Genomic DNA, 72,089 nt, shown 5'->3' on the forward strand with positions numbered 1-72,089 from the left:
AGGGGTTGTCAATCCCTTCACGGTCACTTACGAGAGTGAGATCTGATAGAGATAATAAGATAATATTTTTGGTATTTTTATGATAAAGACTAAAAGTAAAGATTGCAAGGTAAACGGTAATAGAAATAGCTTGTTGACGGTAGATTAATATGATGGAAAATAGACCCGGGGGCCATAGGTTTCACTAGTGGCTTCTCTCAAGATAGCATAAGTATTACTGTGGGTAAACAAATTACTGTCGAGCAATTGATAGAATTGAGCATAATTATGAGAATATCTAGGTATGTGATACGTCACCACCATATCTACTTTTCCAAACACTTTTGCCCTTGTTTTGGACTCTAACTTGCATGATTTGAATGGAACTAACCCGGACTGACGCTGTTTTCAGCAGACTTGCCATGGTGTTATTTATGTGCAGAAACAAAAGTTCTCGGAATGACCTGAAACTCCACGGAACGTATTTTTGGAAAATATTAAAAATACTGGAAGAAGAATCCACGTCAGGGGGGCCTCCACCTGTCCACGAGGGTGGGGGCGCGCCTGCCCCCCTGGGTGCGCCCCCTTCCTCGTGGGCCCCCTGACGCTCCACCGACCTCAACTCCAACTCCATATATTCATGTTCGGGGAGAAAAAAATCATAGAGAAGGATTCATCGCATTTTACAATATGGAGCCGCCGCCAAGCCCTAAAACCTCTCGGGAGGGCTGATCTGGAGTCCGTTCGGGGCTCCGGAGAGGGGAATCCGTCGCCGTCGTCATCATCAACCATTCTCCATCACCAATTTCATGATGCTCACCGCCGTGCGTGAGTAATTCCATCGTAGGCTTGCTGGACGGTGATGGGTTGGATGAGATTTATCATGTAATCGAGTTACTTTTGTTAGGGTTTGATCCCTAGTATCCACTATGTTCTGAGATTGATGTTACTATGACTTTGCTATGCTTAATGCTTGTCACTAGGGCCCGAGTGCCATGATTTCAGATCTGAACCTATTATGTTTTCATGAATATATGTGAGTTCTTGATCCTATCTTGCAAGTCTATAGTCACCTACTATGTGTTTATGATCCGGCAACCCCGAAGTGACAATAATCGGGACCACTCCCGGTGATGACCGTAGTTTGAGGAGTCCATGTATTCACTATGTGTTAATGCTTTGGTCCGGTACTCTATTAAAAGGAGGCCTTAATATCCCTTAGTTTCCGCTAGGACCCCGCTACCACAGGAGGGTAGGACAAAAGATGTCATGCAAGTTCTTTTCCATAAGCACGTATGACTATATTCGGAATACATGCCTACATTACATTGATGAATTGGAGCTAGTTCTGTGTCACCCTATGTTATGACTGTTACATGATGAACCGCATCCGGCATAATTCTCCATCACCGATCCAATGCCTAGGAGCTTTTCACATATTGTTTTCCTCTTATTTACTTTTCTGTTGCTATTGTTACAATCACTACAAAACCCAAAAATATTACTTTTGCTATCGTTACTATTACTTCCATATTACTTTGCTACTAAATACTTTGCTGCAGATACTAAGTTATCCAGGTGTGGTTGAATTGACAACTCAACTGCTAATACTTGAGAATATTCTTTGGCTCCCCTTGTGTCGAATCAATAAATTTGGGTTGAATACTCTACCCTCGAAAACTGTTGCGATCCCCTATACTTGTGGGTTATCAAGACTATTTTCTGGCGCCGTTGCCGGGGAGCATAGCTCTATTCTTTGAGTCACTTGGGATTTATATCTGCTGGTCACTATGAAGAACTTGAAAGACGAGAAAACAAAAATTTATCCCTCAACTACGAGGGGAGGTAAGGAACTGCCATCTAGCTCTGCACTTGATTCACCTTCTGTTTTGAGTAAGCTTGCGACACCTAAATTGCTTCTGCTATTAATTCTGATATGTCGCATGTTATTGATGATGCCACTTCTGCTATGCATGATACTTATGATGAAACTACTTCTATGCTTGATTCTACTGTGCCACTTGGTGAATTTCTTGATGAACAACTTGCTAGGGCTAGAGAGAATGAAATTATTGAAACTGATAATATTGATGATAGTGATGATGAAGATTCTCCCCCTAATAAATATGAATTGCCTGTTGTTCCTGAGGGTTATGTTATGGATGAAGAAGCTGCTAGAGCTATTTTAGCTTGCAATGATAGATATGATCTAAAGAGGTTATTAGCTAAATGGAAGCAGCAATCTCTTAATGCTAGAATGAAACCTGACCTTGCTTTTGCTACTTCACCTATCTGTGTTACTGATAATGATTATGAATTCTCTGTTGATCCTGATATAATTACTTTGGTTGAATCTGATCCTTTTTATGGCTATGAATCTGAAACTGTTGTGGCACATCTTACTAAATTAAATGATATAGCCACCCTGTTCACTAATGATGAGAAGTCTCGCTACCTTTATATCCTTAAAATATTTCCATTCTCATTAAAGGGTGATGCTAAGATATGGTTTAATTCTCTTGATCCTGGTTGTGTGCGTAGTCCCCAGGATATGATTTATTACATCTCTGCTAAATATTTCCCTGCTCATAAGAAACAAGCTGCTTTAAGGGATATATACAACTTTGTGCAAACTGAAGAAGAGAGTCTCCCACAAGCTTGGGGGAGGCTTCTCCAATTACTTAATGCTTTGCCTGATCATCCTCTTAAGAAAATGAAATACTCGATATCTTTTATAATGGACTAACCGATGCTTCTAGAGATTACTTGGATAGTTGTGTTGGTTCTGATTTCAGGGAAAGAACACCGGATGAAGCTGAATTTCTATTGAATAATATGTTGACTAATGAAAATAATTGGACACTTCCTGAGCCTATTCCTAAACCAACTCCGAAGAAGAGGGGTGTTCTATTTCTCAGTCCTGAAGATATGCAAGAGGCAAAGAAATCTATGAAAGAAAAGGGTATTAAAGCTGAAGATGTTAAGAATTTACCTCCTATTGAAGAAATACATGGTCTTAATTTACTGCCTGTTGAAGAAACATATGATCTTAATCCACCACCTATTGAAGAAACTCATGGTCTTGATAACCCGACACAGGTAGTAAAGGTAAATTCTCTCTATAGATTTGATGAAGGTGATATCCCTCGTTATAAGTCTGCTAGACAATGCTTAGATGAGTTTGAAAATTTTATTGTTAAACAAGAAAACTTCAATGCTTATATTGGTAGACAATTGAAATACAATTCCGATACGCTTGAACACTTGGGTGATTATATGTCTAGAGTTAAAGGTGAACTTAAACTCATTAGTAAACATGCTTCTATGGTTACCACTCAAGTAGAACAAGTACTTAAAGCTCAAAATGATTTGCTCAATGAATTGAATAGTAAGAATAATGATTATGTTGTTATTGTGGCTACTAGAACTAGTAAAATGACTCAGGAACCTTTGTATCCTGAAGGCCACCCTAAGAGAATTGAGCAAGATTCTCAGAGAAATAATATTGATACACCTAGTTCTTCTAAAAAGAAGAAAAAGAAAAATGATAGGACTTTGCATACTTCTAGTGAACCTATTACTGAACTACCTGAGAATCCAAATGATATTTCTATTTCTGATGCTGAAACACAATCTGGTAATGAACATGAAACTAATGAAAATGTTAATGATAATGTTCATGATGATGCTCAACCTAGCAATGATAATGATGTAGAAATTGACCCTGCTGTTGATCTTGATAACCCACAATCAAAGAATCAAAGTTATGATAAGAGAGACTTTGTTGCTAGGAAGCACGGTAAAGAAAAAGAACCTTGGGTTCAGAAACCCATGCCTTTTCGTCCTAAGCCATCCAAGAAAAAGGATGATGAGGATTTTGAGCGCTTTGCTGAAATGATTAGACCTATCTTTTTGCGTATGTGATTAACTGATATGCTCAAAATGAATCCTTATGCTAAGTATATGAAAGAAATTGTTACTAATAAAAGAAAGATACCGGAAGCTGAAATTTCCACCATGCTTGCTAATTATACTTTTAAGGGTGGAATACCTAAGAAACTTGGAGATCCAGGAGTACCAACTATACCATGCTCCATTAAAAGAAACTATGTTAAAACTGCTTTATGTGATCTTGGAGCCGGTGTTAGTGTTATGCCTCTCTCTTTATATCGTAGACTTGATTTGAATAAGTTGACACCTACTGAAATATCTTTGCAAATGGCTGATAAATCAACTGCTATACCTGTCGGTATTTGTGAGGATGTGCCTGTTGTGGTTGCGAACGGTACTATTTTAACGGACTTTGTTATTCTTGATATTCCCGAGGACAATAGTATGTCTATTATTCTTGGAAGACCCTTTTTGAATACTGAAGGGGCTGTTATTGATTGCAATGAAGGCAATGTCACTTTTCATGTTAATGGTAATGAGCATACGGTACACTTTCCGAGGAAACAACCTCAAGTCCACAGTATAAATTCTATTGGAAAAATTCCATCGATTATTTTTGGAGGTTTCGAATTTCCTCTTCCTACTGTCAAGAAGAAATATGATATTCTTATTATTGGGGATGTGCATATCCCCTTTGAGGTAACATAGTGTTGTTCGAAATTTCTCCGGTTCCATGTTATTCGGAATGAGTTTGTTAACAAGACCTGATCAACCTTGTTAGTGGATTCCTTTTGATGAGCATGAGATGGATGAAACTAGAAGGCACAACCTTCTGTACTCTCTCTCTACTTTCTGTTATTTAGTTGGAATAAAGTAAAAATAGTATTTTCCTGTCTGTTTTCTGATTTATCCGTGCAATATAAAAATACCCCGAAAATAAAAGTTCTCCAAATGCCCTGCCAATTTAATATGATTTTTTCGGAATATTTGAGAATATCTGGCACTGAGAACATAGCAGGGGGAGCAAGCACCTGGCCACGAGGGTCCAGGACGCGCCCCCTGCCTCGTGGGCCCATGGTGGCTCCCCTCCACTTATTCCTGCACCCACACACTTCTTCTTCCTCCCAAAAAATCACCATCCAGCTCAAGCACGAGTTCTAGCTCATTTTACTGCGATTTTCGATCTCCTTGCTCAAAGCACCTCTCACAAAACTGCCTAGGGGATTGTTTCTTGGTATGTGACTCCTCCATTGGTCCAATTAGTTTTTGTTCTAGTGCTTCATTCATTGCAAATTTGTGCTGCCTAGGTGACCATGTTCTTGAGCTTGCATGTCAAATTTATATGGTTCTAAGTAGTTCTAATGCATGATATAGGCTCTAGGCACTTGTAGGAGTAGTTGCTATCAATTTTGTTGAGTTTGGTTCACTTTTGTTTGAAGTTACTAAAATTTTCAGAAATTTTTCAGAGGAAGAAATATGCTTAGGAAAATGTACCAAGGTGGTTCTTCAAGGAAGCAAGGACCCAGTCTTGCAATGCGTGATGCTGACGATGAGCCACCAAGGAACGCCCCAGTGCGACCTTGTGAATGGCCTTCAGAGGACTTTATGGATCGAGCGGGAATCAAGGAAGAATTTAACGCATATTTGCGTAATGCTGATCTTGTGAGCTTCGAGGAGGAAAAGTGCCGCCAGTACCACTATCTCACTAGTTCCTTTGTGAGGAGGTTTGAATTTTCATCTTCACGAAATTCTCAAACTGTCCTGTTTGATCTTTGTGAAAAATCTTATACTATGGACTTAGAGGATTTTACCACTGCTTGCAAACTTCCACATTGGGGTAGTGCTAGTGAACCTCACAAATCTGAATTTAGAGATTTTCTTGCTAGTATAACTGTGGGGGTATCTAGAGATATAGCACAAGCTACCATAGGGAGCATTCATTTTCCTGCTATACATTATTTTGCTCTCTTCATAGGTAGGTGCATAAATGGTAAAGATGAAGCATGTCATATGTGTGTCCCTGACCTCAGTATTCTTAGGAGTGCTGCGTTAGGAGACAAATCTTATAATTTGGGAGCCATTGTTGCACGTAGGTTGCATCATAATAGATTTAATGGAGATTTCTTTGGTGGAATTTATGCAACCCGCTTAGATGATTTTCTTGGTGTAACCATACGTGATGATGATATTGAATTGCCCCTACTTATCTAGACTTTAATGCTATTGTTCACCATCAGTTTGTCGAGAGGAATGAACCACCTCTCCAGTACCGACTAATCTTTGACAAGCGTCACCCTGTCAATGTTGTTCTCCCTGCTCCTGCTCTCTTTGACTTTCAGGGAAAAGGAAGGTATTTTATAACCAGAGAGGAGGCAAATGAGTACGAAAGGAGGACGAGGGCAGCTCGCCTCCAAGCTGCAGCCCACGATGCAATGGCCGCTGCATCTCAGTACAACCCCGGCTACAACTATGGATATCCGCCAGGCCATCAGTGGCAATAAACCAACTTAGGCCAAAAGCCTAAGCTTGGGGGAGTACGTATTTCCCACTAGCATTACATTCGTGTTCACACACTCATTGCTAGATGTCGGTGCTCATACTTTTTCACTGTAATATCCATGCTAGTTTATTTCCTTTTTATGCTTTCTTCTTGTGTGTTTGATAAACCTTAAGAAAAAAACCAAAAATATATATTAGTGTAGCTTTTATCTAGTTTATTTTCTTGTTGTAGTAGTATTAATTAAAAAGAAAACCCAAAAAGATTTCATGTTCTTCTTTTTGCTTGTTGGGAGCTTTCCGGTGTAAATAGTTTTATTTCTTTTGTTTTCTTTGGGGGTCGATAGGAGAAGATCATGATTAAATTGTTGAAGTGGCTCTTATATGCATTATTGTTGATTTAACCAAGAGCCCATATTGCCTTGTCTTCTCCTGTTTATTGAATGCTCGCAGATTCCAGCTTAGTCCAATGCACGTGCACTCTCATTATTTTCACATCGTTCGGTCATGCAAGTGAAAGGCAATTATGACGATATATGATGGATCGATTGAGATGAGAGAAGCTGGTATGAACTCGACCTCTCTTGTTTTTGTAAATATGATTAGTTCATCGTTCCTGATTCAGCCTATTATGAATAAACATGTTTGCAATGACAATTAGAGATCATAGTTGCTCGTGCCATGCTTGATTAGCTATGAGTTATAATGGTTTACCTTGCGTGCCAACATGCTATTAAAATGGTTGTGATGTGGTATAGTGGGGTGGTATCCTCCTTTGAATGATTTAAGTGACCCGACTTGGCACATGTTCACACGTGTAGTTGAAACAAATCAACATAGCCTTCACGATATTTATGTTCATGGTGGTTTATATCCTACTCATGCTTGTACTCAATGTTTATTAATTTTTATGCATGTTCATGACAATTGTCGCTCTCTAGTTGGTCGCTTCCCAGTCTTTTTCTAGCCTTCACTTGTACTAAGCGGGAATACTGCTTGTGCATCCAATCCCTTAAACCGCAAAGTTATTCCATATGAGTCCACTATACCTTCCTATATGCGGTATCGACCTGCCGTTCCAAGTAAATTAGTATGTGCCAAACTCCAAACCTTCAAATGAAATTTTGTTTTGTATGCTCAAATAGCTCATGTATCAACTAGGGTTGTCCTTATCTTCCATGTTAGGCGGGTTATTCTCAAGAGGAGTGGACCCCGCTCCTCACTCATGAGAAAATGGCTGGTCACCGGGATGCCCAGTCCCATGCTTTATGCAAACTAAATCAAAATAATTGCAAACAAAACTCCCCCTGGGATTGTTGCTAGTTGGAGGCACTCGTTGTTTCGAGCAAGCAATGGATTGATGCTTGTTGGTGGAGGGGGAGTATAAACTTTACCATTCTGTTTGGGAACCACCTATAATGTGTGTAGCATGGAAGATATCGCCATCTCTTGGTTGTTATGTTGACAATGAAAGTATGCCGCTCAAAATATTATTTATCTCTATTTCAAAACCGAGCTCTGGCACCTCTACAAATCCCTGCTTCCCTCTGCGAAGGGCCTATCTATTTACTTTTATGTTGAGTCATCACCCTCTTATTTAAAAGCACCAGCTGGAGAGCACTGCTGTCATTTCCATCCATTACTATTAATTTATATTGGGTATGACTGGATCTCTTTTACCATGAATTACAATGTCTAGTCAGTCCTTGATCTTTAAAGGTGCTCTGCATTTATGTTTTGCGGTCTCAGAAAGGGCTAGCGAGATACCATCTTGTTATATCATATCATGATTATTTTGAGAAAGTGTTGTCATCCGAGATTTATTATTATTGCTCGCTAGTTGATTATGACATTGATATGAGTAAACATGAGACCTAAGAGTTATTGTGAATATGGTTAGTTATAATCTTTGCTAAAAACTTGAATGCTGGCTTTACATATTTACAACAACAAGAGCAAATAGAGTTTGTAAAAGTTTTTCTTTATCACTTTCAGTTTATCAACTGAATTGCTTGAGGACAAGCAAAGGTTTAAGCTTGGGGGAGTTGATACGTCTCCGTCGTATCTACTTTTCCAAACACTTTTGCCCTTGTTTTGGACTCTAACTTACATGATTTGAGTGGAACTAACCCGGACTGACGCTGTTTTCAGCAGACTTGCCATGGTGTTATTTATGTGCAGAAACAAAAGTTCTCGGAATGACCTGAAACTCCACGGAACGTATTTTTGGAAAATATTAAAAATACTGGAAGAAGAATCCACGTCAGGGGGGCCTCCACCTGTCCACGAGGGTGGGGGCGCGCCTGCCCCCCTGGGCGCGCCCCCTGCCTCGTGGGCCCCCTGACGCTCCACCGACCTCAACTCCAACTCCATATATTCATGTTCGGGGAGAAAAAAATCAGAGAGAAGGATTCATCGCATTTTACAATATGGAGCCGCCGCCAAGCCCTAAAACCTCTCGGGAGGGCTGATCTGGAGTCCGTTCGGGGCTCCGGAGAGGGGAATCCGTCGCCGTCGTCATCATCAACCATTCTCCATCACCAATTTCATGATGCTCACCGCCGTGCGTGAGTAATTCCATCGTAGGCTTGCTGGACGGTGATGGGTTGGATGAGATTTATCATGTAATCGAGTTACTTTTGTTAGGGTTTGATCCCTAGTATCCACTATGTTCTGAGATTGATGTTGCTATGACTTTGCTATGCTTAATGCTTGTCACTAGGGCCCGAGTGCCATGATTTCAGATCTGAACCTATTATGTTTTCATGAATATATGTGAGTTCTTGATCCTATCTTGCAAGTCTATAGTCACCTACTATGTGTTTATGATCCGGCAACCCCGAAGTGACAATAATCGGGACCACTCCCGGTGATGACCGTAGTTTGAGGAGTCCATGTATTCACTATGTGTTAATGCTTTGGTCTGGTACTCTATTAAAAGGAGGCCTTAATATCCCTTAGTTTCCGCTAGGACCCCGCTGCCATGGGAGGGTAGGACAAAAGATGTCATGCAAGTTCTTTTCCATAAGCACGTATGACTATATTCGGAATACATGCCTACATTACATTAATGAATTGGAGCTAGTTCTGTGTCGCCCTACGTTATGACCGTTACATGATGAACCGCATCCGGCATAATTCTCCATCACCGATCCAATGCCTACGAGCTTTTCACATATTGTTCTCCGCTTATTTACTTTTCCGTTGCTACTGTTACAATCACTACAAAACCCAAAAATGTTACTTTTGCTATCGTTACCATTACTTCCATATTACTTTGCTACTAAATACTTTGCTGCAGATACTAAATTATCCAGGTGTGGTTGAATTGACAACTCAACTGCTAATACTTGAGAATATTATTTGGCTCCCCTTGTGTCGAATCAATAAATTTGGGTTGAATACTCTACCCTCGAAAACTGTTGCGATCCCAAATACTTGTGGGTTATCAGCATGATCATGTATATAGGCATCACCTCCGTGACAAGTAGACCGACTCCTGCCTGCATCTACTACTATTACTCCACACATCGACCGCTATCCAGCATGCATCTAGAGTATTAAGTTCATAAGAACAGAGTAACGCTTTAAGCAAGATGACATGATGTAGAGGGATAAACTCATGCAATATGATATAAACCCCATCTTTTTATCCTCGATGGCAACAATACAATACGTGTCGTTTCCCCTACTGTCAGTGGGATCGAGCACCGCAAGATTGAACCCAAAGCTAAGCACTTCTCCCATTGCAAGAAAGATCAATCTAGTAGGCCAAAGCAAACTGATAATTCGAAGATACTTGCAAAGATAACCAATCATACATAAAAGAATTCAGAGGAGATTCAAATATTGTTCATAGATAATCTTGATCTTAAACCCACAATTCATTGGATCTCGACAAACACGCCGCAAAAGAAGAGTTACATCAAAAAGATCTCCAAGAGAATCGAGGAGAACTTTGTATTGAGATCCAAAGAGAGAGAAGAAGCCATCTAGCTAATAACTATGGACCCGAAGGTCTGAGGTAAACTACTCACACATCATCGGAGAGGCTATGGTGTTGATGTAGAAGCCCTCCGTGATCAATGCCCCCTCCGGTGGAGCGCCAAAAAAGGCCCCAAGATGGGATCTCACGGGTACAGAAGGTTGCATCGGTGGAAATAGGGTTTTGGCTCCTGTTCTGATGGTTTGGGGTACGTATGTATATATAGGTGGAAGAAGTAGGCCGGTGGAGCCACGAGGGTGGAGGGCGCGCCCCCTGCCTCGTGGCTTCCTCGTCGGTTGCTTGACGTCCACTCCAAGTCCTCTGGATCACGTTTTTTCCGAAAATCACGTTCCCGAAGGTTTCATTCCGTTTGGACTCCGTTTGATATCATTTTCCTTCGAAACACTGAAATAGGCAAAAAAACAGCAATTTGGGCTGGGCCTCCGGTTAATAGGTTAGTCCCAAAAATAATATAAAAGTGTATAAATAAGCCCATTAAACATCCAAAACAGAATATATATTAGCATGGAACAATAAAAAAATTATAGATACGTTGGAGACGTATCAAGCATCCCCAAGCTTAATTCCTACTCGTCCTCGAGTAGGTAAATGATAAAAACAGAATTTTTGATGTGGAATGCTACTTAGCATAATTTTCAATGTAATTCTCTTATTTGTGGTATGAATATTCCGATCCGAAAGATTCAACATAAAAGTTTAATATCGACATAAAAGTAATAATACTTCTAGCATACTAACTAAGCAATTATGTCTTCTCAAAATAACATGGCCAAAGAAAGTTCATCCCTACAAAATCATATAGTTAGGTCATGCACCATTTTCGTCACACAAGAATGCTCTCATCATGCACAACCCTGATGACAAGCCAAGCAATTGTTTCATACTTTAGTAATCTCAAACTTTTTTCAACTTTCACGCAATATATGAGCGTGAGCCATGGATATAGCACTATGGGTGGAATAGAATATGATGATGGGGGTTATGTGGAGAAGACAAAAGAGGAGAAAGTCTTACATTGACGCGGCTAATCAACGAGCTAGGGAGATGCCCATCGATTGATGTCAATGCAAGGAGTAGGGATTGCCATGCAACGGATGCACTTAGAGCTATAAATGTATGAAAGCTCAACAAAAGAAACTAAGTGGGTGTGCATCCAACTTGCTTGCTCACGAAGACCTAGGGCATTTGAGGAAGCCCATTGTTGGAATATACAAGCCAAGTTCTATAATGAAAAATTCCCACTAGTATATGGAAGTGACAAAACAAGAGACTCTCTATCATAAAGATCATGGTGCTACTTTGAAGCACAAGTGTGGAAAAAAGGATAGTAGCATTGCCCCTTTTTTCTTCTTCTTTTTTTGGGCCTTCTTGTTTTTTATTTGGCCTTTTTCTTTTTTTTCCCTTTTTTTTGGGACAATGCTCTATGAATGATGATCATCACACTTCTATTTAGTTACAACTCAATGATTACAACTCGATACTAGAACAAAGTATAACTCTATATGAATGCCTCCGGCGGTGTGGTGGGATGGGCAATGAATCAAGAGTGACATGTACGAAATAATATGCATGGTGGCTTTGCCACAAATACGATGTCAACTACATGATCATGCAAGGCAATATGACAATGATGAAGCGTGTCATGATAAGCGGAACGGTGGAAAGTTGCATGGCAATATATCTCGGAATGGCTATGGAAATGCCATAATAGGTAGGTATGGTGGCTGTTTTGAGGAAGATATAAGGAGGTTTATGTGTGATAGAGCGTATCGTATCACGGGGTTTGGATGCACCTTAGAAGTTTGCACCAACTCTCAAGGCGAGAAAGGGCAATGCGCGGTACCGAAGAGGCTAGCAATGATGGAAGGATGAGAGTGCGTATAATCCATGGACTCAACATTAGTCATAAAGAACTCACATACTTATTGCAAAAATCTACAAGTCATCAAAAACCAAGCACTACGCGCATGCTCCTAGGGGGATAGATTGGTAGGAAAAGACCATCGCTCGTCCCCGACCGCCACTCATAAGGAGGACAATCAAAGAACACCTCATGTTTCAAATTTGTTACACAACGTTTACCATAAGTGCATGCTACGGGACTTGCAAACTTCAACACAAGTATTTCTCAAATTCACAATTACTCAACTAGCACAACTTTAGTATTACTACCTCCATATCTCAAAACAATCATCAAGCATCAAACTTTTCTTAGTATTCAACGCACTTATAAGAAAGTCTTTACTAATCTTGGATGCCTATCATATTAGGACTAATTTCATAATTTAAGCAAATTACCATGCTGCTTTATAGTAATCTCAAAATGATATAAGTGAAGCATGAGAGAACAATAGTTTCTATAAAACAAAACCACCACCGTGCTCTAAAAGATATAAGTGAAGCACTAGAGCAAAAACTATATAGCTCAAAAGATATAAGTGAAGCACATAGAGTATTTTAATAAATTCCGAATCATGTGTGTGTCTCTCTAAAGTGTATTCAGCGAGGATGATTGTGGTAAACTAAAAGCAAAGACTCAAATTATACAAGAATAAAGCTCCAAGTAAAGTTACCGATGGACGAAGACGAAAGAGGGGATGCCTTCCGAGGCATCTGTAACACCCCGGATGTAACTTTCCACCATTTTCGGCTATGTGTTATGATATTCCCTTCGTGGTCGGGTTTTGTCTTTCGTTTTGCATTTTGTTCATGTCATGCATCTCATATCATGTCATCATGTGCATCTCATTTGCATACGTGTTCGTCTCATGCATCCGAGCTTTTTCCCCGTTGTCCGTTTTGTAATCCGACACTCCCACGTGCACCGACACACCCCTCTTTTCTCTTTTCGTGAGCGGGTGTTAAACGTTCTCGTAATGGACCGAGGTTTGTCAAGTGGCCTCGGTATACCACCGGTAGACCACCTGTCAAGTTTCGTTCCATTTGGAGGTCGTTTGATGCTCCAACGGTTAACCGGGTAACCGCAAAGTCCTTTTGTGTGTTGCAGCAAAAAACCCTCCAAACAGCCCAATAACCCATCTAAGTCCCCTCCATGCTCTCGGTCGTTCGATCACGATCGTGTGGGCGAAAACCGCACTCCATTTGGAGTCTCCTAGCTCCCTCTAGCTATAAATAGGTGATTCCCCCGTTATTTTCGCGCAGATCAAACCCTAGCCCCGCTCCCTCCGCGCGCCGGACACGTCCGCCCGGCGCCGGACGAACCCCGCCGCCGCGTCCGACCAACCGGGAGCCGCCATGTGGCGCCCCCGCCGCCCGTACGCCGCCGGCCCGCGAGGCCCGCGCCAGGCCAACGCGGCCCAGTTCGCCGCCGCCGCCCCGCGCGGGACCCCGCCCGCGCCCGCCGCCGCCGCAGTTCGCCGCCGCCAACGCCCGTCCCCGCCGCCGACCGCCGCCGTCGCCTCCGTCCGCGTCGTCGCCGGCGCGCCCGCACCCGTCGCCGGCCGCCGCCGCCTCCCCGTCCCCGTCCGGCGCCTCCTCCCTCTCCCTCGAGCTCCTCCGGCCGCCGCGGCTCCGTCTCCGGTGAGCCTCGAGCCGGCCCGATCCAGATCTGCCCGAGAGGTTGACTTTTTTTCCCCTCTCGATTTCTGCCAAGTCCCGAAGTTCCAACATTCTGGAGCCCTGTTCATTACATCATAACTCTTTGCATACTGCCCTGTTTCGTGCGTGTAATATATCAAAATGTTCGCCTCGAGATGCTCTTCATTTTGTTCCATTGTGCCATGCTTGTTTGAGTCCATCTTGATGCCCAAATCTCTGTTGCAATTGATGTGTGCATCTGTTGGGCATGAGCTCTACAGGTGTTTTGATCTATGTCATGCCATCTTTACAGAGGTGTATGCCATGTATTTTTGTGATCTATTTGGTGACTAGCACAAGCATGCAAACTAGGCTTCGTGATGTTTCTGTTTTCAGGGACTTAGGATTTTGCTAAGTCTGTTACTGCTGTTATTTTGTTGCCATGTATCCATGTGTCTACAGAGAGATCCATGCTTCTTTTGGGAATGTTAAGTAAGGATGTTTTGTAGATATAGTTGTGATCTATCCATCAATGCCCCTGTTTGCAATTATGGAGTGCCATAGCATGTCTCAACCTTGCTCTACTTTTGCTATAAAATATTTCTGGCAGAATGTTAACATGATCTTCAATTTTGCCAAGGTTGTTGTAGTTGATCCATACATGCTATGAACTTGATCTTGCCATGGTTAGCTTCATAAACATGCCATATTGCTTTAGGTATGCTTGTTTTGTCATGCATTACTTTGTGATGAGTGAATCAAGCTCACCAAGATGCCCTCATAATTTCTGTTAATGCCATGCTCTGTTTTCTGCCAAGTCTGAAACCTGTTAACGAAACTTGCTATGTTTACATGGGTGCCATCATATCTTATGATCCTTTTTGGCTCATGGTCAGTAAGGGACTTTTGTTATATGCTTTGAGTAGAATCATGCCATGCCTTGTTTTGCTATGTTAGATTCCTGTAGCATGTTGATTGCTGGCTCTAAACATGGCTTCCTGATGTTATTTCAGCCATGTCCAGTATTTTCTCTCTAAGTCTGCTAACCTGATATCGTTTGCACTTTTGCCATACTTGTTTGAACCTGTTATTGTGTGATCTAGCCGTAGCTTAGTGTTCATCTTTTGTCGAGCATCTCCTGTAAATTACTGCCATATGCTTTGTTGCTACGTTGGGGTGCTGTAGCATAGTTACTTGATGTATTCTAAGTGCTATCATGCTGTTAATCGCAGAATCGTGTCATTCTTGTTTTGCTTGCCATTTGCAAACCGTGCATCCGTTTCCGGTGATCTTTATATCGATTTCGACCGAAATCATCTCATCTTTCCAGTGGCATACTTGGTTTGTCAAGTTGCTGCCTTGTTCATCCTTTTTCTTCCGGAGCACGCATACGCATCGCATATCATATCCCGCATATCATGCATGTATTGCATCATGTTGTTTGTGCTTTTCCCGTGATTGATTGTGGTTTCATTGCTTATGTTCTTGCTATGGGTAGAGCCAGGAGACGAGTTCGTGAACGAGGAACCTGTTGAGTACGCTTACAAGGATCAAGCTTTCGACAACTCTGAGAACCTTGCAGGCAAGATGACCTTACCCTCGAAATCAATTCTATCTTTGTTTTGCTAGTTGTTCGTTCTATTGCTATGCTGTGCTACCTACCACTTGCTATATCATGCCTCCCATATTGCCATGTCAAGCCTCTAACCATCCTTTCCTAGCAAACCGTTGTTTGGCTAAGTTACCGCTTTTGCTCAGCCCTTCTTATAGCGTTGCTAGTTGCAGGTGAAGTTGAAGTTGGTTCCATGTTGGAACATGGATATTTTGGAATATCACAATATCTCTTTTTTAATTAATGCATCTATATATTTGGTAAAGGGTGGAAGGCTCGACCTTATGCCTGGTGTTTTGTTCCACTCTTGCCGCCCTAGTTTCCGTCATACCGGTATTATGTTCCTTGAGTTTGCGTTCCTTACGCGGTTGGGTGATATATGGGACCCCCTTGACAGTTCACCTTGAATAAAACTCCTCCAGCAAGGCCCAACCTTGGTTTTACCATTTGCCACCTAAGCCTTTTTCCCTTGGGTTTTCGCGAGCCCTAGGGTCATCTTTATTTTAACCCCCCCCCCCCCGGGCCAGTGCTCCTTCGAGTGTTGGTCCGAACCGAGTAGACTGCGGGGCCACCTCAGGGAAACTTGAGGCCTGGTTTTACTCGTAGGATGTCTTACCCGTTGTGCCCTGAGAACGAGATATGTGCAGCTCCTATCAGGATTTGTCGGCACATCGGGCGGCTTTGCTGGTCTTGTTTTACCATTGTCGAAATGTCTTGTAAACCGGGATTCCGAGACTGGTCGGGTCTTCCCAGGAGAAGGTTTATCATTCGTTGAACGTGAGAGCTTATAATGGGCTAAGTTGGGACACCCCTGCAGGGTATTATTTTTCAAAAGCCGTGCCCGCGGTTAAGAGGCAGATGGGAATTTGTTAATGTCCGGTTGTAGAGAACTTGTCACTTGACTTAATTAAAATACATCAACCGTGTGTGTAGCCGTGATGGTCTCTTCTCGGCGGAGTCCGGGAAGTGAACACGGTTCGGGTTATGAATGAACGTAAGTAGTTTCAGGATCACTTCTTGATCATTTCTAGCTTCGCGACCGTTGCGTTGCTTCTCTTCTCGCTCTCATTTGCATATGTTAGCCACCATATATGCTTAGTGCTTGCTGCAGCTCCACCTCATTACACCATCCTTTCCTATAAGCTTAAATAGTCTTGATCTCGCGAGTGTGAGATTGCTGAGTCCTCGTGACTCACAGATTCTACCAAAACAGTTGCAGGTGCTGACGATGCCAGTGCAGGTGACGCAACCGATCTCAAGTGGGAGTTCAACGAGGAACGTGGTCGTTACTATGTTTCTTTTCCTGATGATCAGTAGTGGAGCCCAGTTGGGACGATCGGGGATCTAGCATTTGGGGTTGTCTTCTTTTATTTTGGTTCCGTAGTCGGACCTATGTGTGTACTCTGATTGCTGTATGATTAAATTATGTATTGTGTGAAGTGGCGATTGTAAGCCAACTCTCGTTATCCCATTCTTGTTCATTACATGGGATTGTGTGAAGATGACCCTTCTTGCGACAAAACCACAATGCGGTTATGCCTCTAAGTCGTGCCTCGACACGTGGGAGATATAGCCGCATCGTGGGCGTTACACATCCCCAAGCTTTGGCTTTTTGGTGTCCTTGGATTACCTTGGGGTGCCTTGGGCATCCCCAAGCTTAGGCTCTTGCCCCTCTGTGACGCCCTCAATTCAATCGTACACTAATCATACATGCAAATGTGTATGATCAAAATCAAGGACTCACAGGCAGATATCACAACACAACTCTAGACACAAATTAAAATAATACAAGCTTTATATTACAAGCCAGGGGCCTCGAGGGCTCGAATATAAGCTCGAATACATAAGAGTCAGTGGAAGCAACAATATCTGAGTACAGACATAAGTTAGACAAGTTTGCCTTAAGAAGGCTGGCACAAAAACAACAACGATCGAAAAGGCAAGGCCTCCTGCCTGGGAGCCTCCTAACTACTCCTGATCGTCGGCGATCTCCACATAGTAGTAAGCACCCTCGGGGTAGTAGTAGTCATCGGTGGTGTTGTCTGGATCCTGGGCTCCACCATCTGGTTGCATCAACCGGAAAGAAGAAGAAAAGGGGGGAAAGGGGAGCAAAGCAACCGTGAGTACTCATCCAAAGTACTCGCAAGCAAGGATCTACACTACATATGCATCGATATCAATGAAATGGGCTGTATTTGTGGTCTGAACTGCAGAATGCCAGAAGAGAAGGGGAACGCCTAGCCTATCGAAGACTAGCATCTTCAAGCAGCACCAAACATCTTACAGCATCAGAAGAGAGATAAGAGTAGCATAAAGTAAAGTAGTAGTAGTGTTATCAACCTCAGCCAGAGATCCTTTCTCGACTCCCTGCGAGAAAGCAATCCCAGAGCCATACTATCCAGTTCTCATCTCCATTTCTCATCTCAAGTATCCAGTTCTAGTTGTATCGACCGGGATACAACTCCAAGTGTCCGTTACCGTAGGACAGGCTATCGATAGATGTTTTCTTCCCTACAGGGGTGCACCAACTTACCCACCACACTCGATTAACTCCGGCCGGACACACTTTCCTAGGTCATGCCCGGCCTCGGCCAAACAATACGCCGCAACCCGACCTAGGCTTAATAGAGAGGCCAGCACGCCGGACTAAACCTATGCCACCAGGGGTCATGGGCCATCGCCCCGGGAACTCCTGCACGCTGCGAGGGCGGCCGGTGAGCAGACCTAGCTACCTCCTTAAAAAAGGCAGGTGCTTACAAGTCCAACTCGGCGCGCGCCGCTCAGTCGCTGACATCTAATAAGCTTTGGCTGATGCATACGATGCAGAACGCCCATACTATGCCCACGTGATGGTTAGTGCTATCAGGCCAGAGGCCCCTTGGATCAAATATCCAAATCGTAGTGGATTAGGAATATGTGGTAACAAGCAGAGACTCGCGAAAGATGTGACCCCGTCGCCCCGTCTCGAGGACTTGCGGCAAGGGCTAAGAATGCCCGGCCACGCCTCGTAATTATCTCGCGGGCACCCTCCAGGTCAACCCATCTCCACTTCACTCGCGGGTAGCCCTCAGGGTCGACCCGCCTTTCCAAGTAACAGTGGTAAAGTCCAAGTATCCGTGTGTCCAAACATCAAGGGGAAAACCCGAGGAATCACCCCCGGTGAATTCCACTCGATGTAATCATCAAGGTGAACGTAAGAGGAACCACCCCTGAGGTTCACACTTGAGGGGTTGCATGACAGAGTCGTATCGGAAGTGGTTAAGGCGGAATCACCCTCGATGACCACGACCGAATAGCTACACTACAGGGTTAACATCAGAAATGTTGTAGAGATCTCACCCTCGGCACTCAATAGTAACCCAGTAGTGTCGAGCAACTAAGGGGAAAGTGATGTGCAGTGCCGGGGCCTGGTCTTCGATCCCGTTGATCGGGTCTTCAATGATGAAGCAGGGGCAACAAGGACAAGGTGGGGTCACTGATGGATCACTAACCAACCTATTCTAAGCAGTTTAGGATAAGCATGTAGGTAACAATGAGCAGGTTACAAAAGCAGGCTATGCATCAGAATAGGAGCAAACAATAACAGTAGCAAAATCTAATGCAAGCATGAGAGAATGGAATGGGCGATATCAGGATGATCAAAGGGGGGGCTTGCCTGGAAACTCTGCTGCAAAGGAAGAAGGGTCGTCGTCGACGTAGTCGATCACAGGGGCGACATCGGTCTCGAGGTCTACCGGAGAGAAGAGGGGGAAGAAACAAAAAATATAAAGCAAACATAGCATCACAAAGCATAACATGGCAATATGATGTGCCGGATGTGACCTAACGTATGGCTACACGATATAGGTGAAGGGGGAATTCAACCGGGAATGTTTTCCCGGTTCCGGACCTGTGCCAGACAGATGACTGGAGGGGGAAAGTTGCATGTTCAGCATGCTAGGGGCATGTGACAAATGAACGGACCGCATATTCGGATTCGTTGGATTTTTCTGAGCAACTTTCATGTAGAAAACATTTTCATCCGAGTTACGGATTATTTACTATGATTTTTCAAAGTTTTAATGATATTCTGGAGTATATTAATTTGAATTAAAACAGAATAAGCTTTTGTCACCTGGTGCTATTCTAGCCCGCCTGTAAGACAGTGGGGCCAGTGGGGTTGTGTTGACCCAGTCAATGGTTGCCCGGTCAACATATGAACAGTGCTAGTGGGTCCCACGTGTCATTGCCTTTAATTCAACTTACTTCAGTTAGATGATTTTAATTGTTTTCTTTAGGCATCGGGGCCCCACTATTAGTAGTAGGATGGCATTAACAACAATTAGATCCTAATCTAATCAGGCCCAACCCCATATGTGTGGCTGTGCTCACGCACAAGCACACACATGGGGCGCTGGCGGCCATGGCCAAGCAGCATCAGCCGCAACTAGCGTCCGCACTAGAGCAGCAGCAGCATGAGTAGCAGCAACGCAAGGGCAGCGGCGGTAGTAATTAGCAGCAGTGGCAGCACATCATGAAGAAGCAGTAGCAGCTTAGAGCAGCACGCAGCAGCAGGACAGAAACGCAGTAGGCAGAGAAGCAGCAGGATGCAAGAGCCGCAGCGAGAGAACACAGAGCAATGGCAGCAACGGGCGGCGAGCGCGGCAGGGGGGCTGGCGCGCGGGCGAGCAGAAGGCGGGGGCGGGCGCTGGGTGCGCGCGGGGGTGAGCAGGGGTGAGGAAAGGGCGCGGCGACGCACGACAGGGCACGCACGGGGAGCCGGCCGGGCGAGCGGGCGGTAGCCGCAGGGGGCGCGGCACCGGCGAGCGTCAGCGGCGGACAGAGCTGGCGAGGCTGGGCGGGGTCAGGCGCGCGTCCAGGGGTGGCTCGGGTGCGCGGGATGGGCTGGAGTAGGCGCACGCAGGAGCGCGGGTGCGGCCATGGCGAGGTCCGGCCATGGCGGCCTCGGGTGGGAGTGGGTCTACGGCGCCGATTCGAAGGGGGGAAAGGGGGCATCGGCAGATATGCTCACCACGGGGCAGATGGCGGGCTCGGGGAGGCTGGGAAGGGCTTGACGGCGATGGATTTGATGAAGGCGTCCGACGTCCCGAGGTTGAAGAAGACGAGCGGGTGGCGATGTGGTGTGGCTCTTGTCGAACGGGTGCGCAGAACTGACGTAGACGAGGACGACGCAACTCTTGAGTGTCCTTCCGGGCGCCAGGGAGGCCGATGGCTGCGACGACGACGATGGCACGGCGATGGCTGCGTGTGGGGGAGAGAGCAGCGGCACGGGGAGGGAGAGGATAAGGGGCTAGGGTTAGCAGAGGGGGTCACGGGGGTCCTTATCCATCCAGGGAATCGCAGGATGGTTGACATGTGGAGATCGGAGGAGTGAACGCACGGGCGAGCTCCACGGTGACCTGATGAATAGGAGGTTGAAGGAGATAGCGGTTGGGCTGGGTTGGGTACTGTTCCTAGTGGGCCAAAAAGCATATGGACATTTCTCTCTGTTTTTTTATTATAAAACTGCTACTGTTTCCTACTCCCTCCGTTCCGAAATACATGACTTTCATTTGTCAAAATATAGATGTATCTAGACATATTTTAGTATATAGGTACATCCATTTTTGAACAAATGGAAGTCAAGTATTTTGGAATGGAGGGAGTATTTAGTTTAGATAGCAATTGAATTTTGTTGGAGCTCAAACTTTGCACACAAAAAATGCTATGCAATATTCTAAGACTACACAAATTTTTTTGAGGCATTTGCAAAGGTTGAACAATTTGTTTATTTTGAAAAGGCCAATTTAAATGCCTTTGGACCACTTATTAAATTCCTAGGAATTTATTTGTGAGCCAAATTAAGTTGGTTTCAACATGACAATGATCTTGTAATTTTATAGAATTATTCGAACATTTTAGATTTACTGTTCGAAGAAATAATAATTTCACTTGCAATTAAACTTTGAATTTTACTTTGATTTTGGACAAGTGGAAATTTGCATAGTACTCATGATGACATGGCCACCATTAGGAGGAGTTTACTGTAGCATGATTATCGGGGTGTTACAAGTCTCCTCCACTACAAGAAATCTCGTCCCGAGATTTAAGTGGGGAAGTAAAGAATAACTTCGAGAACTGACCCTTATAGGGTTAATTATCTGGTGAACAATTCAGGGAATGTGGCAGAAGTATCTCTCGAGTTGAAACTTAAGAAAACATCGAGAGCAAAATATGAAGGTACAATAGGAAGTTTCAAGCGAATGGACAAACGATCGATACCTGAACAGAGTGTGAGAAGGGGGTTCAAAGCATCGGGAATAGATCATCTCCCGGAGGGTGGCTCGTGACAACACACAAAGCCAAGAGCAAATGATACTTCGGAATAAAGGACATACAACAGAGTCAGGTTCCGATCTTGTGGAACTGTGGGTTAAAACAGGAAGGCGCTAACATTTTGCACGACCATGATAGCAAGGCATGTCAGAGGATAGCCTGTCAAATATGTTGGAAACAACGTTGGTACCAAGGGCGGGGGACGAAGAGAACTATTTTCCTCCTCGTTGAAACGAGGCAGACCAATAGGCAAAGTTCTCGTCCATCGGTGGTTCCCGGAATGTCATCAACAATAGTAACAGGGTTTTACTGTAAGAGTTGTACACCAAGATGTTTATTTAAGCAGAAGAATATTACTGCTTAGATCATATAGATCACAAGAAAGGTTTAAACAAAACAAGGGAAATGAAAATGTGATTATTAAATTAATCAAACCAATCGAAAGGAAAATGTGTTTAAACACAAGTATTAGGAGTATCTCCCTTGCAAGAAAGCAGAGCAAGATATTCATGGTAGGACATCAAGTACACCACCATTTAGATAAAGGGGCAAAGAAAGTCATGATGTTTACCCATACAACGGTATTTGGATAATTGATCAAGAGGCATTTAGCATTGCGCTCCCAATGTTCTTGTTGATGATCAGAGTACCACAGACATGCTTCGAGATAGCATTGACATGGTTTTCAAGCAAAGGTCGGACTTTGGATACACAAAGGATCCATCGGAAACAACTTAGAAAATAAGTCATACAATTTCAGCAAGGAAAAGATGAGGATGTGGCCGATGGGTTCAGCATCAATCCATCGACATGTCAAAAAGGACGTATTTCCAAAATTATACGAACAAGTTTGTGTCGGGGGGAAGGCAAGAATGTTGTCGATGATAACACCAACCATCGAGGAGCAAGGATGGTATTTCTCGTCGGGAATTCGGTTGATATCCTAAAAGAGCTCAGAATGTTGATGATGATCACGACACATTTGTCAAGAGATTTCATGAAGATGTAATCGATCAGCGATGACATCAAGTCAAAGGAATGATGAAGCGAAGGGTTATTGGAACCACGGGTATGACACAAACTCGAAAACAAGCTTGCTGTTCAAGGCAAAATGATATGACGAGGAAGATCGGCGTAGGCTTAGCTCATCATCGAAAATTGTGCTCCGGGAAGAAGGACCAGGTAGCACAGTTAAAAGTTACCACGGTAAAGATATAGCCGATCAGGCTAGGAATGACTTGAAGGATTATTAGACTCGTAAGAAACAAAAATTACTTGGAGATATAGAATCGGAGTGTGGAATCGATTCACTTATCGGCATTCTCGAATGACTAACAACTCAAAACCCGGGGAAATCTGAAATCGATGAGAAGCAATACCAGATGAAGACTCGTAGGAAGCAACACGGTTCTTTGTTATTCTCGAGATACCAGAGGGTAATACTCGGTGGAAGATCAAAATAGAGATTGTGAAGATGCATTTATCTACAGAAGACAAGTGCTTTAACTTGTCCGAGAAATGGAATCAAAGGGGAACAATCATGGTCAGAACCACGGTTGCAAAGGATCAAATCCTAGATATAAGATGATCTTATCCCAAGGGGATAATTAATTTTAAGAGAAGCTTCCATGATAAGATCTACATCGTGTCCATGGGCAATAACACAAAGTTCAAGGTCGACTCCCACTTCTTCAATGCATATCATTTCATTTACTTCTCGCTTTTGATGAAGTTGTAGTGTTGAAATGTGAAAGAACATGCGGTGCCCCCATGTTTGGTTTTGGTAATTGATGACAATCTCTATGGACTAATGGTTGCCTTGAGTTATATTTGAAGGATTTGTCCATAGGCATTTCTTGAAGTCCATGTGTTGGTTTCAAGGAGTTTATGTGGTGACCAAGGTGTTATTAAGGAATTATCCAAAGATTGGTCATGTGAGAGTTGAGCTTATTGCAAGCATGTCTTGAAGAAGAAGATTGTGTGCTCATTCATGTTTACCTTCAAGACATCATCCAAATGAAGAGAGTTGGAAAGAGTCAAGGTTGATCAAGACTAAGTCAACAGTGAATCAACTTGATCAACTCACAAAGCGTAGAAGATGTACCGGGAGGGATCAAGCGATCCCATGGTGTGGTAAGCATTGTCAATTACGCTTTGTGTACTAACCCATGATCTTCGTGAGAGTTCTTTGTGGGGTTAGGTTGCGGTGTGCAAGTTCAAGTGAAGCATCATGAAGAGATCAAATGCTTAAAGCTTGCCGTTCATTGTGGTGACAATGGACTTGTGAAGATGTTGCGGTGTGCAAGTTCAAGTGAAGCATCATGAAGAGATCAAATGCTTGAAGCTTGCCGTCCATTGTGGTGACAATGGACTTGTGAAGATGTGCGGAAGAGTGGCTCACCCATAGTGGAGTATGGGGGAGCAATCAACTAGTCTTCATCGAGCCAACGCAACCAAGAAAGGTGGTCCAACTTGAGGGAGTCAAGATCGTCATCATCTAGCTCAAGTGGACCATGTGCAAGGCAAAGGTTTGCCCTTGATAGGTTTTCTATGTTACCGGTCTCATGATGGTAGTTGGGAGACCGGGTTATAGGATCGATTGCCGTACTATCAAGGGGGGCTCTCGATGAGTAGCTTGATCGTATCGTTCATAGAGAGCTCAAACCATTGCATCCTTGCATCATCTTTATTGGTTCTTGTTTGGTTCTTCTCTTTGTGAGTTTTGGAGCTTATGGTCATCTTGATGACAAGCTCGAGTTCATCGAAAACGGAGTTCACTCGCATCTTCAATGATGTTTTTGATGTTGGAGGTTATGCCGGTTCTTCTCGGTTGGAGGTTTCACTCCTCTATTTGTTGGCATACCTCCCCTGCCTCTTCTTACTATAACCAGTCGCTGTTTTGATGCTCCTCGTCGTCTTGTATCCAACAAGCTTGAGTTTGCTCAATTCGGAGCTCATATGAAGAAGTTTTGGCAGTTCTGTTTGGTCCAAGCGGTAGTACCGCGGGCCGGAGCGGTAGTACCGCTTGGGTGCTACAAGCGGCAGTACCGCTCCATAGCGGTAGTACCGCTGGTAGCCCCCAGCCATAGTACCGCTGCGGCTTCGTGCTAGTACCGCCTCGATTCGAGGGGTCTATTTCCGTGTCGGGTTTTACGGTACTAGCCGCGGTAGTGGAGGCGGTAGTACCGCTCGTGTGCGGTAGTACCGCCCTGACCACCGCGGTAGTACCGCTCTGGGCCCAGCGGCAGTACCGCGAGGGGGAGCGGTAGTACCGCTGGCCAAGCGGTAGTACCGCTCTCTGCGGGGCTGTTTTGGGGGGTAACGGTTGGATTTTCCCCCTCCTATAAAAGGGGGTCTTCTTCCCCATTCTACCTTATCCTTTGAGCTCGTGTTCTTCCCCCATTGTTGACCTTCTTCGAGCTTGCTAACTCTCAATCCCTCCATGGATTCTTGCTAGTTTTTGAGGGAAAAGAGAGAGGAGATCTAGATCCACATTTCCACCAATCACTTTCTCCTCTATGTGAGGGGAACCCCTTGGATCTAGATCTTGGAGTTCTTGGTGTTCTCCTTCTTGTTCTTCCTCTTTTTTCCTCCCTAGCATTAGTTGCTTCGGTGGGATTTGAGAGAGAAGGACTTGGGCACTCCGTGTGCCCTTGCCATTGCATTTGGTGCATCGGTTTGAGTTCTCCACGGTGATACGTGGAAGTTACAAGTTGAGAAGCTTATTACTCTTGGGTGCTTGGTGCCCTTGAGCTTGTTCCTCTTGGGTGCTTGGGCGCCCTAGACGGTTGGTGGTGTTCGGAGCTCAATCATTGTGGTGTAAAGCTCCGGGCAAGCGTCGGGGTCTCCAATTAGGTTGTGGAGATCGCCCCGAGCAATTTGACGGGTACCGGTGACCGCCCCCAAGGGTTGCCAAAGTGTACGGGTTCGGTGACCGCCCCCAAGGGTTGCCATTTGTACGGGTTCGGTGACCGCCCTCAAGGGTCCCTTAGTGGAATCACGGCATCTTGCATTGTGCGAGGGCGTGAGGAGATTACGGTGGCCCTAGTGGCTTCTTGGGGAGCATTGTGCCTCCACACCGCTCCAAACGGAGATTAGCATCCGCAAGGGTGTGAACTTCGGGATACATCATCGTCTCCGCGTGCCTCGGTTATCTCTTACCCGAACCCTTTACTTATGCACTTTACTTTGTGATAGCCATATTGTTTCTTGTCATATATCTTGCTATCACTTAGTTGTTTATCTTGCTTAGCATAAGTTGTTGGTGCACATAGGTGAGCCTAGTTGTTGTAGGTTTTGTGCTTGTCAAATTAACCGCTAGGTTTATTCCGCATTTGTTCAAGCCTAAACCGTAATTATTTTAAAGCGCCTATTCACCCCCCCCCCCCGTCTAGGCGACATCCACGATCTTTCAAAATGTTATCTGGCTAAACACCAGAAGAGTAAGACTCGTTAATAACTCTCGGGTTCAAACGGATTATGGGAGGCATAGGTTCAACCCAGTGGGGCATCTTAGGAACATATACCACAAACCTTAAGAGTAAGAAAACACAATCTCGAAAGCAGAGCATGGTTGACAAAACAGGGGATACATTTTACCAAAGGCATTATGTATCAGGGGAAGAACTCACAAGGATTTTAAATATGTGGAGCTGTTGGATAATAATCCACCAAAGGATCTAGCTGACCATAAAGAATCTGACGTGAGTATCAATGTTCAACCAGAAGAAGTAATGCAAGGGCATCGGAATATAGAAGTTTTTGGATAATTTCAAAGCTTAAATACAAAGGAATTAAGATTTCCAAATCGGGGGATCAGAAGCAAACACTCTGATTAAGGATGGATAAGTTTAAGAGACTTAGGGGTACAATCGACGGCAATTTGATTGGTCGAGAACCAGCTCCTGTATGGAGTGACCTCTGAGCAAAAAGGACGGATTTCATAAGGTTCAACTGATGATTGTGTGTATTCACACACATGTTGAATCAATAGGATCAGAAAGTCAACCACAACGGATTTCAAATGGATATTGCTAGACATATGGAATTAACCATAATGCAAGCATGTAGTGAAGAACAAGAGCAATAAGCTACTGAGGATTTCAGGGGATCGGATAGTATTTCGAAGAATTTTGTGAAACACATGAACAACTGGGGATGAGCGGATACTCGGTGAGTGCGAGGAATTACCTATAGGGGTATTCATGTGGCAAGGAACTGCAAGGCATTAGACACAAAGTATTCTTGGTACAATAGAGAGGATTTCGGGGTATCTTGTAATAACAAGATAAACGGGGAAATGATTTTATGAATGACAAGTGTACTTGGTCATCCATAGGGGTTTATCGATGGAAGGGAATTGCAAAAGCGATGGGCACAAGGGTCTCAGAAAAACATAGAAAGTATCTTCAGAATCTTCTGGTGCACCAAGCAATCATCTGGAGTGAGGGGCTCTCCGGGAGAAAGTATTTACGAGAACCTAGAGTTAGAGTTAACAAAATGTTTAACCCGAACAGACGAGAGATCAGAGTCCCAGAGTATAGACGAGGAATAAAAGATCCTAATACCACCCAATGGCGACGTGGGCCCGTAGGACACACAGCCATGTTAGTAAAAGTTTTTCAGTGACTAGACTCAACTTCGACTAAGGAGTTGGAAAGGGGGCTACCTACAGGCAGTCGGCTCTGAAACCAACTTGTGACGCCCTCGATTCAATCGTACACTAATCATACACGCAAATGTGTATGGTCAAGATCAAGGACTCACAGGCAGATATCACAACACAACTCTAGACACAAATTAAAATAATACAAGCTTTATATTACAAGCCAGGGGCCTCGAGGGCTCGAATACATAAGAGTCAGCGAAAGCAACAATATCTTAGTACAGACATAAGTTAGACAAGTTTTCCTTAAGAAGGCTGGCACAAAAACAACAACGATCGAAAAGGCAAGGCCTCCTGCCTGGGAGCCTCCTAACTACTCCTAATCGTCGGTGGTCTCCACGTAGTAGTAAGCACCCTCGGGGTAGTAGTAGTCATCGGTGGTGTCGTCTGGATCCTGGGCTCCACCATCTGGTTGCATCAACCAGAAAGAAGAAGAAAAGGGGGAAAGGGGAGCAAAGCAACCATGAGTACTCATCCAAAGTACTCGCAAGCAAGGATCTACACTACATATGCATCGGTATCAATGAAATGGGTTGTATTTGTGGACTGAACTGCAGAATGTGAGAAGAGAAGGGGGAAGCCTAGCCTATCGAAGACTAGCATGTTCAAGCAGCACCAAACATCTTGCAGCATCAGAAGAGAGATAAGAGTAGCATAAAGTAAAGTAGTAGTAGTGTTATCAACCTCGGCCAGAGATCCTTTCTCGACTCCCTGCGAGAAAGCAATCCCAGAGCCATACTATCCAGTTCTCATCTCCATTTCTCATATCCATTTCTCATCTCAGGTATCCAGTTCTAGTTGTATCGATCGGGATACAACTCCAAGTGTCCGTTACCATAGGACAGGCTATCGATATATGTTTCCTTTCCTATAGGGGTGCACCAACTTACCCACCACGCTCGATTAACTCCGGCCGGACACACTTTCCTGGGTCATGCCCGGCCTCGGCCAAACAATATGCCGCAACCCGACCTAGGCTTAGTAGAGAGACCAGCCCGCCGGACTAAACCTATGCCCCTCCTTGTTCCATAATCCATCAAATCTTTACCCAAAACTTGAAAACTTCACAACACAAAACTTAACAGAAAATATCGTGAGCTCCATTAGCGAAAGAAAACAAAACACCACTTTAAGGTACTGTATTGAACTCATTCTTTATTTATATCTGTGTTAAACCTACTGCATTCCAACTTCTCTATGGTTTATAAACTATTTTACTAGCCATAGAATCATCAATATAAGCAAACAACACACGAAAAACAGAATCTGTCAAAAACAGAACAGTCTGTAGTAATCTGTCACTAACGCAAACTTCTGGACTCCAAAAATTCTGCCAAAATAGGATGACATAAATAATTTGTTTATTGATCTTCTTCAATTGGAATCAGTATTTTATCACGTTCTGGTGATTTTTAATAATTGTTTTCGTGAACAGAAAGTTTCTGGAATTTTCAGCAAGATCAAATAACTATCATCCAAGAAGATCCTATAGGTTTAGCTTGGCACAGACACTAATTAAAACATAAAAACACATCTAACCAGAGGCTAGATCAAAGATTTATACCTAAACAGAACCAAAAAGCAAAAAAACTAAAATAAAATTGGGTTGCCTCCCAACAAGCGCTATCGTTTAACGCCCTTAGCTAGGCACAAAAACAAGGATAGATCTAGGTATTGCCATCTTTGGTAGGCAATTCTTCAATAAGACGCCTATCACCCCTAGGAGTTTCTTTCTTTTTAATAATAATCAAACTTCTAGGCAAGAAATCAAAAAAATCATTTGTAGCAAAAGGTTCCTTAAGTATAGCGAAAAAGTTGGGATGAATACTTATGGATTTGAGGTCCGCATTTCCCTTACTAGAAGTTTCACCCTTATTTTTAGGAACATACATCAATTTGGCAATCTTAGCATTAGAGGGAGTGTTTTTCATGGAAGAAAAGGCAGATCCTAGGTTGGTAATAATATCCTCAATTTTATCAATTCTAGTGGAATCTTGATCTATCTTTTCATTAACCATAGGTTCCTTTTCTTTAAAAAATTTAAGAGCAACTCCTACCTTAGATCCGTATTGGGTAATTTGGTTATGGATCTTTCTATCCAGAATTTTAATCAACTCTACGGTGGCAACTTTATTTTCAATAATTTCAAGCCGTTGCATCACATGTTCCAAAGTTAAAATAGTTCCATTAACCAAAAGACGTGGGGGCCAAACAGATCTATCATAGCATTATAAGAATCAAAAGTATGGCTACCCAAGAAATTTCCTCCGGTAATGGTATCAAGAATATATCTATTCCAAGGAGTGATGCCTACATAAAAATTGCGAAGAAGAACGGAAGTAGATTGCTTCCTACTAGATCTATTTTGGCATTGAAAATTCTATACCAAGCATCTTTTAGATTTTCTCCCTCCCTTTGTTTAAAATTAAGAACTTCATTCTCAGGAGACAATGGAGTAGATAAAGGACTAGCCATGACGGCACACGAGACACAAAAAGGCAAGCGAAAAAGAGGCGAACGGAAAGAGAGGGCGAATAAAACGGCAAGGGTGAAGTGGGGGAGAGAAAAACGAGAGGCAATGGAAAATAATGTAATGCATGGGATAGAAGTTTGTGATGGGTACTTGGTATGTCTTGACTTGTGCGTAGACTCCCCGGCAACGGCGCCAGAAATCCTTCTTGCTACCTCTTGAGCACTGCGTTGGTTTTCCCTTGAAGAGGAAAGGGTGATGCAGTAAAGTAGCGTAAGTATTTCCCTCAGTTTTTGAGAACCAAGGTATCAATCCAGTAGGAGACCACGCTCGAGTCCCACGCACCTACACAAACAAATAAAAACCTCGCAACCAACGCGATAAAGAGGTTGTCAATCCCTTCACGGCCACTTACAAGAGTGAGATCTGATAGAGATAATAAGATAATATTTTTGGTATTTTTATGATAAAGACTAAAAGTAAAGATCGCAAGGTAAACGGTAATAGAAATAGCTTGTTGACGGAAGATTAATATGATGGAAAATAGACCCAGGGGCCATAGGTTTCACTAGTGGCTTCTCTCAAGATAGCATAAGTATTACGGTGGGTTAAATAAATTACTGTCGAGCAATTGATAGAATTGAGCATAATTATGAGAATATCTAGGTATGATCATGTATATAGGCATCACGTCCGTGACAAGTAGACCAACTCTTGCCTGCATCTACTACTATTAATCCACACATCGACCGCTATCCAGCATGCATCTAGAGTATTAAGTTCATAAGAACAGAGTAACACTTTAAGCAAGATGACATGATGTAGAGGGATAAACTAATGCAATATGATATAAACCCCATCTTTTTATCCTCGATGGCAACAATACAATACGTGTCGTTTCCCCTACTGTCACTGGGATCGAGCACCGCAAGATTGAACCCAAAACTAAGCACTTCTCCCATTGCAAGAAAGATCAATCTAGTAGGCCAAACCAAACTGATAATTCGAAGAGACTTGCAAAGATAACCAATCATACATAAAAGAATTCAGAGGAGATTCAAATATTGTTCATAGATAATCTTGATCATAAACCCACAATTCATCGGATCTCGACAAACACACCGCAAAAGAAGAGTTACATCAACTAGATCTCCAAGAGAATCGAGGAGAACTTTGTATTGAGATCCAAAGAGAGAGAAGAAGCCATCTAGCTAATAACTATGGACCCGAAGGTCTGAGGTAAACTACTCACACATCATCGGAGAGGCTATGGTGTTGATGTAGAAGCCCTCCGTGATTAATGCCCCCTCCGGCGGAGCGCCGGAAAAGGCCCCAATATGGGATCTCACGGGTACAGAAGGTGGCGGCGGTGGAAATAGAGTTTTGGCTCCTGTTCTGATGGTTTGGGGGTACGTAGGTATATATAGGAGGAAGAAGTAGGTCGGTGGAGCCACGAGGGGCCCACAAGGGTGGAGGGCGCGCCCAGGGGGTAGGCGCGCCCCCTGCCTCGTGGCTTCCTCGTCGGTTGCTTGACGTCCACTCCAAGTCCTCTGGATCACGTTTGTTCCGAAAATCACGTTCCCGAAGGTTTCATTCTGTTTGGACTCCGTTTGATATCATTTTCCTTCGAAACACTGAAATAGGCAAAAACAACAATTTGGGCTGGGCCTCCGGTTAATAGGTTAGTCCCAAAAATAATATAAAAGTGTATAAATAAGCCAATTAAACATCCAAAACAGAATATATATTAGCATGGAGCAATAAAAAATTATAGATACGTTGGAGACGTATCAGCCACCTTTATGCAAAACTAGTTGCATGTCTGTCAGTGGAACCGGTCTCATGAACATGGTCATGTATGGTTGGTCCGGGCCGCTTCATCCAACAATACCGCCGAATCAAAATAAGACATTGGTGGTAAGCAGTATGATGATCACCGCCCACACTCTTTGTGTTCTACTCGTGCGTATCATCTACGCATAGACCTGGCTTGGATGCCACTGTTGGGGAACGTAGCATGCAATTTCAAAAATTTCTACACTCACGCAAGATCTATCTAGGAGATGCATAGCAACGATAGGGGGGAGTGTGTCCACGTACCCTCGTAGACCGAAAGCGGAAGTGTTTGACAACGCGGTTGATGTAGTCGAACTTCTTCACGTTTCGACCGATCACCGAATGTACTGCACCTCCGAGTTTTGCACATGTTCAGCTCGATGACGTCCCTCGAACTCTTGATCCAGCAAAGTGTCGAGGGAGAGTTTCGTCAGCACGACGGCGTGGTGACGGTGATGGTGAAGTAATCCGCGCAGGGATTCGCCTAAGCACTACGACAATATGACCGAAGGCGTAAACTGTGGAGGGGGGCGCCGCACACGGCTAGGAATCAATTTTGTGTGTTCTAGCGGCGCCCCCCACATATATATAGGTGGGAGAGGGAGAGGGGCAGTAAGGGGCGCCCCAAGTAGGAGTAATCCTACTTGGGCGCCTCCTACAAGTCGGCCTCCCCCCTTCCATAAGTGTCGGAGGGGGAAGGAAAGAGAGGGGGGAGGGGAAGGGGGAGGCCGAATCCTCCCCTTTCCTTCTCCCTTCCCCCTTTCCTTCCCCCCTTATTTCGGCCTATAGGGGGCGCACCAGCCCCTTAGGGGCTGGTCTGTCCCACTCTTGGCCCATTAGGCCCATATAGCTTGCCGGGGGTTGCCCGAAACCCCTTCCGGTGCCCCCAGAACACTTCCGGTGTCCAAATACAATCGTCCTATATATGAATCTTTACCTCTCAACCATTTCGAGACCGCTCGTCATGTCCGTGATCTCATCCGGGACTCCGATCAACATTCAGTCACCAAATCACATAACTCATATAATACATAATCGTCATCGAACGTTAAGCGTGCGGACCCTACGGGTTCGAGAACTATGTAGACATGACTGAGACACCTCTCCGGTCAATAACCAACAACAAAACCTGGATGCTCATATTGGTTCCCACGTATTCTACGAAGATCTTTATCGGTCGTACCGTAATAACAACATACATTATTCCCTTTGTCATCGGTATGTTACTTGCCCCAGATTCGATCATCGGTATCTTCATACCTAGTTCAATCTCGTTACCGGCAAGTCTCTTTACTCGTTCCGTAATACATCATCCTGCAACTAACTCATTAGTCACTTTGCTTGCAAGGCTTCTTATGATGTGAATTACCGAGAGGGCCCAGAGATACCTCTCCGATACTCGGAGTGACAAATCCTAATCTTGATCTATGCCAACCCAACAAACACCTTCGGAGATACCTGTAGAGCATCTTTATAATCACCCAGTTGTAACGTTTGATAGTACACAAGGTATTCCTCCGGTATCCGGGAGTTGCATAATCTCATAATTGAAGGAATATGTATTTGACATGAAGAAAGCCATAACAATAAAACTGCACGATCATTATGCTAAGCTAACGGATGGGTCTTGACCATCACATCATTCTCCTAATGATGTGATCCCGTTCATCAAATGACAACACATGTCTATGGTTAGGAAACTTAACCATCTTTGATTAACGAGCTAGTCTAGTAGAGGCTTACTAGGGACACGATGTTTTGTCTATGTATCCACACATGTATCAAGTTTCCGATTAATACAATTCTAGCATGAATAATAAACATTTATCATGATATAAGGAAATATAAATTAACAACTTTATTATTGCCTCTAGGGCATATTTCCTTCATTCTCTTCGTGCCCAATCTCATGTACAGTTGCCTCTTCGATGGTCAATGACGTACTGACATCCCCCTCCGCTTGGGAAGCGGCTTGCCCCCAAGCCGGCGCCCTCGGGATTAGCTGCTTCGTGGAGTCCTTGTCTTCTCAAGTTGCTTGGTGCACCACTCCACTCAACGAATACTTGTGATGGAACGGTTATCCGCGCAACGCATGCGTTGCTATAATATTCTGACAAGCACATGTAAGTGAGCTTCAGAAGATGCTGAAGAAGCATATATCTGATGTCGAGGACGAATAAATTTCTTAAGTTGGGGAACATGGAAGCCATGATGGTCTTGCTAGTTTCAGACAAATGGAGCCCTTGTAAGTGACTTCACCGATTTTGTCCAAGATCACGAAAGGTCCCAAAGTACCGAAAGGCTAATTTATGATTTGTCTGATGAGATGTCGTGGCTTGGACATATGGTTAAGTTTCAAGAATACGCTTCCATGAATAGGTTTTTTCAAAAATGGGTATACGAGGAGTATCTTCTTACATATAGACAGACACTCCTTCTCATATATAGACAAATAGTCCTTCAGTAATCTCAGTCATTGGTTTGCTGATAACCCCGTAATGTTTAATGAAATTCCTATAGCAACCTGTGAGACCAAGAAGTCCCCTGATCTCTTCACAATTTTTGGAGTACGCCAGTTCAGAGCTACAATAATCTTGCTAGGATCAGTAGAGGCTCCCTTTATGATTGATGATATGACCCAAATATGCAATTTCCTAATTGACAAAGTTACGCTTGCTCAGTTTAACCTTCCGTTGCTTTAGAGTAATTTTTTCAAACCCTTTTCACATGCGTTAGATATTGTTCAAAAATCTTACTATGGATGAGTATGTCATTAAAAATACTAGTGCAAAGTTTCATAGGACAAAACCAAATCGCTATTCATAGCAGCTTGGAAAGTACCTGGTGCTCCTGTTAGCCCAGATGACATAACTGTAAACTCATAATAACCTATGTGAGTTTGAAATGTTGTCTTGAACTCCTATCCAGGAGCTTGATCTGATGGCACTCGGGTAAACCAACAAGCACCTCACAACTCATCTAATATTTCATCTATCACTGCTGGGGGGATTTTCCCTTGATGGTCTTCGCATGCCTATAGTCAGTGACTATTTTTCAAGTACCTTCTTCTTTCTTCTTAACCATGTCTGAGAGAGATGATAATTGATTACTCCTGACCTATATCATGCTACTAATAGTTCAGAAACCTTTTTTGTTCTTGTTGTTGATTGAGGAGCTATTTCTATTTGGTCTGATGGATACTAGTCTAACTCCAGGCACTATAGACATACTATGATCATACTCTCTTCTGGGTAGTAGGGCAATAGGCGCGGAAAACACTACCTTGAACTTATACAGTGGTTTTTTATATCTTATGTTGTTGTTCAGAACTTTCAGGTATACTAGCAGAATAGACTATCATAATTGTAAGAGCACATTCACGTGTCTATATGAGATCCCACTTCCGCATTTTTCACCTTATGCTTCGTTGCTGCCTTCACGCGTAGGGCTGCGCTCTGTAGATCAGGCCTTGTAGGAGGGCACCATCCTCGGGTCCTCTGGCTTTGGCGGGAGGACGAACATCTCTATTTGCTCCTCCCACGTTGGCTTCATCGAGGCGGCAGGTGACATAACAATGGGGAAGGGGCGAGCTTTCACGCAAAACAATGACGAAAATGACCAAATGCACGGGCTCCACGTCGATTTTGGATGGGTCTGTGTTGTCGGGTGTGTATGTGGCGGATGTCCAAATTCCTCCAAATTGCCCGTCAGTTTGGTTTCGGTTTATGAGATTTTACACATCCGAACATATTAGGTGATCACCATTTAGACGGCCGAAAATGTTGGGACTGTCCGGTCTGAATATTTAGTGGCGATTTGAATTTTTTGAGGGATATTTAGTGGCGATTTGATGATCCGACGACTGGAGCCGGTGTTCATGTCGACCGCGGCCGTGTCACACGCTGCTCACGCCACGCCACACCAGGCCAGAGCCACAGGAAAAACAAGCGGAGCGAAGCGAGCCACCTCCAAGTCCAACCCCACAGCCACCGGAACCGAAACGAGACGCACGCCCCACGCCGACTCCGCCGTTCGCTCACTCCCTCGCCACCCTTCGCCGACGCGGGCAAGAGAAGAAGCGGAAAGAGAGAAAGCGTCCCCCACCCCGCCTGGATCCCGCGAGCGGGCCCATGTCCCACTCGACACTGCTCGTCCGGCCGCCGGCGCCGGCGAATCCGTCCCTTCCGCCTCGCCAGTGCGCGCCCGTATCCGCAGCGGCGGCGACGCTACGCACGTCTCCTGCCGCCTCCTCCGTGGCTCAGTTCTCTAGGTTTCTCTCCCCGTCTCCCTCCCCTTCTCACCTGGTTCTTGCTCTCGTCGACCGAGTGATTGCTGCAAAATTGTGCGTGTAATGGATGCGTATTTCCGTCTTAGTTTGCATTGACCCGGTTTTCCCTTGATTACGCAGGCTGCGCACCAAGTGCAGGTTTGCCGCCCCCGGTGTCAGAGAAGATTACTCTTCTACGCCAATCGATGTCGTAGCAGACGTGAAAACAGAAAAGGCATGAAATTGAGTACCCGATGTCTGTTATCATTCGGCAGCGCTGTCAGGCACGACTCTGTTTTCTCCAGTAAGATTGGGTTTGCTGAAATACTTCCAAATGCTTGCAGATTGTAGTGTTGGGAGGAAGTGGATTTGTTGGTTCTGCTATATGCAGAGCTGCAGTAGCTAAAGGCATTGAGGTTGTGAGCCTCAGCAGGTACAACTTTTCCCTTATCTTTTTTTCTTCTTCTAGAAACACAGTACATATGCAGACAGTTCACAAACACGCACTTACATTTTTTTTTGAAAAGGAGGATTTACCCCGGCCTCTGCATCAGCATGATGCACCCAGCCATCTTTATTAATTATTCACCAGAGTCTGAGAAAATGAATACAAGGATCAACCCGAAGCCCCCTACAAGTATACAGATGTGCCCTATCCGCATGACAGACATAATCTAATCCAGTGGCCCGAAGACCATCCAGTCTAGGAGTCCCATAACGTGCACCGCATTGCCCACTCTCTAGGATCTGCCTCCGCCATCTTCCGCCATCCCGTCTTCAGGAGGAATCACTGCATATATCTTGCCAATCCCATCTGCCATCGACGTCACCATGACACCAGATAGTGCCACCAGCCTGCGTGCGTCGATCAATCCGCATCCAACTCTGAGACTCCACTGCTCCACGCCGCCGAGACCCACCGTCATCAATGCGGTCGATGTAACACCACTCCACCAGTTGGCCTCTCTAGTGAACCAGTGCTCCAATGCCCCTAGGAGGGAGAACGACACCAAAGTCTCCGTCATCACAAAGTCTCCGTCATCACAAAGTCTCCGTCATCATCCGATCTGGGAGACCCAGATCTAGGGTTTCCCCCGGAACAGCTGCCACCTGGAGGAAGAGGGGCACGCCATCTGCAACTGTCGACGCACCCAAGCGGTGCCCACCGGCCACCGCCACATAGCTCTCACGATGATGCCTTCAAGAAGGACACGACGCCCAGAGCACCGTCGTCGCCCTAGGTTTTCACCTGAGAGACCGTGAGGTGTGAAAAGGTAGGGTGGACCCGAACGACGTCTCCAGGAAGAAAAGCGGCACCCTCGGGTGTCGTCGCCGGCGCGGTCGGCAGGAGCCGACCTGAGAATTATCCCAATCCGGATCCCCACCTCCCGCTCCGTCCCAACCCTGTAACTGGCTAGCAGCACGGCCATGTCCGGTAAGACGGAGTGCACGCTACATGGGTTGGAGGAAGGAGCAGCTCGGCACCGTTGGCCGCCGGGGCAGCAAGCCGCGACACCAACCAGCCGGTGAATCGTCGGCCACCCGGTCCGATCCACGGCAGTCCACCCGCCCCGCCACGCACTGGACGGGGAAGCCTCACCAAAGGGACCGCCGTCCTTGATCCATGGGTCGCAGCCGAGCAGCCATCCGGACTTTCCCGGAGGGCGCCTTAGGCAACAACGGGGGGAGGAAGGTGCGGCGGAGGAGGAAGAGGTGTCGGGGTGAGGTGGCGGCGAAGGAGGGATCCGGCGGTGGCGCTAGATCGCGATCGCGAGTCCCTTCTGGCCGGAGCGAGTCGCGTCGCTTATTGGTGGCCATACATGCACTTACATGCACGCACACCCTACCCCTATGAGCATCTCCGGGAGACTAACGAAGTCATCACAGGGTCTCCCATTGAACGAACATCGTCAGAAGGACTGGAATAAATAAATCCAGGTAAGTGTGAGCACCCGAGCCAAGTCTAGGATTTGAACCCGGGTGGGCTGGTTCCACCACAAGGAATCTAACCATCTGAGCTATGCTATGCTCAATTCTCATCTTTTCTCTTATCGTTTGTAAAAACTTTATGTATGTATACCACTTCCTGCAAAATCCCTTGAGTGAGTTGTCCATGTAGTGCACGTTATCAATCCAGCAAGTTTCTTTTCCAAAGACCAAATTCAAGACACACCTCCCATCTGAAGCCTCCCTGCCCAGCACCTTGATCCTTCTAACTTTGTGTCAGGTAGATTTTTTTTTTGAGTGAAGTACGACGGGTATCTTTATCAAATGATAGAATCAGGATACAACGGGGTGCAATGGCAGTACAAGCACACACACCGCCACTACAATAGGGGTAAAAAAGAAAACGAATAACAAGCCCAAGACTCTCCGGGCCAATCACTTCATGGGTAGCACCCACACAGTACTGTCAAAGGCAACACTCTACTGAGACAGCACGGCGAACGTAAACGCGCCGAGAACACACGGACGTTGTTGGCCTTACTGCACTAAAAGGAACCGCCACTAAAAGACTGGAAGAACGTGCGTTGGCAACCCATATCGGTCGAAAGACGTCAACAATCCACACTGGACGCAAGCTAACCTTTGCAGGATTTGACACCTGAAGCAATAAGAAGCAAGGAGCAGCAACCACCTCCCCTTGCCACCACAAACTGCTGTTGCGGATCTCAAACTGGCCATTCATGCTCCGGTGAGACGTGTGAGTCATGAACCAACCAACGAGGGATCCGTGGCTCCAAGACGACGCCTCAAAGAAGAATGGAACAATGTTGAAGACGCTACCGTCGTCGGATCCAGAGAAACCGGATATGAGGCTTTTATCCTGACAGTACTTAGGGTGGATGAGGTGTGGAGGCTTCACGATGACGCCTCCAAGAGAAATGACGCCCTAAGGCGTCGACTTCATTTGTGCCAACAAAAGCCGGCACAGGGCTTTTGCCGTAGCATCACAACTCAGCATCCCCACTGAACCACGCCGTCTGCGGACACCGCCAAGTGCCAATCATCACTGGAAGCTCTTGAACTTGCCAGCCTCCACTCCAGCCTCCCTTGGTGTCCGCATGCACACCAAGCCCATCTCAAGGCCACCAGATGCCTCCACTGTGCTAGATCGGGAGCTGCCGTACCGGCCGTTACAGATCCATGCCGCTAGACTACGACGACCACCGACTAGAGGCTGCCGCTGAAGGAGCCGACTCCTGCCGCCAAAGCCATCCTCCCCCAAGCCACCTGCCCCTCATTGCCTCTGGATGGATTTGAGGACCGAACACTGTCACCAACTAGCCATCCGAGAATACTGCAAACACCACCGCACCACTAGAGAGAACTCCCATCGCCTTCGGCCGCAGGCCCACCACCGGCGCAGCAGAAGGCGCCGGCGATGAGGGGCAGGTGGAGAGGCCTGAAGGCGGCGGCAGCGAGAGCCTCCCACGATACGGGAGTCGGTGGAGCCTCTTCGTGTCAGGTAGATAATCAAGGGAATACATATGTATATATTTTTTAGAACGAAGGCTCGCGGAGAGCCCGGCTTTGAATTAACAAAGCCATCAACCCGCTAGGAATTACAAACACACACAGACCACCTCGGCCAAACGATACAAGGGGACACTCTAGGAAGCTTACAACTCAACAGAGCGCACAAGCTCAAAAAGCTCATTGCTTGTCCTAGCCAAAGACTACAGCCAAACAGACGTCTAGGATAGGGACACACACAAGCACGACGAGGACCTGCTTACAACAGAGTGTAGAAGTGAGCCCGACCGACGCCCAGGGAGAAAGACTACACACATCCTCCGTCTCTCTTGTCGCAGAGGGACCCTTCCCTCTCGCCATGGATCGCAAGGCGCCGTACCGTCGGACTTGAGAAACGCTCACCCTAGAGCAGGAGAAGTGCTAGCTTCGAGACCTGGAGCAGCCGCAACACACATCCACTTGAACATTCGAGCACTCCGCGACTGCTGTGCCGCCACATCCTAGAACACCTGAGAACTGCAGGAAGGCCACCAGGTGCAGCTACTGAAGAAAGGCAGCAAGGGCATCAAGTAGAACCAACAGGCCATCGAAGAGCATTGCCAGGCAGCCGTTGAAGAAGAGAATCGGGGTTCCGCCGCTGGCGAGGCGCAGGTCCAGCGGGATAGGGTTGGGGTAGGGGAACCCTATCCCCTACCGCTGGGTCGAGGCGCCGCACCGCCGGAACCGGACCAGGCGCGACACCGGCAGAGAAACACCATCCATGAAGGAAACGGGGACGCCTTCAGCCATGCAGTACCACGTTGACACCGCCGTCACCGGACAACTCGAGCCACCCAAAGCTCCGACTTTTGAACCCCTCACCTGAACGCAACCCCCCAGGCGGCGCCCCCAAGGAAGACACGACGCACAGTGCGCCGTCGCTGCCCAATCCAAGCCGGATTTTGGGCTTTCACCCGGGAGGAGGAACAGGGGTGGAAAGGGGAAGGGCCTCTGCAGCACCTCCAAGGAGGAAGCACGGCGTCAAGGACGTCGCTGCTGCCGGGCCGGCCAAGCCGACCAACGGTTTCCCACGGCCCAAAACCAAACCACCGGTCACCCACCACCACCAAGACCGGTGCTCGGAGGGAAGCCGGCTGGAAGCGGCGGGGATGAGGGGGACAGGGGAAGGGAGCCAAACCTCACATCTGACGAGGGGAAGAATTCCGTGCCGCCGCCACCCGCCGTCGTCTCACCACCCGCGTGGTCGGGGCCGCCGACCAGAGAACACCCACGAACGACGCCAGCCGAGATGGCGCCGCCGCCTCGCCAAGGAGGGCCGCCGCCCCAGATCCGAGGTCCTCCTTGAGGGAAGGAGCAACCGAGGCCTCGCCGCCACCATCACCGGCGGCCACGCGAGCGAATCCGGCGACTTCCTCAGGTGGCGGCGAGGGAGGGAGGGTAAGGGAGAGGCGGCGCGGTGGGGAAACCCTAGTCGCCACCCGTGTTGCCCGAAGCGGACGACCTACATATGTAAAATTACTCATGGGATGATACGCGAGTTGCGGGAGCCTTTTCATGTCAGGCAGATAATTAAGGAAGTATGTATGGGCTGATTGCAGTGATTGAAGCATAAGGGGATTGAAGCTTTTTAAGATAATTAGGATCTATCATCTATGTTGAAAATTATTATTATTCAGGCATTATTTCTGAAAGCCTAATCTGCATCCTGTCATCATTTAGACATTCTATGTTAATGACAGGTCAGGAAGACCATCTTACTCTGATCCTTGGGCTGATGAAGTTACTTGGCTAGCAGGTAGGTTGAGTTGTGACATTAGGCTGTTACCTTCATGGTAATTAGATTTGGTTTGATCATGTTATCTATTTTGTTGGGTGCATGGATAGCAGGTTATCTGAGTTGTAACATTAGGCTGTTACCTTCGTGATAAATAGATTTAGCTTGATCATATTATCTATTTTTCTTGTGTGAACTGCTCCCTATATTAGTTACGTCCTCTAACCCCGAATGTCGTTGAGTTAACTCTTTATTTAAACCGGAGCTATGGTTTGCTGTTAGGATGGTTTTACCTGCATATTATTTTTCATGATGACATACACACCTGAGAATTCAAATTACATCAAATAGATTTAGTAAGATTTTGTTCTGGACTAATAGTTGTACAGTAAGAAGTACACTTTATAGATTATCGTTGGTGCTAAATAAGCAAACGTTACATGTATGCATTCTGTTGTGCTCCACATTGGTAAGTTAGTATTACTGGATGATGGATCCTTTTAAATTAATTTCCTGTCATTTTGATTTTGAGTTCTTAGATATGCATATACTATTTATTGCAAAATAGTTCTAAAAACACATGTACTCAAGACCACTTTTTATTTTGTCCTTGCTCACCTGGCTTATTACGAACGTGTTTTCTTGAGAAGTACTGTATTGCTTAAACATTATGCCTTGTATGAACCTTGGTATTCCCCCTTTACCACTTTTTCTCTGTAACGTAGCTACATGCTTGTACTGGATTTCCAAGAGTGTCTGGTATGGTTTTTTGGCCCTCTCATATTCAGTTAATTATCTTAATGTTATGCAGGAGATGTTTTCTATGCAAGATGGGAGGACGTTCTAGTAGGGGCTACTGCTGTTGTGTCTACCCTTGGAGGATTTGGTAATGAAGAACAGATGAAAAGGATAAATGGTGAAGCAAATACCATAGCAGTAGACGCTGCGAAAGAATTTGGTGAGTACTTTGCGATGATTAATGACAGCGATAAGATTATCTGTATGCATTTTCTGAAATTTTGTTGGTGTGGCAGTAGTTAATGTGATTCCATGACTGAACTAAATTTCAAATTGAAAGACAATAGTTTGATACAATGGGGGCCTTGGGGGGTTGGTAGGAGCTAGGACCCTACCGGGTCTAGGGCGGAGGTTGTACGGGAAGGAGGGAGGCTGACGGGGATGCGAGCGCGGCTGCCGGTGGCGGGGCGCCGTGGCGAGAGGCGGCGGCGATGAGAGGCATGACTAGGGTTTAGGGTTCCGGCTCCTCTGGGAGCTGGGCAATAGAATTTGTCTTATTGCTTAATTCTCAAAAGAGTCCTACAACTTGTTTATATAACCACGATGCGAATAAAAATAAGATAACTTGTGGGCTAAGCCCTAACTAAACCTGCCCGGTGGGCCTCCTACGAGCATAAGTCTGCCCGGTCATAACATCTCTCCCCGCCTGCGCAAACAGCTCGTCCTCGAGCTGGAAGTCTGGGTAGTGTTGGCGGAACTCGTCGCGCTGCTCCCAAGTAGCTTCCTCCTCTGGAAGTCCAGCCCACTGAATCAACACGTACCACACCCCGCGACGTAGCTGGGCCTGCAACACCTTCTCCGGTCCCGGAAGGAGGCGCCCGTCGGAGGTCGGAGGAAGCGCGGGAGGGGCCGCAGGTGGCTCCCCACGGAAGGGCTTCAGCAGCCCCACATGGAAGACGTCGTGGATGCGAGCACCGGCCGGAAGCTGAAGGCGGTAGGCCACCTTCCCGATGCGCTCCAAGACAGCAAAGGGCCCGGCGTAGCGAGGGCCCAACTTGCGTTTCGCGCGTGGGTCCAGTGACTGCGTAGAGTGGTGAAGGAGACGCAGCCACACCCAATCACCCACCGCGAACTCCGCCTCACTATGGTGGTCGTCGTAGTAGTGCTTGGCCAGCTGCTGGGCCTGAAGGAGGCGTTGCCGGACCTCTGCCAGCATCTCACGGCTCCGCAGAATGGGCGGGGGCGGTCTGCCGTAAACCACCTCAAATGGTGTGGCGCGCAGGGCCGAGTGATAGGAGGTGTTGTAGCAGTACTCCGCCCATGTGAGCCAATCCACCCAAGCGCGAGGACGATCACCTGTGACATAACGCAAATACATGGCAATCACCTTGTTGACGACCTTGGATTGGCCGTCCGTCTGAGGGTGGAAGGCCGTGCTCAGGCGGAGCTTCACGCCCGCCATCCGGAAGAGATCGCGCCGGACATGCCCCGTGAACACCGGGTCCTGATCGATCGAAGAGGGAAACCCGTGGAGGCGGACGGTACCGTCGAGGAAGGCACGGGCCACGGACGCAGCAGTGTAGGGATGGCCAAGCGCGATGAAGTGAACATACTTGGAGAAGCGGTCGACCACCGTGAGAATGACCGACTTGCCGCCCACCTTGGGGAGGCCCTCGATGAAGTCCATGGAAATATCAGCCCAGACCTGAGACGACACCTCCAAGGGATGTAGCAGACCTGCCGGCCGCAGTGTCTCCGTCTTGTTACGCTGGCACGTCACAGAGGACCGCACCCAGTCGCGGACCAGGGCCCGATCACCGGGGATGTAGAAGTCGGTGCGGAGACGATGGAGGGTTTTCTGCACACCCTCATGGCCCGCCGAGTGGGCCAGCAGCAGCACCTGGTGACGAGGATCGTCGTGCGCCGGCACGAAGATCCGGCGCCCATGCAGGAGCAAACCGTCGGCGAGGCGCCACGGCTCCTCCAGGTCACCCGCAGCCAGCTGCTGCTGAAGGAGCAGCGCATCCGGCGCGGCCGCGGTCGCCCGACGGATGTCGGCTAAGAGGGCGAAAGAGGGCCCCGAGCGGATGCAGAGCGCCGCCCCCTCGGAGTCGCCGACGGTTGTGTCGTGGTCGGCGTCGCGGCGAGACAGGGCGTCGGCCACGGTGTTAAGGCGGCCCGGACAATGCTTGATGGTGAAGTCGAAGCCGAAGAGCTTACTGATCCATTGGTGCTGCGGCATGGTAGACAGCCGCTGGTCCAACAAGAACTTGAGGCTGTAGTGGTCCGTGCGAATTCGGAACGACCGACCCCACAGATAGGGCCGCCAATGACGCACCTCCTGCACCAAGCCAATGAGCTCGCGCTCATAAGCCGCGAACTTAAGATGGCGCGCGGCGAAGGGCCTGCTGAAGAAAGCGAGGGGTCCATCGCCCTGATGAAGGACGGCGCCGAACCCCGCACCGGAGGCGTCGCAGTCCACGACGAACGGGCGGTTGAAGTCAGACATCTGAAGAATGGGGCCCGTCGTGAGGGCCCCCTTGAGGGCCTCGAACGCCGCTGTCGCCTCCTCATCCCAGGCAAAGGCGTCGCGACGTAGCAGGCGCGTGAGCGGTGACGCGATGAGGCTGAACTCTCGGATAAATTTTTGGTAGTACCCCGCGAGGCCCAGGAAGCCGCGAATAGCCCGCGGTGAGTGTGGTATCGGCCAGGCGGCGACTACTGCCACCTTGTCGGCGTCCATGGCAAACCCCCCGGTCGAGATGACGTGACCGAGGTAAGCGACTGAAGGCGTCCCGAACGAGCACTTCGAGCGCTTAAGATGAAGATGGTGCGCTCGAAGCTCGTTGAAGACGATGGCGACGTGCTGAAGGTGCTCCGCCCACGAGGCGCTGTAGATAAGAATATCATCAAAGAAAACAAGCACAAACCGACGCAAGTAGGGGCGGAGGACGTCGTTCATCAGAGCCTGAAAAGTCGCCGGTGTGTTGGAGAGGCCAAACGGCATCACTAAGAACTCAAAGTGGCCGTGATGAGTCCGAAATGCCGTCTTGGTGACATCATCCGGGTGCATGCGCACCTGGTGGTAGCCCGACCGGAGGTCGAGCTTGGTGAAGAAGCGCGCCCCATGTAGCTCGTCCAGGAGCTCATCGACCATCGAGATAGGAAACTTCTCCTTAAGAGTCAGGGCATTAAGGGCGCGGTAGTCGATGCAGAAACGCCACGTGCCATCCGACTTGCGGACGAGGAGGACCGGCACGGAAAACGGCGACGGGGAGATCCGGATGATGCCCAAGGCGAGCATGAGCGCGCACTGCCGCTCCAGCTCGTCCTTCTGCAACTGAGGATATCGGTAGGGCCGCACTGCCACCGGTGCCGAGCCCGGCAGGAGATGAATGTGGTGGTCATAGACCCGGGCTGGTGGATGGCCCCGCGGCTCGTCGAAGAGGTCGTTGTGCTGCTGCAGAAGGTGATCCAACAGTGGATGCTCGGCCTCGGTGGAGGTCGCGGCCAGCTGGAGCTGTGGCGTCGGTGAGGCGCCCCCAACGCCCTCCCACCAGAGGCGGCGACCGAGACGCCAGAAGGTCATTGTCAGGGCGTCGAAGTCTCAGAGGATGGGGCCGAGAGTCCGCAAGAAGTCGACGTCGAGGATGAAGTCGAAGCAGCCCAAGTCGATGCCGGCGCACGTGATGGTGAAGTGCTCGTCGCTGATGGTGATGGGCACGTTCTGTGCCAGCCCATGGCACCGGAGGCGGTCGCCGTTAGCCACGGTGACCCGAAGTTGCTCCCCGCCCGTCGGCTGAAGCGCTAAGCGGCGCATGGTAGCCTCAGGCAGGAAGTTATGCGTGGAGCCCGTATCCAGGAGGGCCACCAGGCGCTCGCCGTGAATCGTCACCGGTAAGAGCATAGTCCGCTCGTCGCGGATGCCGGCAAGCGCATGGAGCGAGACGACGAGTGTTGTCGCCGGAGCGGGCGCGGGGCGGCCTCCGCCGCAGCTGGCGGTGGCAAGTCGCCGAGCCCGTCGACGGGTGTGTCCTCCTCGACATAGTCGGCCGTCTCCAAGTAGAAGAGGCGCGGGCAGACGTAGCCCGACGCGTAGGGCTCATCGCAGTTATCGCAAAGCCCTTGGTGTCGTCGCTCGAGCTGCTCGGCCTGAGAGAGCCGATGAAAAGGCAGCGTCGCGGCCGGAGGCAACCGGGCCTGCACAGGTGCTGCCGGAGGCGGTCGGGTGGCCTGCCGGCCCCCTCGAGCCGGTGTCGCCTGCTGCAAGGCCTGCGCGCGACGCTCGAAGGCCCGAGCATAGTACATGGCCGTCTGGAGGTCCTGGGGTCCCCGCAGCTCCACGTCCACGCGGATGTGGTCCGGAAGGCCGCTGACGAAGAGCTCGGCCCGCTGCAGTGCAGTCACACCCGACACGTGGAAGGCCAGGGCCTGGAAACGGTCGGCGAAGTCCTGCACCGTGGAGGTGAAGGGATGGCTGCCCAGCTCCGCCAGTCGGCTCCCGCGGATCGGTGGCCCAAAACGAAGGAGGCAAAGCTCACGAAAGCGCTCCCAAGGGGGCATGCCGCCCTCGTCCTGCTCGAGGGTGTAATACCATGTCTGTGCCGCGCCTCGGAGGTGGTAAGAGGCGAGCCAGGTGCGATCCGACGCGAGTGTGCGCTGCCCGCGGAAGAACTGCTCGCACTGGTGTTGAGCCAGTTGAGGGGGTCCTCCGTACCGTCATAAGTGGCGAAGTCAATCTTGGCGAATTGTGGCGGCGTCTGGGTATGAGCGCCGTGGCCGACTGGCTCTGAGGTGCAGAGCAGTGAGGACGATCGCGCCTGGTCGGTGTTGGCGCGGCCCGCGTAGGGACCAGCGGAGCCGGACGGGTCGTCGTACTGCAGAGTGGGCGCCGGCGGTTCCCCGACTGAAGTGTAGACTGGCGGCGGTGATGATCCGGTCAGCCGGGCCGGAATTGGGGACGGCGACGGCGGAAAGCGAACATGTTGGATTGGGACGCCTCCCTGCGTGGTCGGCCCTGGCCCGGTGCTGAGCGGCGGAGGAGCCGACAGCGGCGGCTGCTGCTGGAAGGGCCCGGGTGGCGCGGGTGGCGCTGCGAGGGCCGGTGCCGGCCACTGTGGGCAGCGGCGGGCGGCGGCTGTAGCGGCAGCTGGGGCTGGAGAGACCCGGCGAGCGCCGCGGGGGCCGAGTACCACGGCAGGGCAGCCGGCCCGGTAGCGGCGGCCCGCGGCAGGGGCGGCGGCGGCCCGTACGGGCTGGCCAGGTACAGCCGTATCCCCTGGACTGCGGTGACGAGGTCGTTGAGGACCCCGGTAATCTCCGCCGGGGAGTAGACGGCGGCGGGCGGCGCGGTGGAGGGCGGCGGCGTCTGGCCGGTGGAGGCGCCGGCGGTGGAGCCCAGCGGCGCGGTGGGGAGGGCCAGCAGCGCGTGGAGAGGATTGGCGGTGCGGTGGTGATGGGGTGGGTGGTGGTGCTGACATGATCGGAACCGAGCTACCTGATACCAAATTGGTAGGAGCTAGGACCCTACCGGATCTAGGGCAGAGGTTGTACGGGAAGGAGGGGGGCTGACGGGGATGCGAGCGCGGCTGCCGGCGGCGGGGCGCCGTGGCGCGCTGAAGGAGAGGCGGCGGTGATGAGAGGCGCGGCTAGGGTTTCGGGTTCAGGCTTCTCTGGGAGCCGGGCAATAGAATTTGTCTTATTGCTTAATTCTCAAAAGAGTCTTACAACTTGTTTATATAACCACGATGCGAATAAAAATAAGATAACTTGTGGGCTAAGCCCCTAACTAAACCTGCCCGGTGGGCCTCCTACGGGCATAAGTCTGCCCGGTCATAACAGAGGTATGCATTTGGCACCAATAGGATCTTGACTTATGACATTATCCCAAATGGTCCCTTGTAAGTCCACAATTGACAACTCTATGGAATAGTTTAGTTGCAGAATCAATTACTCTCTGACCACTTGAATTATAGGAATATATAAGAAAACCTGTACAATACCTGTTTGTTCATTTTAATACCATAACTCCTACATTTACTTTTAAACACTGAACTCTCTGTAACAGTTTCTAATTAATGAAAACTAAAAAGTGCTCTTTTAATCATTACAACTTAAACTATAGGAAAAAACAAAACTTTATCATTAAGGGTGCATTTGCTGGAATATCAAATTTTAAGTTATATTGTGTTAGGGAACTTGCTATCCTGGTTAAACCTTCACAACTAAAGATTGAAAACTTCAAACGGCTGAGACTTCTCCTTGCTGTATAGTTGAAAACTTCGCAGTTAAGTTATATTGTGTTGCGGTTGCCTAGCACTTAGCTTACTCTTCCTTTTAGTGTCTGAAAAATATAAAAGAACATAACATAAACAGTTTGCTATGTTCTTCTGCAGGGATCCCGAAATTTATTTTGATCTCTGTTCATGATTACAACCTTCCATCCTTTCTCCTTACCCCGGGCTATTTCACTGGTAAGAGAAAGGCTGAATCTGAAGTCCTCTCCAAATACCCATCCTCAGGTTAGATCTCTGCTACTTTATTTTGTTCATATGTGTTTATCAGAGTATCGAATCTAACCTCTATCTTTCAGGTGTTGTATTGAGGCCTGGGTTTATTTACGGTAAAAGGAAAGTCGATGGCTACGAGATACCACTCGACATAGTAGGACAACCACTAGAGAAGCTACTTTCCTCTGTCGAAAATTTCACCAAACCATTGAGTGCATTGCCTGGTTCGGACCTGGTCCTTGCATCCCCTGTGAACGTGGACGATGTCGCCTACGCCGTGATCAACGCCGTCATAGACGACAGCTTCTTTGGCGTATTCACAATCGAACAAATCAAGGAAGCGGCAGCCAGTGCCAGAGTGTAGAGATCTCCATATCTGGAAGTACCTTACGAGGGATGCTCGTGTTGTTGCAAATCTTCCATAATAGGGGATAGCTCAAGGCCAAACTCAGTACTGCAATGCTGTGCTTAGAGAGTTTAAATGCACTAACACAATCCATTCCAAAAGCTGTAGTTGTTCATAGCAGGCAACACTCTTCACAAGGGTTCATCTTGTAACGGCCCATGCATACATAGCTGAAATACGAGCACAAAAATGGGTTGCAACAAGCTTCACCATCAGAAGAACCCCACGTTTATTCTTTAACCTCACACATAACCTCGGTTGCCTAGTACGGCCTCAGGCAATCGAAGAGGCGGCGGTGATCCGATGAGACGGCTTCCTCCGACGAGCCTGATAACGGAGACCTGATGATGGACGACGGTGAGATGCCGGTTGGCGTCAGGCACTGCCTCGGCGCTCCCGCTCCCGGGCTGTCTTCCCCGTGCGCCGGCGGCGGCCGGCACGCGCCTGGGCTGCCAAGCTGCAGCACCTGCATCTGCATCTTCATCCTCTGCTCCCTCCTCACCATGTTGCGCTTGTTCACGTAGTCCTCGTGGATGAACACGTCCATTGACGCCTCTCTATCTCTCTCCGATTCTGGACTACTCCTGCCTCCAAAGTCCTAACATGGCTGGATCACCAACACGAGCACAAACGCAGAGGAAGGGCGCAATTATACTACGACTGGTCTGAAGCCAAGCACGTCGCTCTCGCCATTTTAACATTTTTTACGAGGCACAGCGCGCAAGCTGCCATTGGTCTATGCCAAGTGTGAAGTCCACAACGCTACAAAAAGAAATGCTTGCCGAAAGACGATGGCAACAAAAAAAAAGCACTAATAACTACACTTCGAAGCTGGGTGAGCAATAAGCGCGCAGCCTCTGCTTACGGGGAAAGCAATAATCATGCAGGGCTTTTCTCTCTCTTTCACTCTCGTGTATTGTGATGATACCCATTCTTGTCTCTTCTTGTGAAAAGGTAGGAGACTCGTCAGAATTGATGTGTCAAATGGCAAAAAAGAAAGAAAGAAAGAAAAAAAGCTCGAGAATTCGTGGTGTGCATTGGCAGAGTAGCAGGGACAACGGTGTCTTCCAGGTCGGGGGGCTGGGCAATGCAGCGACAGGGAAGTTGATCACAAACCACAAAAAATACTGGAGATGTGGAAAGATTGGTAGCTTGTGTGATGTGACCAGGATTCATCACCCCTCCCCTACCACATAACACCTTGTGGTCGCTAAGACGCTAAGCAAATGCATCCCGCAAACTCAGCAGGACCCAACACACTAGACTGGTCTTTTTCATAGATCCTCTCCCGGTTTCCATTTTATCTTCAGACCTGTAAAGCTTCACCACAAATAGTGCCAGGTCATAAGAGCTGAAAGGCATCACATCCCGCTCTAAAGTGCTCATGCAATCGCAATGCCGAATAAGAGCGGCGAAATTTTTCGTTACTGCATGCAGAATTAAGCGGAGCAAGTCTCGGTGCACCTTTTGACTTAACAAAAGATATCTGTTCGCACCCAAAATTTCCGGGATATACATACATTATTATGATTATTGACTATCACACCAGAACCCTGAAAAAGATTCATATCCTAACACCCACAAAATTTTATGCGGCTGACAGCCTCTTCTTGTGATCGGCACGTCTTTCATATCGAAGTTGATGCGCTCACCGTCCTTCGTGCGTTCCCAAGGATGATAACAATGACAGTCACGTCGTCATGGTACTTTCTCCTGCTCCCAACAGGTATCCTCATAAGCTGTTCAGCTGTTAAAGCTGGCAAGGCATAGGAAGAAATTAGTGGAGAGTTGGTGTTAGTTTTACTTGCTTACAGCTATGGTTCCCCAAAAGGGTTGCCAAGATGGTACTCTAGTTACAAAAATCAAAACAATTCATCAACGTAAATGTACTCTCACACATACTGCCTCTTCATTCTCATCTGATGTTATTGTCATGATATATGCATGTCTAAAGTCTAAACCAAAAAAAAAGGAGGGACTTATAATTTTTCTACAAGCCTATAAATAGCTATCTGACATCAATGACATACTTTTAAGTTAAAACATGTTTGGTTGTTACTTGGTATCACAGAGCTTTTACTCACTTGACAGGAGTTAAGGGGGTACTTGCCTTCCTATTATAACATGAGAAGGGTGTTTCTACAATTGGGTTGTTCATTACCAATCACAAAGGCAAATGTCTTCTATAGACTCTTAATGCTAATTATTTGTGTATCAAAAAAATAAATTTGATATATTTAGGGGATACCTGCTTCTTTGGCAGCTTTATGTACAACTTGCTCGATGAGATATTTTGCAGGATCGCCAGTTGGATTATCATGCATAAATTGATAAACCAACTGAACAACTTCATCGTTACTGAAGAAATCAAATAAGCCATCACTGCCAAGCACAACAAACAGATCGTCTTCCATAACCTTGTGACTCAGTGTGTGTGGATTTGTATATACGTAAGGCGGGCTGCACAAATTACGAACTCGGAGAATTCCCATCAGTGCATCATTGAACTTTTTCTGCAAAATTGGGATTAAAGCATGGGCATTAGTTAAGTCATACGAATGTCATGAGTTTTCATCACATGCTGAAGTATAAGATGCTAGTACCTGTTTAAGGTAGCCAACTCCAAAAGCACGAGTAACCTTCAGCTTCCCTTTTACTTTGTTACCCATCACAACTTTAGAGTCATTAGGATGGTCAGCTAATAATTTTTGGTATTCCAATGGATTTTCAAGTGAGTGGATCTCTGTCAATTGAGTAGCTTTCACTGTATCCATTTCTGCATATGGCATGGAAGCAAGCACAGCTCTACTATCCCCAAGATTTAGAATGCACAAATCTGTTCCCTGAAGAAGCACAACCAGGACACAAGATCCAACTGAAACTAAATCTGGTCTATCATCCATATCTTGTTCAACCATGCATAAGAAATCATTCTCAGCTTGCTCAACAGCAGAAGTGAGGCAATTCAGCACACCAGATCGAAAACTTTCAGAAAGTTTTACATCTTCATTCTCTGCAATTTCCATGGCTAATGTCAACTCACTTTTAACACCATTAAGGGAGTCCTCTGATGAGCTGCATAGGCCATCTTGTTGCTTGATACGGCACTCTAACAAGTATAGGTAATATACTATGTTATCATATAGAGTTACTGCCAGAAAATCAGCTGCATCTCGTCCATTAAATCCATCATAAATTCCACAAATCAACCATCCATTTTTCTCAGAGCACACAGCTTGGACTCTATCCTCTCCAGCAGCTCCACCAGCCATCTTTACCTCGGTACCAGTCAGAAAATTGGATGATACAGTTGTTGGAGCGCTGGACCTCCAAAGATTTTTACTGATTTCAAATATGGAGCTCTCAGTTGATGCAGGGCTGCCTTGTGAGGTGGATAGCAAGTCCAACCTTGACATGGATGGAGAAGAGACGATTTTTCTGAAAGAATTTGGAGAATCTAGTTCTGGTAAAATTTCTTCCCCAATAAGACCCTTGCATATATTTGTATTGGCCAGTGTGAAGTTTGCACTAATTGCGGCACCAGATAAGCAAGTAAATGAGCCATTTCGTGACTTCGTCATGGCATTAGTTTCAAACCTCATCTGGGGAGAGGTGTCATGCTCATCATTTTCAAGAGGAAAACTCTGATAAGAATTGCAATGATATCCAAAGCTTACGCTGAGATTACTACAACTCCTGACAAGTGTGTCTTCGTCCTCAGAGCTGACGCTGTGATCAGTGTTGCCCTCATAAAACAGGTCATCCACCATCTTCTCTATGGAAGTGTTGCACCAATAACGGTATAATATTGCTGACAAACTTGGCTTTTGAGGTTCTGATGCTTACTCAAATGCCATGCCGAATACAGTTGCTTTTATACTTAAAAGGAAATGCAAACCAGACCTGCAATATTGAGCCAAACCATTAGCTAAATACAACGCAAAAGAATTCTAGCAGTTAGCATAAACATGATAAACAGCCGTAAAAATATATTTCAACGAAATTAAAAGTTTCAGCAATACTGAAAAATTATATTTTATTTTAGTACATACCATCCTGCTACCCAACATCATACATATATTTTTGTTATTTTGAGGGAGTGATGTAATTGATGATGGTAATATCTCGATTTTTGTTGTTCATAAGTACTTTGATCTCCTATACCTTTATAGGTAATTTTTTCTGATCATACTTCCATCAAAATTTAATCAGGGAAAGAACATTATGCCTCAACATACATGCTGTGAATCAACGAGAAAGCACCAGTTTGGCATCTGCATCATGTATTACCTACTAGTCTTGTGCATTCTCATGAATATTTATCATGACTACAAACAACCACTATGTGAGCTGAGTTGTACGAGCTGTGCCTACTTACCAAAAGTATGGTGTGATTTAATATTGGCCTTTAATATTTGGAGAGTGTTTCCTTTTTAAGCTACCACAGACGATAAGACACGCATGTCGAAAAATTCTTGTCAACTGAAAATACCACATCTCATACGTCACAAAATTTAGCAAGACATGCCGTTACGTTATTTATTTATTTTCGCTATAATAAAATGGATAAAGAACAGCCTCAGGACTCTGCAGAGGAACAATAGCCTGAAGCTCAAAGAAAAGGCGAATGGGAAGAGAACCATAACCTGAAGTGAGAAGGGATTATTTCTATTTAAGCAGCGATCCCGCATGCGACACGGCAGGACGGGTTTATGAACTTCGCCGCAGCGGCTATGACCGGTGTTTCCACAAGAGCTAACCTTCTTGGACTTCACCTATTTACCACAACAACAGCAGCAGACTGCTCCATGAGAAGAAGGAACAAGGAAACGAAGGAGAAAAGAAAGAGAGTGCGGGCGCATGATACGCACAGATGCATCCATCTAAGTTCAGAGAGATGGGAACCGGGCCAGGTGATGCAGCCCCTCCTCCCCCTTCATCCCTGAACCCAATCCAATCTGCGATTTAAAAAACCAAATTGGCTCCTAGGTAAAAATCCCGTTCCTGAAGGCCCTATCATACACACACGACATGAATCAAGAACCAGTAAACGCACGGAAAGGAAAGACAACAGATGAGCTTGCATGTACACGCGTATACACAACGCGGGACAGAGAGGAGGGGGGAGATGATGATTTCGAGGATTCATTCACCTTCCTGACGACCCGCGGTCGAGGGCGAGCAGAGCTGGGGCGGAGGAGTGGCGAGCGGGAGGAGTAGGGAGCTAGGACGAGACGGGTGTGGTGTGGAGGATGGGGGGAATTGTTGGGAGGAAGGTGTGGGCCGAGGAGAATATAATGGTGGTGGTGGGCGAGAGAGGAGGAGGACTGGAGGAGGGAGGGAGACGGAAGCAACGAGCTCAGTGGTTTATTTTCATTTTGTTTTTCGGATCTGACTGTTTCTGGAGAATTGGATATGCCAAATCTAACCGCGTCCTTGCCCGCCTCCTCGCGTCACAATCTCTTATTTCGTTTATTTTCTCCTTTTACCTTTTGAAGCCGTTTGCCTTTTTTTTTTTCCCTTTCGCTTTTGCTTTTTGCGATTTTTGTTGGCTAATCCTCGTCCCCTGAAATTTTCTTGTATGGATGACATTGGGCCTGCTACACGTCGGGCGCCGCCGCCTCGCAAGCCGTCGGATCTACACAATCGATCAACCAAACGTCTTCATCTACTTTGCAATAGATGTCTTGTTGCTGAGACATTCTTTTTTTGTTGCGGAGACATTCGCAAGAGAGGTTATGTTTTTTCTTTTGCAAAAAAAAAAAAGTTGTGTTGTGGGATTTATTTTTTGCAGCATGAGTTATGTTATTGATTTTTTTTGAAACATGGATCATGTTGCGGGGATTTTTTGCAAAATAGGTTGTGTTGCGGGATTTAGCCGTCGCGTGATTTAGCCCTTGATCAGTTGTTGCGGTTGTGTTGCGGGATTTAGCCGCTGCGTGATTTAGCCCTTGATCAGTTTGCAACAACATGCTAGTTGCAGAACCTCTTTCTGAAAAAAATGAATCAACTACAAACATAGAGTGTTTTGCTCCCGGTCGTATGATTAAGAGTTTATTCAACGGACATGTAGAGTGGAAGCTCACGCAAGATCGGTCGGTTGAAGGGAATCATTTCCCTTTATTTTTTTTGACCACGGTGGGGAGCTTGAAGAAAATTTGTAAGATGTCAGCAAGAAAAAAAAATATTTCGATCTCGCGCAGGAATATAGTTAAGCTTCCCAAATCATCTCCGTGGAAGCACCCTTCGTCATCAGCAAGAATCTGCACAACGGGTCATATTATCTTGTTGATATATGAAAGAAATCACGTACCTCTGAAGAAGAGACTAGCGGACCCTGAAATATTGCACATCTCATGCCATATTATTCTTAGAGCCATTGGTTTCAGTATTTGTACATACCTTATCATGTATATACATATTTAGTGATCAATCAAATAAAAGCCGGCACCTCTGAAACTCGGAGTTTGTCGTTTCATCTCAGAAGTTGTATATTGAGTCTTTATTCTTTGATCATTGATCACTTGGGGGCTTTCAACTCATCGAGTTTACGTATTAAAATCCCTTTTGACTCGGCATATGTCACTATAATACTTGGTTAAACCTGCCTGTTAGCAAGATGCTACTCCGAAAAGGTGACCCGGCTGTACTCTTGATAAGTCAATCACACTTATGCCTATCATGGCCTGTATTGACCCTGAACTTATCAAGGTTAAAACACCAGCTCAAGTCACATGAGAGCCGACTTTCAAAGAGTTAGGATCAACCATAAGAGGCTACAAGGCCTGCTTCACCAAAGCGAATCAGACACGTGCCTCGAATGTCGGTCTTTATGTTGTGCCTCGAAAGCGAATCAGACATATATGCATTTTGGTTGCAAATAATTCCGGGTTATACATAATGCCGAGTCAAAATTTGACATGGTCTTGGCAATCCAACTTGTGCTCTGTAGTATATTACAACACATGGATTTTTCATACATCAATTTGCCGGGTTGTCTTATGAAAACAACCCAGGATTTCAATCACAAGACATCAAAGACAATTTGCCGGGTTGAGCAACAATCATCCTCATCAATTTATCATAGAGCGAAAGTTAAAGATATTCAATGCACAAAGGCATTTGCAGATGAGAGTTTTCCTATCAACTATTACAAGCCACACTTGGGCCATTTTTCATCAAGTTTTTTGAAATACAAGCCGGCGAAAGTTATTACTGCAAGCCAGCTATGGTGCTCTCCGGGTTGTTGTTCTCTTGACTTCCTTCTGCACCAGTCGCGACCGTGTCAGCCTGTGTCGGCTCTTCTTGATCCTTGGGGGCTGCTTCTGCTCCCGTCTGGGGTCGTCTGCCAACCACTGGATTGACGACAAAGCTTGGAAAAATGAGTCCTCTCTCATGACAGATGAAGGGTTGACATCAGGAGCAAAGTTTTTCTTACGACAAGGAGGAATCAGCTCCACCGGCTTGGGCTCGCGCAAACTCATGCGTTTGTCGGCTTCTGCATAGGCAGCTTGGAATTTGGTCAAGTTAGTTTCCTCTGCAATCTTCGTCACCGTCACCCGGTTTTCCCTCGCACAATGCAGATAATCCTTTTCTGTAAAAGGCGTGTTATCCACGTTAAATTCTGGGAACCCGTCACCTAGTAAAGCCGGCTCTAGCAGAGTGAGATAAGCTCCTTCAACAAGTCCATGATATAGTGTGGTGGCGCTTTCGTATTCTTGACTGCCATGACGCAGTAAGCACCACCTACATATAACTGTTCCAGGAACTTGTACACAACCTTCAGCTTCACCAGAGGCAGTTCAACCAAATTGTGGCTTCTTTTGCCCATCGGTACACATAAAGACACATCAGTAACCCGACTAATGTCTTAAGCTGACAGTAGTTGGCAACTCGCAAGATTTCATACTTACCGAAGATGGCTATGCACATATATCTTTAATATGGCCTTTCATTGTCGCCAGCTCTTGAGTCACTGGCTCAAGTCTTGACTCGGCTTCTTCTGCCCGCTTTATCAAGGCCACTCTTTCTTCTGCGAAAGTAGACTTGGTTTTCTCCAAAGCGTCTGTTACAGTCAGCAAGGATTTGTGGAAATCGGAATAAAGTTTCTCTGCCTTTTCTTCGTCTTTAGGTTTTTCTATAAGTCAGTTGCTGATGACTCGGCTTGGTTCAACATTTCCTGCACACCAGTTTCAACGTAAGACAAGTCACCGATAGTCCCGAGCCGCCGCGGGCGATCGACCTGGCACTTGGGGGCTACATCATTGAAAATTTCTTACATAGTCATGAGCCGCCGCAGGCAATCGACCCGGCACTTGGGGGATACATCAGTCAGTTCTACGTTCACTCGTAGCAAGTCCCATGAAGATGCCAGCATTCAACATGGCATTGGGGGGCTGATACGTCTCCAGCGTATCTATAATTTTTGTTTGTTCATATTATCATTCTTGGATGTTTTACAATCATTTTGTAGCAACTTTGTATCATTTTTTGAGACTAACCTATTGACATAGTGCCCAGTGCCAGTTGCTATTTTTTGCTTGTTTTTTACTTCATAGAATATTAGTACTGAACGGAGTCCAAACACAGCGAAACTTTTTGGAGAATTTTTATGGACCAGAAGAAACAAAATGGGCCAAAGAAGTACCAGAGGGGTGCCCCGAGGGGGACATAACCCACCTGGGCACGCCTAGGGGCCCAGGCACGCCCTGGTGGGTTGTGCCCACCTCGGTGGCCTCCCGCACGACCTCTTTGCCCTATAAATACCCAAATATTCCAGAAACCCTAGGGGAGTCGACGAAACACAATTCCAGCCGCCGCAAGTTCCAGAACCACGAGATCCAATCTAGACACCATCACGGAGGGGTTCATCATCCTCATTGGTGCCTCTCCGATGATGCGTGAGTAGTTCATTATAGACCTACGGGTCCGTAGGCAGTAGCTAGATGGCTTCCTCTCTCTCTTTTGATTCTCAATACAATGGTCTCTTGGAGATCTATTTGATGTAACTCTTTTTGCGGTGTGTTTGTTAGGATCCGATGAACTTTGAGTTTATGATGAGATCTTTTATCCATGAATATTATTTGAGTCTTCTTTGATCTCTTATATGCATGATTATTTATAGCCTCGTATTTCTTCTTCGAATCTTTGGTTTAGTTAGGACAACTAGATCGATTTTTCTTGCTATGGGAAGATGTGCTTTGTGATGGGTTCGATCGTGCGGTGTTCTTTCCTAGTGACAGAAGGGGCAGCAATACACGCATGTATCATTGCTATTAAGGATAACAAGATGGGGGCTATTCCTACATGAATAGATCTCGTCTACATCATGTCATCGTTCTTATTGCATTACTCTGTTTCTCCATGAACTTAATGTTGGAAATATGCCCTAGAGGCAATAATAAAGTGGTTATTATTATATTTCCTTGTTCATGATAATCGTTTATTATCCATGCTATAATTGTGTTGACCAGAAACTCAAATGCATGTGTGGATACGTAGACAACAACATGTCCCTAGTAAGCCTCTACCGGACTATCTCGTTGATCAAAGATGGTTGCGGTTTCCTATGAGTTGTCATTTGATAATGGGATCACATCATTGGGAGAATGATGTGATGGACAAGACCCAAACTATAAACGTAGCATGTGATTGTATCAAGTTTATTGCTATTGTTTTCTGCATGTCAAGTATATGTTCCTATGACCATATGAGATTATGCAACTCACTGACACCGGAGGAGTACCTTGTGTGTACCAAACATCGCAACGTAACTGGGTGACTGTAAAGGTGCTCTACAGGTATCTTCGAGGGTGTCTATTGACTTGGCATGGATCAAGATTGGGATTTGTCACTCCGTATGACGGAGAGGTATCTCAGGGCCCACTCGGTAATGCAAGATCACAATGAGCTTGCAAGCAATGTGACTAATGGTTTAGCCACGGGATCTTGTATTGTGGAACGAGTAAAGAGACTTGTCGGTAACGAGATTTAACTAGGTATGGTGATGCTGACTATCAAATCTCGGGCAAGTAACATACCGATAGACAAAGGGAACTGCATATGGGATTAACTGAATCCTTGACATCGAGGTTCGACCGATAAAGATCTTCATAGAATATGTAGGAACCAATATGGGCATCTAGGTCCCCCTATTGGTTATTGACCGTAGAGGTGTCTCGGTCATGTCTGCATAGTTCTCAAACCCGTAGGGTCTACACACTTAACGTTTGGTGACGATATAAGTATAATTGAGTTGTGTTTGTGGTTACCGAAGGTTGTTTGGAGTCCCGGATGAGATCCGAACGTGACAAGGAACTTCGGAATGGTCTGGAGGTGAATAGTGATATATTGGACGAAGGGTATCAGAGTCCGGAAGTGTTCCAGGGGCACCAGGTTATGGCGAGGATGGCCGAAAGGGGTTTCGGGGGGCCCCGGCAAGTGTTGGGCGGACTCATGGGCCAAGGGAGGGGGCACACCAGCCCACTAAGGGGCTGTGCGCCCCTGTCACCCCATCTCACATAACCAGGAGAGGTGGGGCGCCCTCCCTAGGGCAGCCGCCCCCTTTGCCTTGGGGGCCAAGGATCCTAAGGGGTTGGGGGGGCAAAACCCATCTAGGGTTGCCCCACCTAGGCCACCGCCCCCTAGGGGAAACCCTAGGGGCCACACCCCTCCTCCCTTCCCTCTATATATAGAGGTAGAGAGAGGGCAGCCGCACCCCTATACGCCATAACGCTGCCCCTCCTCTTCCTCGTAGCCCTCTTTCTCTCCGTAGTGCTTAGCGAAGCTCTGCTGAGATTCCACCACCGCCGCCGCCGCCACGCCATCGTGCTGCCGGAGGACTCGATCTACTACTTCACCATCGCTCGCTGGATCGAGGAGGTGAAGGCGTCATCAAGCCGTACGTGTGTTGAACGCGGAGTGCCGTCCGTTCGGCACTTGGATAAGGAGTTCGCGGGACGTATCGTGATTGGATCGCGAAGACGTTCGACTACATCAACCGCATTTCTTAACCCTTCCGCTTAGCGATCTACAAGGGTATGTAGATCCAATCTCCTCTCATAGATGCCCATCTCCTAGATTGATCTTGGTGAGCATAGGAAAATTTTGTTTCCCATGCAACGTTCCCCAACAGTGGCATCATGAGCGAGGTCTATGCGTAGATGGCATCACAAGTAGAACACAAAGGAGTTTGTGGGTGTTGATATTCAGATTGCTTCCTTCCTTGGTCTTTTCTTGATTCAACGGTATTGTGGGATGAAGCGGCCCGGACCAACTTTACATGTCCACGTACATGAGACCGGTTCCATCGACTGACATGTGACTTTGTTGCATAAAGATGGCTGGCGGGTGTCTGTCTCTTCCACCTTAGTTGAATCGGATTCGACAAAGGCGGTCCTTGTAGAAGGTTAAATAGCAACTTTCATATCACCATTGTGGCTTTGCGTAGGTAAGAGTCGTTCTTGCTAGATACCCATAGCAACCATGTAAAACATGCAACAACAATTAGAGGACGTCTAACTTGTTTTTGCAGGGTATGTTGTGATATGATATGTCCAAAGACATGATGAAATATATCTGATGTATGAGATGATCATGTTTGTAATAGTTTATATCGACTTGCATGTCGATGCATACGGCAACCGGCAGGAGCCTTTGGGTTGTCTTTAATTACTGTATGACCTCCGTGTCAACCATTAAGTGCTATGTAATGCTTTACTTTATCACTAAGCAGTAGCAATAGTAGTAGAAGCATGGTTGGCGTGACAACCCCGATGGTGACACGATGATGGAGATCATGGTGTCATGCCGGTGACGATGGAGATCATGCCGGTGCTTTGGAGATGGAGATCAAAAGCACAAGTTGGTGGCCGTACCTTGTCACTTATGATTTGCATGTGATTTTAATCGTTTTATGCATCTTATTTTGCTTAGGACGAGGGTAGCATTATAAGGTGATCCCTCACTAAAATTTCAAGATAAAATTGTGTTCTCCCCAAGTGTGCACCATTGCGAAAGTTCGTCGTTTCAAAGCACCACATGATGATCGGGTGTGATAGACTCTACGTTCGCATACAACGGGTGCAAGCCAGTTTGCACATACGGAACACTTGGGTTAAACTTGACGAGCCTAGAATGTACAAATATGGCCTCGGAACACAAGAGACCGAAAGGTTGAACATGAGTCATATAGTAGATATGATCAACATAGAGATGTTCACCATTGAAACCACCTCAACTCACGTGATGATCGGACTTGGGTTGGTGAATTTGGATCGTGTTACACTCGGACAACCGGAGGGATGTTGATTTGAGTGGGATTTCTTAGGTAATATGATTAATTGAACTCATTTTGTTGGGAAACATTGCATGGAAAAACAAAAACAAATTCTACGCACACGCAAGATCTATCCATGGAGATGCATAGCAACGAGAGGGGAGAGTGTGTCTACGTACCCTCAGTAGACCGTAAGCGGAAGCATTTGTTAACGCGGTTGATGTAGTCGAACTTCTTTGCACTCCAACTGATCGAGTACCGAACGTACGACACATCTGCGTTCAGCACACGTTCAGCTCGGTGACGTCCTCACCTTCTTGATCCAGCAAAATGGCAAAGTAGTGGATGAGTTCCGGCAGCACGACGGCGTGGTGACGGTGATGATGAAGTTATCTCCATAGGGCTTCGCCTAAGCACTGCAAAAATATGACCGAGGGTGTAAACGGTGGAGGGCGGCGCCGCACACGGCTAAGCAGTTGTCGTGGTTATGTGTGGCGCCCCCTCCCACATATATATAGGGGGAGAGGGGAGAGGCCAAGGGGCACCCCAAGTAAGGCCGAATCCTACTTGGGGTCTTTCCCTAGCCGCGCCCCCTTACCATATTTGCCGGAGGGGCGAAGGAAAGGGGGGGAGGGAAGGAAGGGGGAGGCCGAATCCCCTCCTTTCCTTTCTCCCACTTGGCCGGCTGCCATAGGGGGTGTGCCAGCCCCTTGTGGGCTGGTGTGATCCCGTCTAATGGCCCAATAGGCCCATTACCCTCCCGGGGGTGTCTGGTACCCCCTCAGGTATTCCGATGACTACCCGGTACACTCTGAAACACTTCTGGTGTCTGGATACCATTGTCCTATATATCAATCTTTACCTCCGGACCATTCCAGAGCTCCTCGTCATGTCCGTGATCTCATCCGAGACTCCGAACAACATTCGGTCACGAAATCATATAACTCATATAACACTATATCATCAACGAACGTTGAGCGTGCAGACCCTACGGGTTCGAGAACTATGTAGACATGACCGAGACACCTCTTCGAAGAACCTGGATGCCCATATTGGCTCCTACATATTATACGAAGATCTTTATCGGTCGAACCTTATGACAACATACGTAATTCCCTTTGTCCATCGTATGTTACTTGCCCGAGATTCGACCGTCGGTATCTTCATACCTAGTTCAATCTCGTTACCGGCAAGTCTCTTTACTCGTTCCGTAATACATCATCTTGCAACTAACTCCTTAGTCACTTTGCTTGCAAGGCTTCTTATGATGTGTATTACCGAGAGGGCCCAGAGATACCTCTCCGATACTCGGAGTGACAAATCCTAATATCGATCTATGCCAACTCAACAAACACCTTCGGAGATACTTGTAGAGCATCTTTATGATCACCCAGGTACGTTGTGACGTTTGATAGCACACAAAGGTATTCCTCCAGTTTCTGGGAGTTGCATAATCTCATAGTCAAAGTAATATGTATTTGTCATCAAGAAAGCAATAGCAATAAACTGAACGATCAATATGCTAAGCTAATGGATGGGTCTTGTCCATCACATAATTACAATTCTAGCATGAATAATAAACCTTTATCATGAATAAGGAAATATCAAATAACAACTTTAGTATTGCCTCTAGGGTGTATTTTCTTCAGTCCCCATTTGCACTAGAGTCAATAATCTAGATTACAATGTAATGAATCTAACACCCATGGAGTCTTGGTGCTGAACATGTTTTGCTCGCGGAAGAAGCTTAGCCAACGAGTCTGCTACATTCATATCCGTATGTATTTTACAAATCTCTATGTCTCCATCCTTGACCTTTTCACAAATGGAGTTGAAGCGTCTCTTGATGTGTTTGGTTCTCTTGTGAAACATGGATTCCTTCGCCAAGGCAATTGCTCTAGTGTTGTCACAAAAGATTTTCATTGGACCCGATGCACCGGGTATTACACCCAGATCGGATATGAACTCCTTCATCCAGACTCCTTCATGTGCTGCTTCCAAAGCAGCTATGTACTCCGCTTCACACATAGATCCCACCATGACGCTCTGCTTGGAACTGCACCAACTGATAGCTCCACCATTCAATATAAATACGTATCCGGTTTGTGAGTTAGAGTCATCCGGATCAGTGTCAAAGCTAGCATTGAAGTAACCATTTACAATGAGCTCTTCGTCACCTCAATAAACGAGAAACATATCCTTGGTCCTTTTTAGGTACTTCAGGATGTTCTTGATCGCTGTCCAGTGATCCACTCCTGGATTACTTTGGTACCTCCCTGCCAAACTTATGGCAAGGCACACATCAGGTCTAGTACATAGCATAGCATACATGATAGAACCTATGGCCGAGGCATAGGGAATGACTTTCATTTTCTCTATATCTTCTGCAGTGGTCGGGCTTTGAGTCTGACTCAATTTCACACCTTGTAACACAGGCAAGAACCCTTTATTTGACTGATCCATTTTGAACTTCTTCAAAACTTTATCAAGGCATGTGCTTTGTGAAAGTCCTATCAAGCGTCTCGATCTATCTCTATAGATCTTGATGCCTAATATATAAGCAGCTCCACTGAGGTCTTTCATTGAAAAATTCTTATTCAAGTATCCTTTTGTGCAATCCAGAAATTCTATATCATTTCCAATCAACAATATGTCATCCACATATAATATCAGAAATGCTACAGAGCTCCCACTCACTTTCTTGTAAATATAGGCTTCACCATAAGTCTATAAAACCATATGCTTTGATCAGCTCATCAAAGCGTATATTCCAACTCCAATATGCTTGCACCAGTCCATAGATGGACCGCTAGAGCTTGCACACTTTGTTAGCACCTTTAGGATCGACAAAACCTTCTGGTTGCATCATATACAACTCTTCTTTAAGAAATCCATTAAGGAATGCAGTTTTGACGTCCATTTGCCAGATTTCATAATTATAAAATGCGGCAATTGCTAACATGATTCAGACTGACTTAAGCATCACTACGGGTGAGAAAGTCTCATCATCGTCAACCCCTTGAACTTGTCGAAAACCTTTTGTGACAAGTCGAGCTTTGTAGACAGTGACATTACCATCAGCATCTGTCTTCTTCTTGAAGATCCGTTTATTCTCAATGGCTTGCCGATCATCGGGCAAGTCCACCAAAGTTCATACTTTGTTCTCATACATGGATCCTATCTCAGATTTCATGGCCTCAAGCCATTTATCGGAATCTGGGCTTATCATAGCTTCTTCATAGTTCGTAGGTTTGCCACGGTCTAATAACATGACTTCCAGGACAAGATTACCGTACCACTCTGGTGCGGAACATGCTCTGTTCGACCTACGTGGTCCAGTAGTAACTTGATCCGAAGTTTCATGATCATCATCATTAGCTTCCTCTCTAGTTGGTGTAGGCATCCCGAGAACAGATTTCTCTGATGTGCTACTTTCCAATTCGAGAGAAGGTATAATTACCTCATCAAGTTCTACTTTCCTCCCACTCACTTCTTTCGAGAGAAACTCCTTTTCTAGAAAGGATCCATTCTTGGAAACAAAGATCTTGCCTTCGGATCTGTGGTAGAAGGTGTACCCAATTGTTTCCTTAGAGTATCCTATGAAGACGCACTTCTCCGATTTGGGTTCGAGCTTATCAGGCTGATGCCTTTTGACATAACTGTCGCAACCCCAAACTTTAAGAAACGATAGCTTAGGTTTCTTTCTAAACCATAGTTCATACTGTCTCATCTCAACAGATTTAGATGGTGCCCTATTTAACGTGAATGCAACTGTCTCTAATCCATAACCCCAAAACGATAGTGGTAAATCGGTAAGAGACATCATAGAATGCACCATATCTAATAAAGTACGGTTACGACGTTCGGACACACCATTACGCTGTGGTGTTCCAGGTGGTGTGATTTGTGAAACTATTCCACATTGTTTTAAATGAAGGCCAAACTCGTAACTCAAATATTCGCCTCTGCGATCAGATCGTAGAAACTTTATTTTCTTGTTACGATTATTCTCCACTTCACTATGAAATTCTTTGAACTTTTCAAATGTTTCAGACTTGTGTTTCATTAAGTAGATATACCCATACCTACTCAAATCACGTGCCATGGTCAGAAAATAATGATACCCGCCGTGTGCCCCAACACTCATCGGGCCGCATACATCGGTATGTATTATTTTCAATAAGGCATTAGCTAGCTCCATTGTTCCAGAGAACGGAGTTTTTCCCATGAGGCATGGTTCGCAAGTATCAAATGATTCATAACCAAGTGATTCCAAAAGTCCATCTGCATGGAGTTTCTTCATGAGCTTTACACCAATATGACCTAAACGGCAGTGTCACAAGTATGTTGCACCATCATTATCAACTTTGCATATTTTGGCATCAATATTATGAATATGTTATCACTACGATCGAGATTCAACAAGAATAGACCATTCATCAAGGGTGCATGACCATAAAAGATATTACTCATATAAATAGAACAACCATTATTCTCAGATTTAAATGAATAACCGTCTCGCAATAAACAAGATCCAGTTATAATGTTATGCTCAACGTTGGCACCAAATAATAATTATTGAGGTCTAAAACTAACCCCGAAGGTAGATGTAGAGGTAGTGTGGCGACGGCGATCACATCGACCTTGGAACCATTCCCAACGCGCATTGTGTTGGGGAACGTAGTAATTTCAAAAAAAATCTACGCACACGCAAGATCATGGTGATGCATAGCAATGAGAGGGGAGAGTGTTGTCCACGTACCCTCGTAGACCGAAAGCGGAAGCGTTAACACAACGCGGTTGATGTAGTCGTACGTCTTCACGATCCGACCGATCAAGTACCGAACGCACGGCACCTTCGAGTTCAGCACACGTTCAGCTCGATGACGTCCCTCGAACTCCGATCCAGCCGAGTGTTGAGGGAGAGTTTCGTCAGCACGACGGTGTGGTGACGATGATGATGTTCTACCGACGCAGGGCTTCGCCTAAGCTCCGCTACGATATTATCGAGGTGTAATATGGTGGAGGGGGGCACCGCACACGGCTAAAAGATCGTTGATCAATTGTGTGTATAGAGGTGCCCCCTTGCCCCCGTATATAAAGGAGCAAGGGGGAGGCCGCCGGCCAAGGAGGAGAGGCGCGCCTAGGAGGAGTCCTACTCCTACCGGGAGTAGGACTCCCCCCTTTTTCCATGTTGGACTAGGAGAGAGGGGGAAGAGGTGGAGGGGAGGAAGGAAGGGGGGGCGCCGCCCCCTCTCCTTGTCCTATTCGGACTGGGGGGGAGGGGCGCGCGGCCCTGCCCTGGCCTCCTCTCCTCTCTTCCACCTAGGCCCACTAAGGCCCATTAAGTTACCGGGGGGGGGGGGGTTCCGGTAACCTCCCGGTACTCCGAAAAAATCCCGATTTCACCCGGAACACTTCCGATGTCCAAACATAGGCTTCCAATATATCAATCTTTATGTCTCGACCATTTAGAGACTCCTCGTCATGTCCGTGATCACATCCGGGACTCCGAACAACCTTCGGTACATCAAAACATATAAACTCATAATATAACTGTCATCGTAACGTTAAGCGTGCGGACCCTACGGGTTCGAGAACTATGTAGACATGACCGAGACACCTCTCCGGTCAATAACCAATAGCGGAACCTGGATGCTCATATTGGTTCCCACATATTCTACGAAGATCTTTATCGGTCAGACCGCATAACAACATACGTTGTTCCCTTTGTCATCGGTATGTTACTTGCCCGAGATTCGATCGTCGGTATCTCGATACCTAGTTCAATCTCGTTACCGGCAAGTCTCTTTACTCGTTCCGTAATACATCATCCCGCAACTAACTCATTAGTCACAATGCTTTCAAGGCTTAAAGTGATGTGTATTACTGAGTGGGCCCAGAGATACCTCTCCGACAATTGGAGTGACAAATCCTAATCTCGAAATACGCCAACCCAACAAGTACCTTTGGAGACACCTGTAGAGCACCTTTATAATCACCCAGTTACATTGTGACGTTTGGTAGCACACAAAGTGTTCCTCCGGTAAACGGGAGTTGCATAATCTTATAGTCATAGGAACATGTATAAGTCATGAAGAAAGCAATAGCAACATACTAAACGATCGAGTGCTAAGCTAACGGAATGGGTCAAGTCAATCACATCATTCTCCTAATGATGTGATCCCGTTAATCAAATGACAACTCATGTCTATGGCTAGGAAACATAACCATCTTTGATCAACGAGCTAGTCAAGTAGAGGCATACTAGTGACACTCTGTTTGTCTATGTATTCACACATGTATCAAGTTTCCAGTTAATACAATTCTAGCATGAATAATAAACATTTATCATGATATAAGGAAATAAATAATAAATTTATTATTGCCTCTAGGGCATATTTCCTTCACATTGTCACCTCGTACTTAGCCAATCCTCGTTTATTCCGCAGCTCCTACTTTGAGTTACAGATATGAGCAACCGAACCAGTATCAAATACCAAGCCGCTACTATGAGCATAGTAAGGTACACATCAATAACATGGATATAAAATATACCTTTGTTCACTTTGCCATCCTTCTTATCCGCCAAGTATTTGGGGCAGTTCCGCTTCTAGTGACCATTCCCTTTGCAGTAGAAGCACTCAGTTTCAGGCTTGGGTCCAGCCTTGGGTTTCTTCTCGGGAGTGGCAACTTGCTTGCCATTCTTCTTAATGTTCCCTTTCTTTCCCTTGCCCTTTTTCTTGAAACTAGTGGTCTTGTTAACCATCAACACTTGATGCTCCTTCTTGATTTCTACCTCCGCGGCCTTAAGCATTGCGAAGAGCTCAGGAATTGTTTTATTCATCCCTTGCATATTATATTTCATCACGAAGCCTTTGTAGCTTGGTGGCAGTGATTGAAGAACTTTGTCAATAACACTATCAACTAGAAGATCAACTCCCAGCTAAGTCAAGTGGTTATGATACCCAGACATTTTGAGTATGTGTTCACTAACAGAACTATTATCCTCCATCTTGCAGCTATAGAGCTTGTTGGAGACTTCATATCTCTCAACCCGGGCATTTGCTTGAAATATTAACTTAAACTCTTGGAACATCTCATATGCTCCATGACATTCAAAAAGTTTTTGTAGTCCCGTTTCTAAGCCGTAAAGCATGGCACACTGAACTATTGAGTAGTCATCAGATCGAGCCTGCCAGACATTCATAACATCTGCATTTGCTCCTGCAGCAGGTCTGTCACCTAGCGGTGCATCATAGACATAATTCTTCTATGCAACAATGAGGATAATCCTCAAGTTACGGACCTAGTCCGTGTAGTTGCTACCATCATCTTTCAACTTAGCTTTATCTAGGAATGCATTAAAATTCAGGGGAACGATAGCACGGGCCATTGATCTACAACATATATATGCAAAACTATTAAGACTAAGTTCATGATAAATTAAGTTCAATTAATCAAATTACTAATGAACTCCCACTTAAATAAACATCCCTCAAGTTATCTAAGTGATACATGATCCAAATCAACTAACCCATGTCCGATCATCACGCGAGATGGGGTAGTCATCAATGGTGAACATCTCTATGTTGATCATATCTACTATATGACTCACGTTCGACCTTTCAGTCTCCAATGTTCCGAGACCATGTCTGTACATGCTAGGCTCGTCAAGTTTAACCCAAGTATTATGCATGTGCAAAACTGTCTTACACCCGTTGTATGTGAACGTAGAGTCCATCACACCCGATCATCACGAGGTGCTTCGAAACGACGGACTTTGGCAATGGTGCATACTTGGGGAGGACACTTTATCTTGAAATTTAGTGAAGGGATCATCTTATAATGCTATCGTCGTTCTAAGCAAAATAAGATGCATAAAGGATATATATCACATGCAATCAAAATATGTGACATGATATGACCATCATCATCTTGTGCTTTTGATCTCTACCTCCAAAGCATCGTCATGATTTCCATCATCACTGGCTCGACACCTTGATCTCCATCGTTGCGTCGGGGTCGTCTCGCCAACTATTGCTACTAACACATAGCGATAAAGTAAAGCAATTACATGGCGCTTGCACTTCATACAATAAACAGACAACCCTAAGGCTCCTGCCAGTTGTCGATATTACAAAACATGATCATCTCATACATCAACATATATCACATCATATCTTGACCATATCACATCACAACATGCCCTGCAAAAACAAGTTAGACGTCCTCTACTTTGTTGTTGCAAGTTTTATGTGGCTGCTATGGGCTTCTAGCAGGAACCGTTCTTACCTACGCAAAAACCACAATGGTGATTTATCCTTTATGCATTGTGAACAACTGAAATAAACAAGGCATACTGCAAACAACCAAATATAGCAATTAAAACCGGACATATTCTCACTACACTGCAAAGGGGACTCGACAAAACAAATCATGGGTTCCCCCCTGTGAAGAGGCACGGAAAAACAAATCATGGGTTTCCTCACTTGTCACAGATGGGCTCGTTCCCGTGGGAAGAGCACGGACCTTGGATGTGCTCCATGTTGTCGTATATGGGCTCCTTCCCCTTGGAAGAGCATGGCTGTAGGGTGCCCTCCCTGATGTCGCAGACGGGCTCTTTCCCCTTGGAAGATCATATGGGCTCTTTCCCTTGGAAGAGCCGGAGAGGGTGCCCTCCTCGTGGTCGCCGTCGATGAGGTTTGACTTGGAAGCTGTGGATCCCAAGCCAGCGTCGCAGAACATGTCCTTCAGAAAATGACAAAAGGGGCTCGATGGCGATGTAGGATGGAAAATTTTGACAGCGAGCCAGAGGAGATCAGCGGCGGGGCCATGGATGAGATCAACGGCGGTTGAACCCGAGGGGTTGGGGTTGGGCCACTTAACCTATGACATAGCTCGCGTCAGGCCATCGCTGTCGATGACCTCGATGTCGTAGCCGGCGTCCGCAACATACCTGCATACTCTAGCCCGCTGATTGAGTGCCTGCGGCCAGTAATGGTCTTCAACTTCCTCGGCCACCTCGGCGACGTCGGGCGAAGAGACCGCGATACACCTCTTTTGGGCTAGTCGCTCCTCGAGCTCCACGGGAAGCATAGCCGGGCTTAGGCTGCGACGCTCTGGAGTGGGGGATGGGGATCTGTGGGAAAGGGGGCATTTGGCAGGCGTCATCTAAGAAACTCAGGGCGGCTTGGGTATGGAGATTAGTGGGTAAGCTGCACGGTCAAACCGGCAGATGTTGACAATGGAGGCCTTGCAGCGGCAGCGGCGGCGACGTCGGCGGCAACCTTGCTAGGGTTTCGAGCAAGGGAGGGTGTGTGTGTGTGTGTGTGTGCGTGCGTGTGCCCGAGGTCGGCCGAGGAGGTTTTGGTGTGTGTGTGTGTGTGTGTGTGTGTGTGTGGAAGGGGGTGTTTGAGGAAATGACGCGGCTACTGAAAATTTTACTACGCGGGAGTCAAACGCGGGAGTGAAATGCCGGGGTTATCGAAAATTTGGATGATGGTGCATCGCACGTGGTCCGGAAATAACAACCGTGTGTTATGAAACATAAAAACCCTCGAGGCGGGCAGATATTTTCGAGGGATGCATGCGGGAGCGGGAACAAGAAACATCACACACGGTCGAAACATAATAACCGTGTGTTATCAAACAGAAAAAAAACCTGGAGGCGCGTATATATTTTTGAGAGGGGAAGCCTTGTGGAGCCCAATGTACTATGCGGATGTGCGTGACAGGCGCACCGACATGGCACACGGTTAGTGTGGGTGAACTGTGTCTGTTGCATCATCCGACTTGTCTAATATTCATAAATTTGGCGAAAATGACGCAGGAAAGGGTCAGAACACGAACACATTTGCATCTGGACCAAATATATGTATGAAAAGGGTGGTTTGATGTTCAAATACCAAATGCAACTTCGACGTGGCACCTATCTCGCAAAGCGCACGGTATTGCTAGCCCCCTCGTGTCGGCAGGAGGGGTATCCTAAGCTATGAATGCATGCCCCCCCCCACGGAGGCTCACCTAGCAAAGTGCGAAGTAGCAGCCCCCCACACTTTTGGTCGGCGGGCCAGAGAGAGCATCTCACCAAGATGTATCATAAACAGACCAAGAATAATCCACCTTGGTCGTACAACCTCTCTCTTGTTGTTGGTCAAAGTGATGGCCGTCCATGCGACCCCAGAGATGGGCTAGCTCGCCAATAATCACACAAGTAGCTAGTCCCCGAAGACAAGCACTGCCTGCGTGTGGCCCAAACATATGTATGGAGAGGTGTGTTTGAATACACAATGGAACAACTTTGATGTGGCACCGTGCTTTCGAACCAGAAATACCCACACAGAGCGAGGGTTAGTTGACGATGCATATGTATGTCACACCACACTTCAAGCCGATGACGGGGATTCATGCATGCATGCGTGCATAGTATGCGCTCAAACTTAATTAGGTCTGAATCTCACCATGACCTATACTATGATAACACAAGCCAAAGGAAGAATCTGCCATGGTAACCTATCTTGTTGTCGTTCAAGGTGATCATGGATGTCCACGCGGGCCCACGAATATATAGGCTTGTCGCCGATAACAACGCGAGGGAGTGTACCATTCAAAGACAACCACTAGGTGCATATGTATGGAGGTGATGCGTGCATGCATGTTTGAATACCATTTCACAACATTGATGTGGCGCGTGTGTCAAAAATCGTACAGTCCCCACACAGAGCGAGATCGGTTCATGACGTGTCGTGGTACTAGCCACTTCGACTTGATGGGAGGGATTCATGCGTACACATGCATGTGTGTGCTCAAATTGTACCATGTCATCCCATAG

At 46.5% G+C, this 72,089-nt stretch overlaps 2 protein-coding genes across 5 annotated transcripts; one reads left to right on the top strand and one right to left on the bottom strand.

The window, feature by feature from the left end:
- Positions 1–35,748: 35,748 nt before the first annotated feature.
- LOC123053205 (uncharacterized protein At1g32220, chloroplastic) lies at positions 35,749–49,223 on the top strand. The gene is made up of 7 exons (XM_044476638.1): positions 35,749–36,077; positions 36,216–36,309; positions 36,419–36,507; positions 41,291–41,346; positions 42,137–42,283; positions 48,459–48,584; positions 48,656–49,223. Exons 1-7 carry the CDS (start codon positions 35,938–35,940, stop codon positions 48,934–48,936), a joined length of 933 nt encoding a protein of 310 aa, XP_044332573.1. The 5' UTR covers positions 35,749–35,937; the 3' UTR covers positions 48,937–49,223.
- Positions 49,224–49,240: 17 nt separating this feature from the next.
- Positions 49,241–54,372, bottom strand: LOC123053204 (probable protein phosphatase 2C 39). Of its 4 annotated transcripts, XM_044476637.1 has the most exons (7): positions 54,132–54,354; positions 53,850–53,991; positions 53,625–53,753; positions 51,582–52,881; positions 51,227–51,491; positions 50,631–50,734; positions 49,241–49,576 (listed from the first exon to the last, which is right to left on the bottom strand). In XM_044476637.1, exons 4-7 carry the CDS (start codon positions 52,746–52,748, stop codon positions 49,241–49,243), a joined length of 1,872 nt encoding a protein of 623 aa, XP_044332572.1. In that variant the 5' UTR covers positions 52,749–52,881; positions 53,625–53,753; positions 53,850–53,991; positions 54,132–54,354. The 4 variants fall into 4 exon arrangements, with proteins under 4 accessions (XP_044332572.1, XP_044332570.1, XP_044332569.1 ...); XM_044476635.1 differs by lacking the exon at positions 49,241–49,576 and having other exon boundaries at positions 50,371–50,734; positions 53,850–53,982; positions 54,132–54,356; XM_044476634.1 differs by lacking the exon at positions 49,241–49,576 and having other exon boundaries at positions 50,371–50,734; positions 53,850–53,936; positions 54,132–54,331.
- Positions 54,373–72,089: the final 17,717 nt, after the last annotated feature.

This window comes from Triticum aestivum, chromosome 2D, assembly GCF_018294505.1.
Source record: "Triticum aestivum cultivar Chinese Spring chromosome 2D, IWGSC CS RefSeq v2.1, whole genome shotgun sequence".
NCBI classification, from domain to species: Eukaryota; Viridiplantae; Streptophyta; class Magnoliopsida; order Poales; family Poaceae; genus Triticum; species Triticum aestivum.

Excerpts from the sequence above, each read along its gene's own strand:
- LOC123053205 (XM_044476638.1), top strand. The coding sequence starts at position 35,938 with ATGTCCCACTCGACACTGCTCGTCCGGCCGCCGGCGCCGGCGAATCCG. Across the intron at positions 36,078-36,215 it reads TCCGTGGCTCAGTTCTCTAG|GCTGCGCACCAAGTGCAGGT; the intron begins GTTTCTCTCCCC and ends TTGATTACGCAG. Across the intron at positions 41,347-42,136 it reads TGAAGTTACTTGGCTAGCAG|GAGATGTTTTCTATGCAAGA; the intron begins GTAGGTTGAGTT and ends AATGTTATGCAG.
- LOC123053204 (XM_044476637.1), bottom strand. The coding sequence starts at position 52,748 with ATGGTGGATGACCTGTTTTATGAGGGCAACACTGATCACAGCGTCAGC. Across the intron at positions 50,735-51,226 it reads TAAAGCTGCCAAAGAAGCAG|CTTTAACAGCTGAACAGCTT; the intron begins GTATCCCCTAAA and ends ATGCCTTGCCAG. Across the intron at positions 49,577-50,630 it reads TTGGGAACGCACGAAGGACG|GACTTTGGAGGCAGGAGTAG; the intron begins GTGAGCGCATCA and ends CAGCCATGTTAG.